The 72,089-nt window shown below is 38.2% G+C and overlaps 3 protein-coding genes across 3 annotated transcripts; 1 reads left to right on the forward strand and 2 right to left on the reverse strand.

The window, feature by feature from the left end:
* Window positions 1–2,767: 2,767 nt before the first annotated feature.
* On the reverse strand, window positions 2,768–7,795 carry LOC118995659 (phosphatidylinositol 4,5-bisphosphate 3-kinase catalytic subunit alpha isoform-like). The gene is made up of 5 exons (XM_037058772.1): window positions 7,513–7,795; window positions 6,464–6,549; window positions 3,686–3,791; window positions 3,022–3,174; window positions 2,768–2,935 (listed from the first exon to the last, which is right to left on the reverse strand). Exons 1-5 carry the CDS (start codon window positions 7,738–7,740, stop codon window positions 2,783–2,785), a joined length of 726 nt encoding a protein of 241 aa, XP_036914667.1. The 5' UTR covers window positions 7,741–7,795; the 3' UTR covers window positions 2,768–2,782.
* A 720-nt stretch (window positions 7,796–8,515) lies between these two features.
* On the forward strand, window positions 8,516–30,316 carry LOC118995662 (phosphatidylinositol 4,5-bisphosphate 3-kinase catalytic subunit alpha isoform). Its single transcript, XM_037058776.1, has 13 exons — window positions 8,516–8,523; window positions 11,093–11,254; window positions 12,143–12,224; window positions 12,528–12,692; window positions 13,142–13,245; window positions 14,418–14,589; window positions 17,115–17,221; window positions 17,846–17,967; window positions 18,772–18,850; window positions 22,444–22,614; window positions 23,185–23,302; window positions 23,410–23,561; window positions 24,304–30,316. Exons 1-13 carry the CDS (start codon window positions 8,516–8,518, stop codon window positions 24,572–24,574), a joined length of 1,713 nt encoding a protein of 570 aa, XP_036914671.1. The 3' UTR covers window positions 24,575–30,316.
* A 2,977-nt stretch (window positions 30,317–33,293) lies between these two features.
* KCNMB3 (potassium calcium-activated channel subfamily M regulatory beta subunit 3) lies at window positions 33,294–45,671 on the reverse strand. Its single transcript, XM_037058777.1, has 4 exons — window positions 45,315–45,671; window positions 38,369–38,560; window positions 34,553–34,751; window positions 33,294–33,855 (listed from the first exon to the last, which is right to left on the reverse strand). The coding sequence occupies exons 1-4, from the start codon at window positions 45,419–45,421 to the stop codon at window positions 33,565–33,567; spliced, it is 789 nt and encodes a 262-aa protein (XP_036914672.1). The 5' UTR covers window positions 45,422–45,671; the 3' UTR covers window positions 33,294–33,564.
* Between the last annotated feature and the right edge of the window lie 26,418 nt (window positions 45,672–72,089).

Raw genomic sequence — 72,089 nt, forward strand, 5'->3', positions numbered from 1 at the left:
GGAAAGTTTAATAAACATATAAGAAAAATAATGGGGAGTTGACTTAAATACTATGGGTGATCCAACAGAGAATGTCTGAATGACTACTTTAGACTAGGTGTTCACAAATGGCCCCTGAGAATATAATAATTTGTGATCCAAATGGCAAGGAAGAGCCACCCACAAAAAGATCTGGAAAACCTACTGCAGATGGAAGTAGTGCCTCACGGGGAGGAGAGTTTGTGGGAAGGCTAGTGGGCCCGAAGCCCAGTAGATGAGAGAGAGGAATGATAGGACCCCTGTTCAAAGCATGTAAAATGTGTAGGTCAGGGTAAAAGGTCTGGATTTTATTTTGGAAGTTATTTAAACAATGAGTTGTGATTTGATTTACATTCAATAAATATTATGCTGGGTGCTGTGTAGAAGGAAGGAGACCAGTCAGGAGGCTACAGAAATAGTTCAGGTGAGAGATAATAAATGTTTTAACCGTTAATTTACCAGGAAAAGTAGTAATTACCATTTATTGTCTGGGTCCATGGCCTCTTAATTCTTTTATATCATTTACTTATTTTTATTTGTTTATATATTTAATATAGAATAATTAGAGAATAAAGTTGTAATTAAAAACAATTATGTTACATCTTGATAAGAATTTAAACATAATAAAACCAAGGTTACAACCCCAAACAAGCAATAATATCCTTTGAATGCAATTACCAACTGCTTGCTCACCAACTGTCATGCATGAGACTGGAACGTGCCTATCTTGTAAACCAGGGGTGTCAAACTCATTTTCACTGGGGCCACATCAGCCTTGTGGTTGCCTTCAAAGGGCTGAAATAATTTTAGGACTGTATAAATGTAACTACTCCTTAACTGTTAGGGAGTTGAAATCACATTCGGTCCTTTGAACACAACTGCGAGGCTGATGTGGGCCCTGGTGAAAATAAGTTTGAAATTCCTGTTGTAAAAACTGAGTCTGGATTTGAAATGTGTATCTAAGAAATTCTAGCTTATCACTGCATCTGGTTCTTCCTATACCTGTCCTAAGTCAAAATGAAGTATTTTTGAAAACTTTGATTCCTCGTAATATTGTTAGAATGGTTCCTTCTTTACCATTGTATTTGTAAATTTCTGTTTACAAATAGAAATTTGCCATGTTATTTGTAAACAGTTCATTTTTACACTTACAGATACCAATCAGAATGATGAAACCAGGGCATTTGAAAATTTCTATATCACCTTTTTCCTTCCAGTTACATCTATAACTAATTGGACAGGAAAATGTAATGGGAATGCTTATAAGTATTTCAACCCCAATTTAAAAACTAAGGAATTCCTGTTCAGTTATAATGGAATGGTTATAAGTAAAATGCTCAATATTTATTAAACAATGACATATTTATTTATTTTAATAAATAAAACAACATTTATTAAACAATGACATCTTATTAAACAATGGTTAAAAGTAAGACATTCAATATTTATTAAGCAACCTTTATTAACAGGTAGATTATTTAGATTCTTTAAGCCTGCTTCCTCACTAGTGAAATAGGATTATAATAGTACCTACCTTCAGAGAGATGGCTTTTAAAATTAAATGAGACAACATGAGGAAAGTGATTGGTATGGCATTTGGTACACAGTAAGCACTTGATAGATGTTAGCAATTGTTATCAAGAAATTAAACTTACAGAAAAATAGCTTCATTTTTCAAGAAAACATCTTCTTAATATCCAAAAAGTTAACTGTACTTTAGTATCTGACAAAACCCAGTAATTTTAAATTTATTTCTACTTAGAATACCTTTTATATATCTTTGAAAGTGCAGAGACAGGAAGGGTAAAGGGCATTATTATTACTGAGTTGATGAAAGGTACTGGCGAGCTCCTCATTGAAAGTCCTAAGTGCTGGACAGTCCTGGCTGCTGCTGTTATTGTACCCAGGAATGTATAAGACACAGCAGGCATATTTCAGTACCTCCTGGCCCCATATTCACTGGTTGGTCTGTTTATAACTTACAACCAGGCCAAAGAAGAAGTAATACATTTGAATATTAGAAAAACAGATAACAAAAAAACCAAAAATATCTTCTCTTAGCAATGACACCTTTGCCCTTGAAAAAAAAGTGAGAGTTAATGGTCCTTAAACCCAGTTATACTACAGTTCAAATGTTATGGCCAAGATCAGACAAGTAGATCAAAAATAGATCAAAATTTAAATTCTATTTTTTTTAAAAATATTTATTTATTTATCTTTAGAGGGGAAGGGAAGGAGAGGGGAAGAGAAACATCAATGTATGGTTGCTTTTGGTGCATCCCCTGCTGGGAACTGGCCCCTGCCGGGAACTGGCCTGCAACCGGCCTGCAACCCAGGAGCCTTTCTCTCCTATTTCACAGTCAGTCATTTTTACTGTATTATTGTTTTTTCCTTCATGGCATTTACCATGATCTATAATCTTATATTTTCCTTTTACCTGTTTAATGTCTATTTTCACCATTAGACTGCATACTCAATGGAGGTCTCTTTAGGTCACAACTTTGTTACCTGCTACATACCATACAATAAATACATACATAGAGTTGGCATTCAGTAAATGTTTATAAATGAAGGCAGGCTAGAGCTGTGAAAAACTAAGAGGCAGAGCTGCAGTAGAAATATTAGCACACAGAAAATTTTATTATATTGCATTATTCCTAGAGCCTATACTAGATGTGCCAGTGTAACTAAAAACACACGAAGCCCTTTCCATTCAAAGAGTGTGTACCCAAATCCATTGATTATGATCAATACTTAAGAAAACTCAAGTGATTTTCCTTACCAGTCCTGCATGGGAATAACTAAATCCTGCTTCTCGGGACACAGACCAATTGGCATGCTCTTCAATCACTGACATATCCGGAAACTTGACCACACTGCTGAACCAGTCAAACTCCAACTCTAAGCATGGAGTTTCCTAAGAGATGGAGAAGTTATTATATATACTGTGTCTGACTGTCATAAAAAAGGAAAAATTCTAATTTATAATAATAAAAAGCTTACTTTATTTGGATTTGATCCAGTAACACCAATAGGATTCAGCAAATCTTCTAATCCATGAGGTACTGGCCAAAGATTCAAAGCCATTTTTCCAGATACTAGAGTATCTGTGTAATCAAACAAGTTTATATTTCCCCACGCCAATGGACAGTGTTCCTTAAAACAAACAAACAAACAAACAAAAATATTCACTACTCTGTGGATTAAATTATTAAACACCTTTCAAAAACACTTTTCTTCCCCAGGAAGCAGAATTCAACTATCTTCATAACTATGTCTATAATACACCACATTATTTTGGACAAAGTATAAGTAAGTTGCTTTCTTTTTTCCCATTTTAAATCACATGTCTTTTCTCTAATTGTTATTAGGAAATATGAATCAAAGTAAGCAAGACAGATATATGCATTTAGTCACTTAACAGATATTTGTATGTAGTCACTTTGCATGTTCAAAAAACTGTATCAGTCTGATCTCAGGACATACTTATCATAAATCAATTCTGGAAGCTCTCTCAAAGTATTCTTCTATGATACATTTATTTTTTTAAATTTTAAAATGTTTCATTTATTTTAGGTAAAAATAATATCCATTTCTTGATAAAAATTCAATAAGCAGCATAATTTGGAGTTTCTAAACGTGAATTATTTCTTCTAAAAGATTTTACCTCTTTAGCACCCTTTCGACCTTTAACAGAACAAATGGAAAGGCAAAGTCGAGCAGCACGAGGAAGATCAGGAATGTATATATCGTAATTCAGCCATTCATTCCACCTATGTAAAATTAACAAAAAAAAATTTACCAAAAAGGGGTTTATCTGGAGTATAGAAATGACTCCTACAACCCATCAAAAATACATAACCAAAACAAACAGGACTGTGATTTAAATGGAAGACGTTTCACAAGATCATATCCAAATGCCCAATAAACATGAAAAAGTAGTCAAATCATTTGTTATCCACAAAATGCAAAATAAAATGTCATGGAGCTATCACTATACAAGAGATTGGCTAAAACTATAAAGACTGATGACTCTAAGGGGAGGTCAGAATGTGTAGTAACAGGAAATCTCACATACTGCTAGAGTGGAGGTGTAATTTATACAACTAATATGGAAAGTGTAATCTACTAAAAGTGACCTATGACTCAGCTCCACCTCTTGGTATAAAATCAAAGAAACATGTGCATTTATGCATCGACTGCTAACAGATTATTTACAAATATCCCCAAACTGCAATCTTAATGTCTAACAGTAAAACTGATAAATTGTGGTATATTCATATAATTGAATATACAGTGAACATATCTGTAAGGAGCCAACTTTTTTTCAAAAAGATTTAGCAATGGTTAAGAGTATGAATTCAGAAATCACATACCTAGAGTAGAATCTTGTTTCTACTATTTTATTACATGTGTGACCCTTACTTTGTGTTCTCGTCTTGGAAATGTGATAAACAGTACCTACTCTCATAAAGTTGTTGTGCAGATTAAATCGGATTAAGAGAAGTAAATCAACTGGAAGAGTAACAAGCACATGGCAAAAACTCAAGTGCTACATATTGATTTTGAAAACTGTTCAAACGACTTCTTCAAAATTCTATTCTGTGTATATATTCCACTTAAATACAAGAAGATGTTTAAAATGGAGGAACTTAGCAACAAGCAGGGAGAACAAATACTGTGGGATTTGATAAGTCCAGAGTAACTGTACTTAGTTTTTTTTTTTAAGTACTTCTAAATCTTTAGACTTGCTTAGAGTGAATGGGAAATACTCTCCACATTTTCTAAGAAAGCTATAACCTGTGTATGTAGTTGTTTCTAATATTATGTGAGTAAAGCATGCTTCTTCTTCTCAAGTACACACACACCCCAATTAAATTCTTTATTATTAGGCAATAGATTTATATATAGTCCAAATGGTTTCTGAGTTTGGGAGATAACTGGTAACATTTATGCGGAAATCATAAAGTAATTTAGCATATGGGAAATACAGATTTGAAACAATCATTCTTAGTATGAATTTTAAAAATCTTTTCTAATAGCTTCATTTTCTTTTATCTCTAATTTTTGGGAAATACATAAAAGTTTAAAAATTTACTTAAATATTCATACTACTACCATAGGGATTTTACCTTTTAGACTCAAGAACTGTTTAAGAAAAGATAATCAAATATAAGTGCTTTTTAAATAGCTCTTTTAATTCAATAAAATTTTGACATTTAACTCATATCATCAAGTAAATTTTACCTTTTACTTTTTTAAAGTTTGTTTACTTTTTGGTTTTTAAACAACGAGAATAAATCTACCCAATGTTATTTTGGGGGTTTTGCTTGGGGCTTGTTGAACTTTTTAGATTGCTGGTTTAATAGTTTTCATCAGATTTGGATTTTTTTTGGCTATTCTTTACTCAAATATTGTTTTGTTGTTCCTTGCACAACCACACCCTCAACCTGTGACAGTCAGGCAGCATGAATGGGAAATCGAGTTAATCAAGTTTTGTGGTTCTAGCAAAAATTTTAAAAGATCTTGGGGTTGTTTGTTGCTACAGCATAAATTCTAACTTAAATGACATACTTTCTGACCTAATGGTTCAAGTAGGGGGAGAAACTACTTCCCCATCCTCCAGGTAGAGAAGGTTGCCATTTTAGTGAACTTTACCTAGATTCTAGAACAGTAGCCATCTCTAGCAACTTAAGTACAAGATCGAAACTTTTTTTGACTCTCCTAGAATTCAGTCTAAATTCATTATGAAATCTACTTCTGGGTGGTTTACTAGTTAGCTTGACTGAACTCCACAAAATCCATCTTTAATCTTTAATGCTGATTTGAGTTTTCTTAAAATATTACTATTATATTCAGGGGTATACTCTTATCCCAAATGATTCTACAGAGAGGCAAATAAATGGCCAGATGGCAAGCTGTTGGGTTATACTTCCTCTTATTTCATCATTATATCTAGGCAGTAATAATTCACAATGTTTCCAAGAACTCTCCCTCTTCCTAAGAAATTGATGTATTTGAATGTCCTATTTAGGAACTCTTGGGAATAATGTGCAGAAAACAGCCTTAGAGTAGTCTGGCTCTGAGAGTTGTTTGGCAACTCTCAGTTCTTCTTGGTGTAAATGATAATGGAGATAAGAAAAGAACAAAATGCTAGGTTCATGAATCAAACGCGGGGCAACCATCAGTACAAAACTATAACCATAGTTTATTCTCTCCTTGATATGGTGGGAAGAGAGAATCAGAAAAACCCTACAGATAAAATTTTACAGAGAATCAATTATGATCCTGTGCTCTGACAGAAAGTCCTTATGTTCTATATGTAAATGCCTGGTAATTTATATGACTTGTATAAAACTACTTATAAAAACTATACTACTTTTATTAATTACATTGCTAAGTACTAATACAACTTTCAAAGACAGAAATCCATATACTTCCTTACCTGGGATTTGAACAGGGTACTCTTTGAGTGTTCACATTATCACACAAGGGTTCTCCTCCATGGTAGATACCTGTTCGAACATAGATCTAAAACAAAAAATAAAATAAAATAAAAGAAAGAAAGAAAGAAGTATGTGGAGATAAATATACACAAACATACATCTATATAAAATACATACATGCATGCCACATACAGTGTGGGCAAAATTAGGTTTACAGTTGGCTGTATGGAAAATAATGCAATAATTAATAAATAATAATACAAGAATAAACTGTGTTGCACATACAACTGTAAACCTACTTTTGCCCCACACTGTACATACTAGATAGAAAAAACATTAAACAATATCAAAATAGTGTAACTGATATAAATAAGAGACTCCATTAGAAGTTTCTGTTCATATGTAGCTTTTTGGTTCTCTTTTTCTTAAATATATAATAAGTTATACTGATGCAGATTCTCCATCAAGATTTATTGCTGTTTTCAGGGAAGTATCAGACTAATAAAAATCAATATAGGCTCAACATTAGGACAACTATGGGATTCAGAGTTTTCCATAGTTTACAAAATAGGTACATATAGTAAATATTACTTAATACTATTAAAAGTCAGAATATGATAAATATACTAATATTTCTGTGACAAAACACAAGAATATTTATAGTAGTGAAGTAAATAAAGATACTAAAAAACATTTCTTCAGGTTGGGTCAGGTTTTGCTACAAAATAAATTCTGTAAAACTTTTGGTTTTAAGTGTTTAGGATTAAGAACACTTAGAACTATAGGGATATTAGAATTAGTGATATTAGAATTACAGAAGAAGGACAATAAGCTGTGTAATAGCTGAGGTGGATGGGTGGTTTTCCAGCCATCTGAAAACATACTGCAGGTCAACAGTTAATTATTTAGGTCAATAAAAAGTTTATATAACTGGGGGTGGGTGGGCTGGGATAGGAGTAAAAGACAGAAAACTGTACTTGAACAACAATTAAAATGAATAAATTTTAAAAAATGTTGATGTAAAGTAATAAGCATCAGGTGGCTTTACCTTGTCAATGTCTCGAATATTTACATTTACATAGGTTGCACAAAGAATTTTTATTCTGAGTGCACTATTTATAACCCAGAGGGATTTTGTAGAAGTCTCTCCATTCATATATGGTGTAGCGGTGGAGATACGTCTGGAGTAAGATGGCATTGTAAAAGAGTCCATTGGCAGTTGCGAGTAAAGGCTTTCCTTAGCCATCAGCATCAAATTGGGCATCCTTCCAAGCATAATACAGCTTCTTATATACTGTAAAAGATTAAGAGAGAAGCCTTTTAACAAGGTTTTTTATTTTAGAAGCAACATGTAAGACTATTATGAGAGAATTTACACACTAATACACAAAGGTGATAAAAATAAAAAATTATAGACTATATATCTTAGTATTTTAAATGTTAAATACAGCATCTGCTAACATTTGGGAGTTAGGTTACTGTGCAGGATCAAGCAAGCACCTATTAAAATAGAAATTGTATTAAAAATAGTTAGCTTTTGACACTGTAATTGTACCTTTAGCTATCAAGAAAAAAAACAAAATAAAAATAAGATCATAAAATACTCATTATCAAAACATTGTACTGTTAAAGGAAAAGCAACTTCATTTAGTGAGCCTCTATCATTTTACTACTGTATTTTTTGGACCATAAGACACACCTGGGTTTTAGAAGAGAAAAACAGGAAAAAAAATTTGAAGGAAAAAGGTGGTAAAATATTTAACAAAATAAACAATATGATATTTCACCAATGTAAATGTAAACAGAACTCAACAGCAGCATTAACAACCATTTATTAACAACCTAATGGGGGGGTGCTTCTTATAGTCCAAAAAATATGATACATAATTTCCATGACAAAACAAGGGTTGCTGTCCTCTTGTTCTTGTGTCACAGTATTTCTTGAGAAACATTTGTTAAAAATTAAAACAAAACAAAAAAAACACAGAGAGGAGACTAATAAAAATAGAGAATATACTTTAAAAATATATTAAAGCACAATGGTTTGAACCATGAAGTGGTACTTAGGATAGAAATTTCTTTTTTTTTTAAAGATTTTATTTATTTATCTTTAGAGGGGAAGGGAAGGAGAGAGGGAGAGAAATATCAATGTATGGTTGCCTCTCGTGTGTCCCCTGCTGGAAACTGGCCTGCAACCAAGGCATGTGCCTTGACTGGGAATCGAACTGCGATACTCTGGTTTGCTGGCCCGTGCTCAATTCACTGAGCCACACCAGCCAGGGACAGAAATTTCTAATATAAATGTTATTGTTCATATTATAATAGCCTATTTTCTTACCCATATGTCTACTAGACTGGAAGCAATCTGAAGGCCAGAACTATATCTTGCTTGGTAATGTAAATCAGTATTTGGCATATGCTTGGTACAAGTATGGTTCCTTCTTATAAGGTATGTATGTATTTATTTATATTTTATTGATTATGCTATTATAGTTGTCCCTTTTTCTCCCCTTTATTCCTCTCAGCCCTGTACCTGCCTCGCACCAGCATTCCCTACCTTAGTTCATGTCCATGGGTCGTATATATAAATTCTTTGGCTTGTCCATTTCCTATACTATTCTTAACCTTCCCCTATTTTGTACCTACCATTTATGCTTCTTATTCCCTATACCTTTTCCCCCCATTCTCCCCCATTTTCTGTCCCACTGATAACCCCCCATATGATCTCCATTCCTGTGATTCTATTCCTGTTCTAGTTGTTTGCTTAGTTTGTTTTTGTTTTTGGAGGGTCCGTTGTTGATAGTTGTGACTTTGTTGTCATTTTACTGTTCATATTTTTGTTCATCTTCTTCTTCTTAGATAAGTCCCATTAACATTTCATTCAATAAGGGCTTGGTGATGATGGACTCCTTCAGCTTTACCTTATCTGGGAAGCACGCCATCTGCCCTTCCACTCTAATACATAGTTTTGCTGGGTACAGTAATCTTGGATGTAGGTCCCTGCCTTTCATGATTTGGAATACTTCTTTCCAGCCCCTTCTTGCCTTCAGGGTTGCTAAATCAGCTGCTAGTCTTATGGGAACTCCTTTGTAGGTAAATCTCTCCTTTTCTCTCGCTGCTTTTAAGATTCTCTCCTTCTGTGTAATCTTGGGTAATGTAATTATGGTGTGCCTTGGTGCCTGCTTCCTTGGTTCCAACTTCTTTGGGACTCTGAGCTTCCTGGACTTCCTGGAAGTCTGTTTCCTTTGCCAGACTGAAGAAGTCCTCCTTCATTATTTGTTCAAGTAAGTTTTCCATTTCTTGGTCTTCCTCTTCTCCTTCTGGCATCCCTATGATTCAGTTGTTGGAACATTTAAAGTTGTCCCAGAGGTTCCTAAGCCTCTCCTCATTTTTTTGAATTCTTGTTTCTTCACTGTGTTCTGGCTGAATGTTTATTTCTTCCTTCTGCTCCAAATCATTGTCGTCTTAGGTCCTGTTTTCCTTCCCTTCACTGCTGGTTCCCTGTATATTTTCCTTTATTTCACTCTGCATGGCTTTCACTTCCTCTATTTTGCAGCCATACTCAGCCATTTCTGTGAGCATCCTGATGAGCAGTGTTTTGAACTCTGCATCTGATAGGTTGGCTCTCTCTTCATTGCTTAGTTGTATTTTTTTCTGGAGCTTTGATCTGTTTTTTCATTTGGTTCATGTTTTTTGTCTTTCAGCGCTCCTGTTTTCGTAGTAAGTAGCAGAGCCTGTGGTACTCTCCAGGGCGGGGCAACCCAAGTCTCTGCATTGTCATGCTATATGTAGTGGAGTGGTCCAAGAGGGAACAGTGCCACTTGCGTGACTCTCAGCTGCCTTTCAGTCACTTCTTCTGCTACCCACTAGAAAATTGGGCCCTTTTGGAGAGCCTGGGTGGGTGGGCTTGTATATGTACTAGGACCCAGTGATTTTTACAGCCAGGAATTTTGAGGCTTTATTTCCCCATGCTGGAACTCTGGATTGCACTGTCTGTCTTGCTCCCCAGTTATTCCTCCCAGATTATCTGCTCACAAATGTGGGACTGCCTGGTCCACCAGTCACTACCTTGCCACAAGTCCTCTCCACTTTGGCTGCCTGTCTCCACTCCTCCTACCAGTCTGAACACTGCTTCTTTAACTCCTGGTAGTAAGACTTCCATACAGTTTGATTTTCTGGCAGTTTTGGTGTTATTTTATTTTTAAATTTTTTATTGTCCTTCTTTTGGTTGTGTGAGGAGGCAAAGTATATTTACCTATGCCTCCATCTTGGCCAGAAGTTCTATTTTATGTTTTCTTATTCCAAAAACATTAGCTGGTTAGTTAAAATACTAAGAAGGGTGCTCATCAGCCAAAGAAGGAAATCATTCACTACTACCCCTAGTATTCCAGTCATCTTAGCCCTGACTAACTTTGGCAGTTACTGTTGTGTGGTTGGCGGTAATGTTAACCAAATCAATTATGGGATTTGTGCCATAAATACTATCTTGTTTTTTTCTCTGTCCCTAAAATAAAATCTTGAAATAGGAATAGTAAACTGTTTCACAACAGTTAATAAGCAATGTAAAGTTTATTGACAGTTTTCTTTTTGTGTGTAGATTACTCATGAATCCTGGGTGAAAAAATCAGCAAAGAAAATCATATAAAATATTACTTTATTTTACAGAGTACCAGACTAGCCAGAGACAACGAATTAAGGGAAAATGATAAAGAACAGCTCCGAGCAATTTGTACCCGAGATCCTCTATCTGAAATCACTGAGCAAGAGAAAGATTTTCTATGGAGCCACAGGTAAGTGTCAAGATGAAGAGTCTCTGTTTCTTTTTTATGTTACAGAAGAAAAGAAAGAATTGACTTCAGCTGATCTTGCCGTGTTTTCTACCATACCTATTAAAGTTAAATAAAGCATAATTTACATTACTTTGTAGTAATATAAACGATACATTTTTTAAAGCTGGAGATACAGATTAATATTTCTACAAAATCATTCTGCATGGGTACTAACTTTGCACCTTGAAAGCTTTTTGTTAAATTCTAAGTTGATAAGACTTTTTTAAGACTTGGTTTTCATTTTTGTTTTTTAAGAAAATTCAAGATCCCCAAAAATAGCCTGTTATTGTAGGTCAATTTAGTTGGTCTAGATATTTCATTTTTTAGGATTTCCCTCCATTTTCCTTTTTCTTTTACACTTCCTCAAACTAATAGTGTAATGTCTTATTTTTATTTATAAAGAGATTATCCAACTACGTGGCAAGTTTTATTTAAATAAAGCAATTGTACTGTATTTCTACAGAAAGTTCATTAAAACATAAATTCTTTCCAGTGACCACAGTAGAAGTAATGACTCTTCTTGTGGTTCAAGTTGCCTAGTGAGTGAAAAAACGAAGCTACGGCAAGAGTGTTATGAAATAAATTCATGATTTTTCCTAAGTACCTGTCTTCCGTTTTGAATTTTTCTTTTACTTTCCTTGCCATTGTAACTGTATCTAAGTATGTATGTACATATATATGCAACAAAGTGGTAAACACTGATTTCTTTTGATTTTAAGGAAGGCTAGTAATGGTAAATAGTTTAAACGTGTTTGGAACTTCTTAAAGATGCACAGTGAAAATTTAAACATGTAGGCCTTTTGAATAACATGTAAGAATGTTTTTTATTTTGTTTTCTTTTCCACACAGACACTATTGTGTAACTATCCCTGAAATTCTACCCAAATTGCTTCTGTCTGTTAAATGGAATTCTAGAGATGAAGTAGCTCAGGTAAACACATATTTGAGATTACTGGATAACTATTGCACAGAATAGGTATGTTGCTCAAACCATTTCCTCAGAAAGTCTGCGTACATAAGAGATGAAATAGACTGTATTAAGTTAATTAATAATGGTAATATAGTAGAGAAAAATGCCATTCACACTACTTCTACTAATAAAATTAACTCGAATTGTACATTTTAAGCACTGAATTCATGGAGGGGGAGGCCTTTATCTAAGCTAATTTTAAAATAAGAAAATAAGACCATGTCCTAGAAGGATCATTCTCGGCTCTCTTTGCTTTATACACAGATGTACTGTTTGGTGAAAGATTGGCCTCCCATCAAACCCGAACAGGCTATGGAGCTTCTGGACTGCAACTACCCGGATCCTATGGTTCGAGGTTTTGCTGTTCGATGCCTGGAAAAATATTTAACAGATGACAAACTTTCTCAGTACCTAATTCAGCTAGTACAGGTAAAATAGCATAAAATGGAAAAATAATGTTGTATTCTAAATTCATGCAACTTCCAACACCTACAGTATTAATTGCTTTTATGCTTTAAAAATTGTTTTTAATTTTTATTGTTTTTTCCATTACCATTTCTCTTTCCTGACCTGCCTCTACCACCCCCTACCCCAACAATCACCATACTGTTGTCCCTGTCCATGAGTTCTTTCTCTTTTTATTCCTTTTTTTCTGAATCTCTCCATCCACCCAGTCCCTCCAAGCCCCACCTCCAGAGCTGTCAGCCTGTTTGTGATTCTGTCTTTATTTTGCTCGTTCATTCAGTTTTAAAAACCGGTTTTGTTAGCAGTAGTATCTACTTTCTTCCTAAACAAATTGTTTTTAAATCCAACTGTGAAAAAACTGATTCGGATTTATGCAGGGTTGTTTTTATGTTTGTTTGTTTTTAAACACATAGGTCCTAAAATATGAACAATATTTGGATAATCTGCTTGTGAGATTTTTACTCAAAAAAGCATTGACTAATCAAAGGATTGGGCACTTTTTCTTTTGGCATTTAAAGTAAGTCTAATTATTTTCCAGTTAAGTTTTTTAGCTATATATTGCTTTTTTAATATATGTATTAATATATATACTTATATACTATAGTTTTTGTTTGTCTAGAAACGTCTTCCATGCTGAAAGTATATTGTGCCAGTGATGAATTTCTCTTCAACCTTTTCTCTTGAACATTAAACAAGTGGTAAAATTCAAAATTGAATTTTCTACAAGAATGAGAGCTGAAATATTTTTAAAGACTTTATTCTGCTTTAAACAAAGTTAAATTTGCTGGATTAATGTTGATTAATGGTATATTTGGTTTCACTTTAATGTGTGGATTAAAATACCGCAAAATAAAGGAAAAAATCTTACCTTGGCATTCAGTATAACAAAACATCTCAAGTTTCTTACTAGAAACAAACTAATTAAGAATTTAAGAGCACTGGCTGATGTGGCTCAGTTGGATGGAGCATCGTCCCATAAACAGAAAGGTAGTGGGTTCAATTCCCAGCCAGGGCACATGCCTAGGCTGCAGTTAGTTCCAGTCGGGGTGCACATTCAGGAGGTAACTGATCGGTGTTTCTCACCTCGGTGTTCCTCTCACTCTCTCACTCCTTCCTTTCCCTTCTCCCTAAAATCAGTAAGCGTGTCCTCAGGTGAGGCTAAAAAAAAGATTTAAGAACAGAAGAGAAAATATTTTATAGAATAAGGTATATCTAATACTTAAAGTAACATGGGTTTTTAAATGTTAAAATAAATTAAAAGTGAAACCTCAAAGCTAGGTTTAAAATAATTTAAATTCAGAGACAGTTTAGAAAAGGAACATGTATGCCAGCAGAGTCACAGAACTCACTGAATTCTTAACTCTTTCCCTGTTCATTTTATATTTTTGTACCTACCTTCCCTTTTTTTCATGTTTATCTTGTACTGAGATTAGTTAATAAAAGTAGTTGAAATAAACCTAAGAGCTAGTTCATTAAATTAACATTTACAGGAACTATCTGAAACCTATGATTGTTTTGCTTCTAAATGATAGTTTTTTAATCATTTTATTGTTAGTATGATTATAACATTTATTGAATTAGAAAATGAGCTTTTTACTTTCTTAAGAAAGATATGTGAACTCATTTAAGCCCATACGCGTGCACACACATAGTCCTTTTTTTAAAAAAAATCTTGCACTGTTCTTCTAGATCTGAGATGCACAATAAAACAGTCAGTCAGAGGTTTGGCCTACTTTTGGAATCCTATTGTCGTGCGTGCGGGATGTATTTGAAGCACCTGAACAGGCAAGTTGAGGCTATGGAAAAGCTCATCAACTTAACCGACATTCTCAAGCAAGAGAAGAAGGATGAAACACAAAAGGTATGTGACTCTTCAGTTTGTTTTTAAGATTCTTGCAGTGCAACAGGGTTGGAAGCCTAACTATACAGGAGTGGGCAAAAGTAGGCTTACGGTTGTGAGTATGCAACTAGTTGATACTTATTAATTATTGTATTTTTTATTGGTATTATTTCCATACAAACAACTGTAAAACTACTTTTGCTCACCTCTGTATATGCAAATCCTGGTTGTTAAAATCAGGTATGTTAGGATTTAGATCCATTTCACTGGTTCTCAGCTGTGTAATGTTAGAGACATTAGTCTTTGAGATTCATCTTCCTCATCTGTAAAATGGGAATACTACTTTCTTCATAGGGTTGTTGTGAGAATTAAATTACATGAGATATGCAAAGCACCTGTCACAATCACAAGAACATGGGAAGTGCCAAAAAAAGTTAGTTCCCTCTTCTTTCTCTTCCTTTTCGTATATTAGTTTTTACATTTCTCAGTTTAAAATGGACCTTTAGTCACTCAGCAAATATGTCACACACTTTGGTCATCTGCAGTAGCTTAGTGTTACTGAGGAGTGTGAATTGTGAAGAGTTTTTATGACTTTTTGCTATTCTTTATCCTTTATTTAATCCACTATATTTTATAGTAAGAAGTGAAATCAGACCTCATCTCTAGTGAAACTGAAAAAAATATATATTAGTTTGTTAGTGAGTCCCCAAAGGATGGAGAATATAAATTAACAATTCTGAATTGATTTCTCCAAAATCTTCATTAACGTTGCTTGAAAAAAAACTTTAAAAGAAAGTTACTGTTTTAACCTAAATGCAACTGAGTTGATTTTATTAAAGTTGTGGTATATAAGTTTGAATATAGGTTGTTAAAAAATAATTGTACTGTTTCTGATGGCTGGAATTGTGGGCGAGATGAGACTAGACTACTTTGAAAGAATGAAGTATGTTATATTTATATTGTAAACTGAGGTAAGGAAAAGGAACTCGATTTTAGTTAAATTTGTAAATGTAGGTATTTTTTTCTAAGCTGGAATTTTTATATAATAGATTGGCTGTGACACAGGGGATTAATTAGGAACATGAAATTCATTACTCAGATTACTGTTGGTTTAAATGGAATTATGATAGGGAACTAAAAAGAGAGTCGTAGGATTTGTGGAACCTAAAACAAAATAATAATTTTAAAAAATGAATGAGCAGGACAGAAATGGGCTCATCGATACAGAGAACATTTTAATGGTTGCCAGATGGGAGTGGGGCTGGGGGAACGATTGAAAAAGGTGAAGGGATTAAATGTACAATTTGGTAGTTACAGAATAGTCATGGGGATGTAAAGTACAGAATGGGGAACACAGTCAGTAATATTGTGATAACTATTGCGTGGTGTCAGATGGGTACGATATTTCTCGAGGTAATCACTTGATAAGTTTTAGAAATGCCTAGTCAGTGGGCTGCATATCTGAATGAATGTCAACTGTAATTGAAAAACAAAAATGTATTTTAAAAATAGACAGACTAAAAAAGTTTTTTTCTTCTGTGAAATTCAAGTGATAAAAAATGAAGTCATAAGACTAAAAGCAGTTACTTTGTGTTTTGTGTTTTATCATATCAATGATAAAATGTAGGAAGCAGCACACTAGCCTTATACAGTTTATAATGATAGAAAGCATACTAGCCTTAGGGTTTTAATGATAGAAAAAGAAACATCTTTACATTATCAAGAACTGCTCCAGTCAGTGATGACTAGATTTTCTATTTATTCACTTATACAGAGTAATGAAAAGAAAGAAAAAAAGCCAAAACTTTGCTACTAAAATTCCTGCATGAAAATAAACTTATTATGAATTCCTAGGTCCTCAACTTTTTATCCCCACTCACATTTTAAATTTTCAGTAGATAGAGGTTTTCTAAAATAAAATGGCACTTATTCCATGATAACTCTGCAGTCTGGGCTCTGGTTTGAATTGATTTAAAAGGGATGTTTCATTCTAACTGTATACTAGAATCTGAGTATGGTGTGAGAGTCAGTATAACAAACATTTTTACAAGTCCTTTCCCAACAATTCCTTTTAGCCTCATTTGACCTTTTCTACCCAACAGGAAGAGAGTGAGTATGATGTTCTTAAAAGCCTAGATAGTGCATACGTTACATTTGCAGGCCATGCAGACTCCTGTAATTCCTGGACTCTGCTGTCCTAGTGTGAAAGCAGCCAATGTCTAAATGAATGGGCACGGCTATATTCAGTGCAGTTTGATTTACAAAAACTGGCCACTGACCTGCTCTAGTTGACCACACCGTGTCCTAGAGCCAGAACATTACCTCTGTGGTCATGCAGAGTTCTCACGGGAAGGTGCTTGGTGCTGCCATGCTTTGCCTCTCTGCCTGAGCTGTGCTGTTCTGTGTTATAGAAACCCTTCCAACTAGTAAGCTACCAGCCCAAGATAGAGATTTAAAAACTGAGGTTCCAGTGTACAAGAGAAATTAGCAGTTAGTTTTACTTTTTATGAAATCAGCCTCTAACCATGATTATACTGATTAATCAGGTACAGATGAAGTTTTTAGTTGAGCAAATGCGGCGACCAGATTTCATGGATGCTCTACAGGGCTTTCTATCTCCTCTAAATCCTGCTCATCAGTTAGGAAATCTCAGGTAAGGTACTTTATTGGAATTTCTATTGATATATTCAAATAAGTATGCTCTTGAGAGAAAAATCTTAATAAAGTCAAAATATCCATTGTAATTAGAATGCTCAATTACACAGGGTGGAGCAAAAGTAGGGTTACGGTTTTGAATATGAGAGTTTATTCTTGTGTCATTTATTAACTATTACATTCTTCTCCATATGAACTGAACCTATTTTTGCCCCACCCTGTATATGCTTCCCTCTCCTATTCTCCTACCCTGCAAAGTAAGAGTTGTAAAATTTTCTTAAGTTCAAAACTGCATTTATTCAGAATGAGTTTTACTAATAATAGAGTTTAAAACACTCTTGGGCCAGAATTTCCGGTATCATAGGATAAGAAACAGAATGTAATATCTGTGAAACTAATGATGCATCACTATATTTGCTGTAAGCTATTATATAAGAAAATTTTTACTTGATTTTATTTTCTATTTATAATCCCTTAGCAAGCTCATAAATAAAATTGAATAGAAAGTTTTACATTTTTATAGCACTTCAGAAAGCTGTACTATGTATATATTTTAAAGTTAATTTGAGGGTAAAACAGTAACAAAGCTAAGGTGCCCTTAAAGTTTTTAACTATTTTAAAGGCTTGAAGAGTGTCGCATTATGTCTTCCGCAAAAAGGCCACTGTGGTTGAATTGGGAGAACCCAGACATCATGTCAGAGTTACTCTTTCAGAACAATGAGATCATCTTTAAAAATGGGGATGGTAAGGAATAATATTAATGAACTTATGATGCATGAATTTAGCTATCTTTTTATATACTGGGTATTTATGAAACAACACTATTTACGGAATATACATGTGGTGAAATAGATGATATTAAGCAGATGTTAACCTTCAGAGTATGTATGTATAATTATTGAAAAGAAATACTGATATAGAATTGGAAAGCCTAAATCAGTTTCTGAGTAACAGTTGTTTAGCTGTGAGAGCATCCACTTACTCCATAAATATTTGATGTGCTAGACAATGGGGTTGTGAGCATAAACAAAACAGAGCTCCTGCCCTCTTAAAGCTTATAGTCTAACAGGGAAAAGAGATGTCAAACAAATAATTATAAGTAAAATTACAACCATGGTACGCAGAAAAAGTGTAGTCTGCCAAGAAATCATATAAAAGAAGGTCCTAATTTACTTGGAAAAGAGGCTGAGAGGGAGCAAGTGGGAGAATCACTGATGGGTCTCCATTGGGAAATGACATTTCAGTACTGAATTCTGTTAGCCTGATATTTTAATATGAACATGTTCAAAGTTAAGGATTCAGAAAAATAGGAACTTTAAATATTTTAGTTTAAAATGTTTGTTAAATAGCTTATTTTACATCATTATATAGATGAGTTAATGCAGATACTTTAGAAATGGATTAAAGAATCAAAATATTGCTTCCTTATAGATTGTTTTGAAGAGTAAATAAAGCTATATTTATTTATCGTTGTGAAATCATGTGATGACATAATGCCCAAATTTCACTTATGGCATTAAGTGGTGATACATATTATTTGAATTTTAGATTTACGGCAAGACATGCTAACACTTCAGATTATTCGCATTATGGAAAATATCTGGCAAAATCAAGGTCTCGATCTTCGGTATGTAACCAGTAAGGCATCACACATGTTGAACACTGTCCCGAAAGAGTAAACTATTAATAAGTATTAAGTACAAAGCATGTAGAGGCAGATATCTATAAAGAAATGTATGGAGTAGGAGGGAACACTAGTTGATTCCACTATGCTACTTTCCTTTGCTGTCCTCTTCTTTGGCTTAGCAAAGCTAATGAGATTCAGCTAGCTAGGAAGAGCTATCTCTTACAAGCTGGTCAAGACTGCCCCTGCCTCCAGGGTGTCACTATTTAGGAATAGGACATAGGAGACACAGAAGACCCCTCCCTGTTTTCTTTCACAACTCAAGAGTTCAGAAGAAAGTTTCTTTTTATAATATAAATTTTCTAATTTTAAAACTTTTTACATCCTCAAATCTTCAATCAGTTCTGCAGGAAAATTTATGAAAGCAACTAATCTCAGTTTTTATCACTTGGTTGACTTCTGGCCAGCCTTCCACAGTTAATCAGTATTATTTCCCAAGGCGTTTGTCAGCGGTGATTAACCGCTGGTGATTTTTGCTTCTAATGGTTTGTCCTTCTCTTACATTGTAAATCTTGAGTCATTCAGGCAAAGGCCATCCTCCAAAAGTATTTCTGTCTGTGGGTGGGTATAGGAGGTCAGGATCAACTCTAGGTACAGCACATAGTAGATTAAGGTTTGTTTGTATGCTTCTTACAGATCAATAGTAGCTAGTATATAAAAGTATATCAGTGACAAGTAGTAGAACCCCTTTATTGCAAAGAAGAAAAATGGATGTCTAATGTAACCTGCCAAATTACGAAATTGAGTTACCGACTTTAACTCTTAACTCCAAATTCTTTGCTTGATCCCTGCTTCTTTTCAAAAACAATTACTGTTATACAAACCAAGTTTCCTTTTATGGTACAATTTCCTGTGTTGTAACACATCCAAATGCCACTACTACTATCATGCCTGGGGAGTAGGATACAAAAGATAATACAGAACTAGACAGTAAAGGAAAGGATTTAACTATGTAACTCTGGTAATTACAGCCTTTAGTTGTAAATCAGTGACTGCAAAAAAGCATCTAAAGTTAAGCTAGATTATTGGAAAGTAAGCTGGATCGTTGGGAAGTTTTTAAGTCATAATATTTTCTAAATATTTTTCTTCTAACTTAAGTAAATTTAAGTAAAATTTTTTGTTTAAAGTTTAATTTTAAATAAAATCATAACATTTTCATGTATACTTGTCGGAACTTAGTTCAGATTTATGGTAACTCTGCCTGGCTTCCCTCCCCCGCCCCCAACAAGCCTGACATGACTATGAGCATATTACTGTTAAACTGTGAGCACATTCAACAGTAATAAAATGTAAAATAAGGCAGAATGAGCAGTACAACCTTAAGAAATTCCTGTATTTAGCAAGGCAGGTAGAAGAAGAGATTACATAGGAGAAAGGGTAGGAGGACCCAAGTAAGTGATTTCACAGAATCCCAAAAAGAGGAGGAATTCACAACTTACAGTACCAGGTACTTCAGGGGATTTAAGAGCATGAGGACTATGACAGTGCCCTTCAATTTGATGATTCATGGTTAGCTTTAAAAATTGCTAAGTAATTAAAGTGGTAGGTGGAGAAGTTAGGCTACAAGGAATCATGTGAGAAAATGAAAATAAGTGTAGACTGTTTCTCTATTTAGAAAGGGCGAAAGAGTGGACAGTAGTTTATGAGAAAAACAAGCAAGAGAAACCATACTTTAGTACTTATGTGCCAGTTTGGGTATCAGTTGCTTTTTTCATTTTCTCCTTAAATCCCCCTATCCCTACCCTTTGGTGCATGTCCTTTTCAGTATTCTGAGTTCCGAACAAGAAGTGCCCATAAAGTACTTCTGCCACATACCACCAAGGAGAGCTTTTGTGGGTTACTTGAATTTTAAGGTGAACTAGGTACTAGTTTTTCACCACTTTTACTTAAAGAATAACTCGTAGACAAGCTGTGGTTATTCAGACGTGGGTATTTGGTAGACATTTTGAACAACATGAGCCTCTCTCTTTAAGAACAACAAGTGACAATATTTGTTGCTAATTGTCAAATTTAAGCTTTCCAGCAAAAATTAGAATTTTAAAAACTTTGTATCCCCCAATAGAAGCCTAACACCATCCCCCAAATTAAAAGATTTTCTGATGAGATCAGTGGTAATATAGACTTGGCAAAAGTAGGTTTATAGTTGTTGGGATGTAAAATACAGTAATTAATAATAATAATACATGAACAAACTCTGTTTCACATACTTACAACTGTAAACCTATGTTTGCCTACTCCTGTATTGACAGTTGTGATCTTAGTTGGTGTAATGAGAAGTATCAACATTGGAAAGACCTCCATAACACGATAAATCTCCCAAAGGACCCATATAAAGCCCTGCATGGGTAAAAGTCCTATTCATAGACAAGATAGCCAAATGGATTTTAGTGTAACAGTATGAAAAGTTTATTGACATGCTTTCAGATTCCATATTGCAGCTTGAAAAACTATCTGTCAAGTTTTACACTAGTATCAAAGAAAAATATCTACAATTATCTGAAAAGGCTATTATAATGCTCCTTGTTCATACTGTATATTCTGTATGAGGCCAGATTTCCTTCGTATGCTTCCTTCCATTAAAATATTGCATAATGGGAGGGAGGTGGGGTGGGCTGGGATGGGAGTGAAAAGCAGAAAACTGTACTTGAACAACAATTAAAGTAAAATAAAATATTGCATGAGATTGCTTACAGAAGCATACCTGAGAACTCAGCTTAGTACTGTTAAGCTAGACATTAAAGAAACTTGAAATAATGAAAAGCAGTGTTACTCTTCTAATATAGTTTTTGTGTTATAATAGATGTTATTTATATTACCTTATCATAATTTTTTATTTTGAAATGAATTAATATTTTAATTTTTATTTTCTCCATTTTAATTTCTAGTGTCGCTAGATGCCCAGTAGTTTTAAGAGTATAAAGGAGACCTGAGACCAAAAATTTGAACTGCTGCCTTCAATTATTATTTAGATGTCAATTAAACATCTTTAAATTCATTCATATTTTTCAGTTCTAAATGTTTATAAAATTTTAATTTTTATAAACAGTAATTTTTATAATTACTGCCACAGTAATTTTCTTTTTGTTTAAATTTTATTTATTTATCTTTAGAGGGGAAGGGAAGGAGAGGGAGAGAAATATCAATGTATGGTTGCCTCTCGTGCATCCCCTGCTGGGATGGGAACTGGCCTGCAACCCAGGCATGTGCCCTGACTGGGAATCAAACTGCAGTTGTTTGGTTCACAGGTCCACACTCAGTCCACTGAGCTATACCAGCCAGGGCAACCACAGTAATTTTCTTAGTGATTTTCTGATATACAGTTAAATGCTTTCTCAATTGAAGGCTATAATAAATAGTGGCAGATAATTTTGAATTTTTCTAGGAATGTCATACTACAGTGAAAGAAAATTAAAGTTAGATTAAGTGAGTAACGTGACAAATTTGCAAATACTAGAATATTCCTGAGTTAACCTATTAAAATATTTGCTATTTTAAACTTCCATTATTTGATTGCAAGTGTCTTGGTCCTTTTCCAGGATGTTGCCTTACGGCTGTCTGTCGATTGGTGACTGTGTGGGACTTATAGAGGTGGTGAGAAGTTCTCACACTATCATGCAGATTCAGTGCAAAGGGGGCCTGAAGGGTGCACTGCAGTTCAACAGCCACACGCTCCATCAGTGGCTCAAAGACAAGAACAAAGGAGAGATGTGAGCATATGGTTTTTCTGTTCCTATTTAGTTTAGTTTTTGTTAGACATATCTTTTCATGGTTGAGTAGATTTCTGAGTTAGACCAGAGATAACAATTGCACTTGCTTTGGGAAAAAATATGTTCAACCTTTTACATATTTGAGATAATGTATATTTAAATGATCAGAATTGCTTATCGTTTAGTGAAATTCTGTACATTCAGCTTAGATATCTAAAAGGTGTGTTTCTTATTGCTTATTTTTATTTAAAAAATTAACATTGCACATCAAAATTTTGCTTCTAATTTATTGTTACAATAATGAGGAAAATTTAATTTTAGTGGCATAAAAGTATTTTTTCACTATAATAAGAATTGTGCTTAGATCAGAGAATTCTAGAAATGTCCTTAGAAACATTTGAAAACTTTGGAATCTTGACACTTCTCATATCTTTGGAAACAATTCCTTTTCCCCCCTGAAGTCAGTGATTACTTTCACTGTTTTCATATGTACTTGACCGTCTTTTCTTCAGTTCGGACTGGGTCACTGTATTCCACAGTAGTCATAAAGCGTTTATTTCCTCTTTGTAGATACGATGCAGCCATTGACCTGTTCACACGTTCATGTGCTGGATATTGTGTCGCGACCTTCATTTTGGGAATTGGAGATCGTCACAATAGTAACATCATGGTTAAAGATGATGGACAAGTAATAGCTTTCTCTTTTTAAAAGTTTTGGTGTTCTTAAATTCAGTAATTCAGCATATTGTACTTCTGCATTTATCAAAATATAACTTACTTTCTTATTTTTGAAAGCTGTTTCATATAGATTTTGGACACTTTTTGGATCACAAGAAGAAAAAATTTGGTTATAAACGGGAACGTGTGCCATTTGTTTTGACACAGGATTTCTTAATAGTGATCAGTAAAGGAGCCCAAGAATGCACAAAGACAAGAGAATTCGAGAGGTAAGCTCAGGAAATTAAAACACAAAATAAAGAATTCTTGCTGCTGCATCAGAAACAATTGGTATTTTCAGTCAATTTAAGTAATGTATGTTATATTGTAGCATAAACTATTTTAATATCTTTTTATTTATTATATGATGTGGTAAAGAAAATCTTTTTAAAAATTAATTTATTTAGTCCATTAAAGGAAAGTGATTCTTAAACTTCATAATATATTAAAACCTTTTTTACATACTACTGTTTAAATATTTGGACTCCACCTTCTCTATATTGACAAATAATATATAGTGTTTAAGACATTTTTTAGTCATACAATTTGAAGAATTCAGTCTACTATAATTACCTGCTTATTCATAATTTTTCTTACCACCTTATGGTATATCAGTAGTCTATCTTAAATGTTAAAAACACTTTTAAAACTTTTTATAAAATTTATTTTATCTATAACTCATTCCTGACCCTAGACTGCCCTTAAATGGATGGATTTATACACTTAGTAAATCCTTATTAAACTCCTAATGTGCCAAGCGTTACTGTAGGTGCTGGTGGTAAAGCAGTTAAAGACTTTATGGACTCATGGAGTTTACTTTATCTTGTAGGTTAAAAGGATTAGGGAGAAGAATGCTGTTTTTCTATAGGTTCATTCAAGAAGGCCTCTCTAATGCTGTGACATTTTAGCAAAGACCTGACGGTATTAACGCCATTTGCTTTGTACTGACCAAACTGTTCTTATTGCTTGTAGGTTTCAGGAGATGTGTTACAAGGCTTATCTAGCTATTCGGCAGCATGCCAATCTCTTCATAAATCTTTTCTCAATGATGCTTGGCTCTGGAATGCCAGAACTACAGTCTTTTGATGATATTGCATACATTCGAAAGACCCTAGCTTTAGATAAAACAGAGCAAGAGGCTTTGGAATATTTCATGAAACAAATGAATGATGCACACCATGGTGGCTGGACAACAAAAATGGACTGGATCTTCCACACAATTAAGCAGCATGCTTTGAACTGAAATGACAACTAAGAAACTGAAAGCTCAATATTGGATTCTATTCTGCACTGTTAATAACTGTCAACAGGCAAAGACTGATTGCATAGGAATTGCACAATCCATGAACAGCATTAGAATTTACAGCAAGAACAGAAATAAAATACTATATAATTTAAATAATGCAAACGCAAACAGGGTTTGATAGCACTAAACTAGTTCATTTCAAAATTAAGCTTTAGAATAATGCGCAATTTAATGTTATGCCTTAAGTCCAAAAAGGTAAACTTTGAAGATTGTTTGTATCTTTTTTTAAAAAACAAAACAAAAAACCCAAAATACATAGAAATGTTGGAGAAGGAAAAAGAATGCTCTTTTTTTGACTTGCAAATATTCTGTGTTTTGATACATGGACACACAAAGTCTAGCATTGCATTAGGTCCAAGTAAACTGGACTTTGATGTTAAATTACATTAAGATTGGAAATAATGAAATTTCTTATTTTTCATTGCTGTTCAATTTATAGTTTGAAGTGGGTTTTTTGACTCCTTGTTTAATGAAGAAAAATGCTTGGGGTGAAAGGGACTCTTGAGATTTCACCAGACTTTTCTTTTTTAATAAATCAAACCTTTTGATGATTTGGGGTCTTAATCTGCAAAGTTTTGGAAGTAGTCACAAATGAGACCTGTTATAGGGTAGTTTTGGGTTTGTTTTTTTTTCTGGACAGTATTTGCAAGAATCTGATTCTTATTTCCCAGGGAAGTTCTGGGCACCCATAAAGTAAAATAGTCATCATAGAGAAAGAATGAGCAGGAATAGTTCTTGTTCCAGAATTGTACAGTATTCACCTTAGGTTGATTTTTTTCTCTTTTTGCAAATGAATTGAATACATTTTTCATGCATGTTTTCCAGAAAATAGAAGTGAGTATTAATGTTATTAAAAAGATTATTTTTTTTATTAAAGGCTATTTATATTATAGAAACTATCATTAATATATATTCTTTATTTCATGATCTGTCCCATAGTCATGCATTGTTTGCACCCCAAATTTTTTATTGTTCATATCAGCATGATCAGCTCTTCTCTTGGTCTGTGGATAAGGCCAGGCACTATCCCATTTATACCAATACTAGTGAATAACTTCTTAAAGAAACAGATTAAAATTTATTCTTTTTCCTTTTCTGTGTTTTTAAATGAATCTCCCATTCTCTTTTATAGTTGAGAATGCCTCAATCATATGAAATTAGTTACCAAAATTAATCTAAGTTAGAGTATCTTCCTGATGCTTAAACCCTCTGCTGAGGTATGCTCATGAATAATACTTTATAATATGGGGAAATAAAAACCATGAACGTTTTACCATCTTAGCCTATTTATCCAGTATGTCAACAATAAAAGTAGGACCTTAAATCATTTTAAGATCATGTCCCATTTCCAGTGATCAGGGTTCACTCTCCAACTTTATTAAATTGCATTTGAGCACAGGATACGTTCTTAAACACTTTGAAAAACATTAACCCAAAATGTAGGGGCTAATGCTAGTCATCACTCCAGAATCCAGTATTTCACTCAGTATTTGAAATGAATTATTAATGCCCTAGGAAGTAGCTCTAGCAAATGTCCAGGTGCCACACCAGAAAAAGTGCAATAATTTACTGACAATTTTCTAGATTAGGCACATTATTGGAACACAACTTTATAAAGAGTGCACATTGTAAACTCTAGTGAGCATCACTTAAAAAAATCTTCATTTATTAAATCAGTTTCCTGTAGTAAAAGTCTTGAATAGTGAACAAGGACTCTAATACAGATATTCTTAATACTTGGCTATTTTAGATCCCTTAAAGGGCATAATTACCAGAGATTTAGGTACTTAATTAAAGCATGTATATAATATTGCCAACAAGAAAATAAATTTGAAGATTAGGGGAATTTATTTCTCTAAACCGTCTTGGAATGGTTAAGAGGAATTTAAACTCTCTTAAGCAAGAAACTAATGGATTCTTTGGCAGATATAAAAGATTCATAACTTATTAAAACTTCATGATTAACATTTTTGTGTCTTTTAGATCTATTCAGTTATACATACTAACATCCCAGTCCCTTCTATATCAGGGATTGATTACAGGAAAATTCAGTGAAATGGTACAAATCTGAAACTTCAATGGTGGAAACTGAAGTTTTAACAGAGAACCATGTTTTACCCTAGTGCCAAAAAAATCTTTGAGCTTCCTTGCATAAAGTTGATACAATTTTAGCATTTTCCACATCAGTTCAGATCATCCCCTTTCCCTAGGACTTTTCCACCATTAAAACACATGCCACATACTTTATTTAATCACTGGCATTTATTTTCAAGAGTTATTACAACCAAATTAAGTCTGTCTGAGAAGTATAGACAAATTTTATAAAGAATATAGATTAAGTGGTCTAGCTAAAAGCAAAGTAAATTTTAAATAAATCTAAGCAGAGTTTAAGCAAACAGCATTAAAAATAAGAAAAAAGGGACAAGTAGTTCTCAGAAGGCAAAGAACCAAAAACTGAATTAAATGCCGCATGGGTGACTAGGATATGTTTCAGATCAGTGACAGTGTAGTCACTTTCAGGTACTTCAGAATCAGAGATCAGTTCTGATTGATCAGTTCCTACGGCCAGCCATCTGTCACCGAATGTGCTGTAACTGACTGTCGGTTCTACAATTTCATTTGGTCACTTCAGCAATATTTCCTTCAATGACTATTTTGGAGGGGGGGAAAGAGGTTTAAAGAAAGTAACACCTAATGGTAAACACATCTAGGAAGAAATAACTGTTTGAAAATCATGCTTTAACTTTTTGTTGTATTCTCAGCTGTCCAAAATTGTTTATTTTAAAGATTTTGAGACTGTTGTTAATTTGAACCTGCTAATCATGTTGTGGATTTTTTTTAAAAAGATGTTTCTAATTGGATTTTTTAATTAAGAATGGAACTTGGTATCTATTTTATGATAGAACCTAAGCTTTTTGTGGTTCTTTGTGTCCTGTGTAAAACTTAGTGTCAAAGTAATCAACTTTGAGGTTTTCCCTTCTACTCTGCTTTATATTATAAGCCCTTTAGGAAATGGGAACCTGGTGAATATACAATGAATTGTAAAATATTTTAATGTGTAACTTTTTCAACTGTGAAACTATGACTATTGGTTTTTTTGATGAAAACAGCTGCTGATAAAGTATTTTGTGTAAAGTGTAGTTCTTATTAATCAGGAAAATAATCAATGACTTGATTAGAATGTATATACCCTCTTAGATTTTATTTTAAATGGATTGGTAATTTTCACATAGATAAAAACAGACCGTCTGTATTTTTTTCCATCAAAACTTCCATGATTTGGCATTATAAAAAAATTATGAGCAGCCTATCTATTCTAAAGGCACTATGGAAATTTCATAGCATATAAACTTGGATTTGTTTCTTAATGATTTTGTAAATCCATTTAATTCATATCTTGACCAACAGCCATGCTTGCCAGCTCTTTGAAGAAATTTCATTTCCAGCATTATTTTAAAGCCAGCAGGTTAACTTTTTCTGAATGTTAATGTTTCTTTTGTTTCTGTGTCTGCACCAACTGCAGACCTGGGCTGGACCCACACACTCAGAATCCACCTTAAAAAATTGATTTTGACATCCAGGACATCACTATAGTATTTCAGTTTAAAGGCCATATGTGGTGTTAATGGATTGTGGTGCTTATACTATTTAAAAACAACTTTCATACTTCAGATGTGATTGAGAAGGGGGGGAACGTGGAGGGGGGAGCAAAACAGGGAGGAGTGGTTTGAATGAGTTACATTCTTCATATCCTGCTCAGACTGGGCACTGGAGAAGACAGAAAGTTGTGAGAGTATATTGTGCATACCATGAGGGAATTATCTCTTCATCAAGGGTGGGATTGTGAAGGCTGAACTAGAAAATTCAGCACTGACAGGATACTCAGATAATAATTCTTGGTGACAGAATAATGCAGCTGGGCTGTTTGTTTTTTAAATATAAACACAAACCATTTTTAATTATTATATTAAAAATTGTAAATGTATCTTATGTGCCATGGCCTGGGAAGCCTTTTTTCTTTTCTATTAAAAGTTGTGTTCACTTTCTGGAAAGCATTTAGTGGTTAGCTCAAGATGCCTATGGCTCTGATAAAATTGGATTGGTAACTCTACCTCAGAAGGTTAACAAGGAAAAAAATAGATGAGTCACAATTCAGTACTTCAGGCTCTGATATTACAGAAATTTTCAGAGCACTGCATTTTAGATTTACAAAGTCATAGCTGGCGTGCCTTCTTTTTAATGGCTTTGAGGATATTAAGAAAAAAATCTGGTTAAAAATTTGATTATTTCTCCAGCCATTTGAAAAAGGCAATAGTGCTAGAAGGTTCATGGTACTAGGTTCTTAAATTCGGTATTTGAAATTAGTTGTGTTCTTTTTTCTTGATCATTAGTAAAATTAGTGTGTGTGTATTTGCACACATTTCTCTTTGTATACACACTGCTTGCTAGCTCTAGTCAAGAGGCATCTTTTATAAAAGGTGTGAACATCAAGGTTCTAAAATTCAGAAGAGTTTAGAATTTACTAGGAGTTTCCCAAGTTGGGATGTTAGTTTTTAAATAAGCTTATTTCACTCAAGTATTTCACTTGATTCAAGTTTTGCACTTCCTTTTTATCAGTGCAGCACCATTCCTTTTGCTTAGCTGCGTTAATATGTTAGATGTGTTACTATTACAGCCATGCTAGCTAGCAAAAAGTGACAGTGATGAGCCATAAGGAAATTTTCTTGTACATTTAGTGTAGTTGGGTAACTGACTCACTGCCAACCACAGACTCCATTTCTCATGTTGGTCAATATGAAAAGGGGTTTTATTGATGCATTTTGTAAGCTATTTAAGTCTACAAATGTATCAAATCGTCTTTCATCCGCCACTACAATAATATTGTGGTTATGCTAAGAGCCATGTACATGTTTGCATGATTCTTATTTTTGTTAATTCTTCTAAGTTAGCAAGGAGGAAGAAAACCAACTTTGGTATTTTCTCAAAATATCTTTCATAAGACTGTACTCATTAATTCCAGTGTAAATTTTTAAATGTGATCATTATCCATTGATTTCACAAGAAAAGCCCCTTACCATACTTCATTTATGTTCCTAAGAGTGTTTGGAGAAGTTGGCCTTCATCTGATTTCTAGAAATGTCTGGCTATAGAACCTAAGTTTCAAATGCAATCAGTGGTTTAAATGTGATTCAGTCCTTCAACTTAATCGGGTTGAATGAAATCTAAAAGAATATATCCTTTTGGAACATAACACTTTAACATCTTGGGGATTAACACGGCGAATGTCGACTTTGGAAGTTTTAAAAAGTAGCTCCCACCACCCTTTTTAGCCCCATTTATTGTAGCAAATCTATATTTCTCTATATTTTGTCATTTCAATGAACTGAAGTCCTGTGGTGTACTGTATTAGTTAGGAGGAAAATGTTTCTAAATGTTCACTTAATGAGGGCCCAAAAGATATTTGACACAGCAAGATGCATGTGTTACTGTGCTGAGACTATAGAATAATACAGTGTCACTGAATTTAAGACCTCTTCCCAGTCTTGCTGTTCCTAGCAAGAAGTTTGGCCTGTGGCTGCACTTACTGTTTGTGCTCATCAGAAACTGTCAATGTCTGCTTTTTCTTTAACTTTGCAGTCTGTAACATCACGCTGTTTATTAAAAAAAAATTTACTTTGACTTGTGTCCAAACAATCCTTAGTGTACTATATATTTTAAACAAAAAAACTGTGATAATTATATTTTGCAGTCTTCTGAATACTTAAAAGCAAACCAGTGTTGCTAGTAATTAGATTTGAGCTGAATTTGAGTTCTTATCAATAATGACTAAGAAACATTGATTAAAAAAACCTGAAACTACTAGGCCCTAAAAGCCTGTTTTTCTGCCTCAGTAAAATGATGAATATCAGAGAAATATCTGTTTAAATATTAACTTCCTTTAACCATAAAAAATTATAGTCTTTCATTTTAAGCAGAAATGTATATATATACACATACATGTATAAAAGTGTTTGTATGTGTAAATGGACTTTTTTTAAGGTAGTTGAAGAACAGAACCTAAAAAAGAAGTTAGGTTAGAAGCAGACTGGTTTTGCTTTCAGTTCATATAAAGCTTGCAAACGGTAAGTCTGGGCTCCTCTTGGACCCACAACGCACATGGGCATTGACACTTAGTACTTCTAAGCAATTAACAGCAAACGATTGCTTCGATTTTATTTGTCAAGTGGCTTTGAATTACTGTTGTTCTAAATTGACATTGTTCCCCAAGCAAAATGTCTCTCTTTCCTGAGATGAACCAACTAGCCACTATACACATGGGAAACTGTAGGAATTGCAACACTTGACATTGCACACTTTTACACCTTCTGGGTTTCAAATTAGTGGTTTTGAATTTCTTCGGAGAAAAATCCTGAGAACTGCATATTGTTAGATGGATGCCAAACTTATTAGAAAATGGAATAGAGATACACCCTTAATGTAAGAAAACTACAGAATCTCATTTTCAGAATGATTTAAAATTGCATGCATGCGTATATTTTATTGCAGGGAAGTCTTTGGTATACAAAAGAGTTTTCCACAACCTTTTTTTAAAACACTGTATTTATTTACTAATTTTTTAGTGGGGAGAGGGAGAAAGAGAGGGAGAGAAATATTGATGTGCCAGAGAAACGTTTGTCAGTTGCCTCTTGCACACACTCTCCAACCAGGAACCTGGCCCGCGGCGCAGGCATGTGCCCTGACAAGGAATCTGACCGGCGACCTTTTGGCTCATAGGCCAGAACACAATCCACTGTGCCACACCAGCCAGGGCAACCACAACCTTTTAAACAGCATGTTCTGAACATTTTCTTTTTAGTAAGAATTGTATGTATTTAAGGTGTGCGATGTAATGATTTGATACATGTAGTGAAGTGATTACTACAGTCCAGCTAATGAACAGGCCATCTCACAGTGACTGTGTATGCAATGAGAACGGCTGAAATCTACACTCTTAGCAAATTTCCAGTATTCAAGACAGTTATTAACTATAGTCATCATGCTTTGTACTAAACCTCTAGATTTATTCTTACAACTGAAAGTTCGCACCCTTTAACCAACCTCTCCCCCACCTCCCTACCCCTAATAACCACCATACTTCTCTCTGTTTCTATGGATTCGACTTTTCTAGATTCCACATATATGCAAGTGAAATGCAGTTTTCTCCTTTCTCTGTCTGGCTTATTTTAAATTTATACCCTCCAGGTGCATTTGTGTTGCTGCAAATAGGATCTCCTTTTTTAATACTAAATAATCATCTTTTGTATGTGTATATACATACATTATCTATCTATAGCCACAATGTCTTTAGTCTGTGGATGGACACTTAGGTTATTTCCATATGTTGGCCATTGTGAATAATGTTTCCGTGAACATCAGCATGTGATGTCTTTGCATTCCTTTGGGTATAGAGCCAGGAGAGGGGTAAAGCTGACTGAATATTGAAACTTAGCAGAAGATTTTTGTTACCTGCTAACATTTTTAAGTACCTCTACTGGGTACCAGAAACTGCACTGAATGTTTCACGTACTCCATATTGTTTATTCCCTAAAATAACCTGCTGAAAGAAGAGATTAGCCCCATTTTACAGATGAAAAGGGAGGCTCTAACAATCCAGCCAAATTGCCCAAGGATACATTCTGAAAAGTTATAATTATGGCCTAAAAAATTTCAAATAACTCTTGCTCTGAAACACGAGTTCTACCACTCCACACCAGAAAGAGAAGAAAACATGAAAATCATTCACTACTGGCCAAGTCAATGTTGCTCAATTTGATTATTCTGTTTATTTGGTAATTTGTGACTTAAATTTCTAAAAGGCATCGAATTGGCTGAGGATCAAAGTTTCTGGTTGGATTACATCTACATGCAAAAGTTGCTTCAAGTCTCACTCTGTTGTCCGTGAAGTAAATTTTCTTAGTAAAATTTCAAAGCTACTTTAAAAGTATAGTTGTGTTGGTTTTCAGAACAGGTTTTCAACTCATATTCAGCTTAATCTGGAAGGAACCTGTTGGGAGAGTCTTGTGACTTTCGTTGTTTAATACCCACAGTTAATTCCTCAGTTAATGTATGGACAGTTGTTGAGTATCCACCTGAGACCTCCACAGTGCAGACTACCGAGACGAAGTTTAAATTCCATCCCATACAGCTTACCCTACTTCACATTTCTAGCCATCTCCCCAACTCTCACCAGAAAGTGCACCAAGAACTACATAGCTTACAGAAAGCATAATTAACGAAGAAAAATTACATGGTACATAGTAAAGTTAAGTACAAATTAAACATAGTGAATTTTCAAGGCAGGGGCTTCCCTCTATCATGACTGAAGTAAAATGGCAGATCCGTGTTTTAGATTACCCAATGACCGTCTTCCTCTGGTGAACGAACTGTTCTTCATCTGGAGTTTTTCTGAGATCTATTTTAATGTGAAGTACACTGCATAGAACTGGACTGGTTGTTCAGTGCTCAGTAGGTTAGATACCCTCATCATCTATTTCCACATTGACAAGTTCTAACTAGAGCTGAGATTAGGTAAGGGACAGCTACCTTGAGCTCATTTTACCATGTGAGTACAAAAAGTGCTTCTTTGGGTCATGTGGAAAGAAATTTTGAGTAGAAAAGATGGTGAATCTGTAGGTATTTATAAGATAAATAGAATACATATGAGACTTAAAAATTTCTTTTCATTCCCATGTCATACTTAACTGCCTCTTGTGGCTAATTTGCAAGCCAGCATAATTAAGTCCTCAAGTGCAGAAATCCCAGTTGTCTAAAAGCCAGGACTTCAATTTGGCCACCACCACCTTAAGATTTCTCTGCTCCTCCCCTTGCTTCTCCCCACACTCCACAGTTTGAATCGATGTTGTTCCCTATAAGGTACTTGGCCACCCCTAAATGCAATGCTGTATTGTTTGATCACAAAGCAGGGACAAGTACTGTGTTAATCGCACCCAGCCAACAATCAGGACACCACCCAGCAGAGTCAACGAAGGCCAAAAGAAACAGTGGAAGACAGCCATTTGGTTGTACTTTTTTATGAGAATGACATCTTCAGACTGGCTGTCTGGACTGTAGAAGCATGAAAAGGGGGTCCCATTTTTGTGATCGAAGAACTCCTTCATGTCCAGAGTGCTGTTGAGCAAATCACTCCTATCTTGGTGGCACTTCGGTGTGTAAAAGCACTAGGGATATGGAGAAAGAAGAAAGATGAGGGCAGTCTCCCTGATACCAAGCACTTAACAGTTTTAATTCTGAAAGCTTCAAAGCGAAGCTATGGACGGGGAGTTTCAGTCTCAGAAGATGATGAAACAAACCTATTACATAGCTCACAGGGAGGGGTTGGCAGGAAGGCACAGAGTGGAAAGGCCATTCCCAGGCACTAAGCAGGGATGTGGGAAAGTATTTTTAGAATAAAGACACTGCAGATTAGGCAATGACCAACGTCATAAGGACCACACTCCTGACATGTGGGTACTGGATCTCTTCCTGGACAATAACTGAATCCATTTGTCATTCAACAAACATTTCTCTGAGGAGAAAAATTACTTGCTTGATTTAAGGTGGAATGTGGTGCCTTTTACCATTTTTCATATGACAGGGAGTGGAACCTCCAAAAGTAAGACTTCCCAGAAATGACTTCAGCCTATAAATTCCAGATACAAGTTTGTGAAATTGGAACAATTTCTCCCATTTCTATTTACTCCCCTTTTTCCTCCAACACTGCTTTTAGTTTCATTTACTCTGATTTGACCACTCTCAAAACATTAACTGGAAGGAAACAGATTTATCCCTAGGAATGGCCGTGCGTATTGCATTGTGCAGGGAACAGGCTGGTGTGAAAGGGTTGCTGTAACCAGAATTTTGTAATTAGAACATTACCTTGGGATTGATCTGGGCAGCCTCCTCGTTATAGTGTAGGAGAGCTTTCTGACCTGAATGGGTGAGGTTCACAAACACCTGAAGACAAGGGTACTTGCCCTGACCCTGGCAATCCGCACCACAGGTGAAAGAACAGTCCAACCAGTCATCCGTGACACATGTATGGATGATAGTGCAGTTCGATTCTTCTCTCTGAGTACTTTAATTTGAAAAAATGGAATAAATGATCTTCACCTTCTGGAAAAATGTAGTTTTATATTTCTAATGCGGTAACCTGGGACATTTGTAATTTTCAGTAATGGAAGGCCATCACGGCAGGCACACAATAAATAGCCTGGGAGCATGGGGGACGTGGAGCAGGACATAAAGAGCAGCAAAGGCCAAGTTCATCTCAATTATGACCCTCCAGGCACATTTCTCACTACACCAACCTTCAGATCAATGGTTCTCAAACTTCAAAGTTGTCTGAGTGAGTTTGTTAGAATGAAGAATTTGTTAAAATGTGGATTCCATGCTTTACTCGCAGAGATTCAGATTTAGTTGATAGGAGTTAAAGCCCAGGAATCCCCGTCTACTGAACAGTTTTAAAGGAGCATATATTTGGACAACCATACTTTGGTCGATACTACCCTAAATCCTGCAATCAACAAGACTCACACTCAGAAATCATTATCTCTCATGCCTCACCCTAAAATGCACCCTTTGCAGGAAGTCCAGCCACAAGGCTCTTAATTAATGCAGCCTCCAAAAGTTCTGGTAATGAAGTACAATTCCATTTCTATTTATCTGTTGTGCTTCCAAAGAGGCAAATGCAAATCATGCAAGCAATCTCTCATTAGAAAACTTACCATGTTTTTGCTCTCAGTAATTTCTTGAGGTCAGGACCTATATCCTATTCACCTTTACGTTCCTCAAAGCTTAAAGCACAATGCCTCTCATATAGTAAAGTCTCAGAAGATGTTGGACTGAATTAGCTTTTACTTGGAAAACATTCCTAGAGAATTTGCATGTGTATGACATACACAGAATGTCACAGCAGTGATGAGAGGTGTCAGGCAAAATTCCTGCCCATGAAGACTTTGAGGTGGTGTTGAAGAGAAAGGACATGTAGGTGAAAAATAGAGAACAAGCCCAATACAAAGTAGGTGAGGGTGAGAGGATATGCTCCGACCGAATGTACAGGACAAGCCCCTGATGCACACGGACCTCAGAGCGGGTCCCTGTGCTTATTTCCAGGTGCCTTAAAAACAAGAAGTCAGAGCAGCAAATCCTGAAGTCAATATTTGAATAGTGTTTTGAGCCAGGTTCATACTGCTCTCATTAAGATCTTTGACCATCAATCATCATTTTGCTTTCTTAATGTAACAAACCTGAGACAGATGGNAGAGTGAGAGGATATGCTCCGACTGAATGTACAGGACAAGCCCCTGATGCACACGGACCTCAGAGCGGGTCCCTGTGCTTATTTCCAGGTGCCTTAAAAACAAGAAGTCAGAGCAGCAAATCCTGAAGTCAATATTTGAATAGTGTTTTGAGCCAGGTTCATACTGCTCTCATTAAGATCTTTGACCATCAATCATCATTTTGCTTTCTTAATGTAACAAACCTGAGACAGATGGTGCAGTTTAACATGATCTTAAGGCATTTAAAAAAAAAAGTCACTGGAGGTGGCCTAGAAGAATAAAATGCCGGATAAGTGAAAATGCAAAAATGGAGAGTAAGGTTTTTTCCACAAATTTAGCACTGGCCTGCTTTTTCATAAAATTAATTTCTCTACTTATTTAGACTGGGCATCTTAAACAAACATTTAGAATTGTCTGTTTATCTGAGTTGGAACTTGAGCTCTCTAAATCCTAAGGGACAAACGGAGGATGACTCAAACCTTTGAAGATTTCAGGAAGCTCCAATATAGAGAGCGAGATACTCTTTGCTATGCACAGGGGCCAGGCCAGAACCTTCCAAGTGGAACCAAGGGTATATTTAGGGCTGAAAAAATGAACATGTTCTTTCAATAGCATTGTGTGTTCATCTCTCCACAAATAGACAAAATCCATCATTTGACTGAGAGATGAAGGTTTAAGGGAGTTGGGGTAGGTATAAGGTACCCAAGCCTCTTAACTACCATCTTTTATGGAGTGGAACTTATCTGGGGTGACACAAGATTGCAAGGCAAAAGACAGATGACAATTCACCACTCTTAAGCATTCAGTAAATTACTTTAAGTAAATAACTTCCGGGGGGAAGGTAAGAATAGTAAGGGAAATGGAGAAGCTAAAGAACTTACAAGGATGACACATGGACATGAACCAAAAGGGTGGGAGGGGGTGTGCAGGGTGGATGGGAGTGAAGGAGGGGAAATGGGACAACTGTAATAGCACAATCAATAAAATATATTTTAAAAAAATAATTAGTTTCCAGAAATGTTTAGAAAAGAATTTTTTAAAATATGAGCGACAACTTAATGCCAATTTGCAAAAGGTATCCTTAAACCATCTCCCAAATATATCACATTTTTTAAAAAAGTATTCTGTGTACATACACATATTTGTTCAGTTTATATAGCTATATGTAATACAGATTAGATAGAGATTAGGTAGATATAAAATAAGAGGAAAAGGAAAGTAGAAAACTAGAATGAAGTCATGAGTGAGGTTCAAACATGTAACCTGCAGATCATAAGATCCCTTATAGTTATGAGAAATGAAACTTGGCTTTGAGGTTCTTAACAGCAACAGCAATGAAGGAAACACAACCAGGTATAGCATTGCTGGTGTCCACTGAATAGACATAAGCAGGTTGGTCAGTGGCAGGACAGACTCTCTGGTGCTAATCCCAAATAGAAAATGCCCCGTGGCCCTTCCGAGAGTGGCACTGTGTGCTCTAGTGGCTGGTCACCTCCACACTGTTCCCCTAATAATGTTAACACAGGAATGGTGGGAGATGACTCTAATAAATAATGCAAGTAGGCCACCCACTGATTCTTCTATGACCTCTTGTCACTGAACTCCTAGGCCTCCCTTTTCCCATTCCCCCTGGCCCTTGCTTTCCCAGCACTGCCCTCCCCCAAAGTACTTTCTGGTATATGAGCCATTCTCCAAAATTAAACAGCTCTTCTCCCACCCTAATCAAAACATGCCCCCCACCTCCCCGCATTGCAGGGAACTTCACTGAAGTATTAGGAAATTCTTGTCTTACCTCAGAATGACAGGCAGATTCTTTCCTGGCCCTGTGGCCTTGGTGAGTTACTTGGCCTTTCTGAGCCTCAGCTTTTTCATTTACAAAATTAAAAGAATGCTGCCGTCATGGGTTTGTTGTAGGTTTAAATAGGATAAAACATAGTATATTTGTCATGTATTATATATTTAATAAATGGTAACTACTATTACATGTATTAATAAGGGAATTAATTTTTAAAAAGGAAGGAAATATTTATTAAGCAACTACTACGGGCCAGGTAGACATTGTCAAACTCAAAAAACTCGGACCCCAAAACTTTTATTGTGCTCGTGTAGAAGGCTTCAATACACCTTCCCTGTGTGTTAAAGGAAGGCTGTATTGCCTACATGCATACCTAATTTGTGGATTAGCTGTTGAAAATATTTTTGAGATTGGAGTTGGGAAGCAGCAATGAAATATCCTCCATTTTCTTACCACCTCTTCCTCCCCAGCTGCCTCCCAGTGCTGTAGGAGGGACAAGTGATTCTATCTTCCCTGTCTTCGGCTCTGGTCAGAACGGCTGCCAAAACCAAAGCCAGACTCCCCTCCCCTACGCATTGTGCCTGCTTAACTCTGGGTCTATCTTTCTTTATTTCTTACCTTAGCATGAAGGGCTTTAGGATGGTTATTCCAAACAAGAAGAACATTAGAACTGAGAAGCCCATCATTGTGAACCCAAGCAGCATGGCTCGGTCCTCTCCAGCACTGGAAGGCAGCTGTTTAGGCCCATTTGGTAGGTCCCCACCATTACGGTCTGTATTTCTCTTCCTCCCTGAGGTAGGTAAGGCTGTCCTTTGGTGGAAATGGGAAAGAGATATTTCAATAAGCTTAAAAAGAAGTTGGAACAATTACCAGCCCATGGTGGGTGGAGGGATCATCCCATTTGCTGCCCACCTAAGGCTTGTGAGCAGATTCAATGCAACACAATAAGATCCCATATTCAGAGCTTGGTGAAAAGCCTTTTCTGAACATGCTAAAATGATGTGTTATAAATTTTTTTTTCTCCAATGGAACAAACCACACTAAGGAATGTTGCCTGGTGGAAGTCTTCAGAGACCTGTCTAATCAATGGCTAGGAAAGAATTACCTGTTCAACTAGCTTTCATTTGTTTTATGTAAATAAATGGTATGAACTTGCTTATCTTTCAGGGTTATTGCACGTGCCCCTGAAAGTATTTTTAACATTCTTTTATGAATTTCATTGGGAAAGAATGACTCAAAAAGTTCACATTTGGAATTAACAGCATCCTGAACTAGGATTTGACTTGATCTTTCATATCCAGCTATTGTTGGAAGGACAGCATGGCTGCCATAGGTCTTTCTGGCCCCAGGCCCAGTCCACTCAGAATGATGAAGGTTTTACTGCTGTCTTCTCTTGACTCGCCTCACTCCTCTCTGTCCGTGAGTGGCCCTACGTTTCTTTCCTCCCTCCCCCTGCTCTGCTGTAGCAAAGGATGTAATAAATTCTTTCACAGTGGGGTGAAAGAATTTAGTAAGGTCCGACACAAAGGTTATAAACTGGTGACCCATGGACAGGATCCAGCCCATAAATGTGTTTCGTTTGGCTGTGTGTGTGTGTGTTTTTAACGTGTGATTAGTTACTAACACTCTAAAAATCATGAAGTCTCATAAAAATGCTGACTTCTGACTTTTGAAAGCATCCCAAGGCCCACATATCTGCCTGTGAACAGCTGGCCAACCCGAGCAGAGGCTGCTGCTGAGGACAGCAGTGTGTTCTCCCCTCTGCCTCAGCCCCACCACTCCCTACGGCCCGTGGCACTTATTTGCTATCCCCCACTCAGAAAGCAGTTCAGGCCCAAAGGTAATTCCAATATAGAGGTTCAGCAAAACCTTAAGCCAAACGAATGCTGCTATAATGGTAGAGAGTTGGGCTCCATTCAGCTGCATAAAAGCTATCTAAATTTTGAAGCCAAGCAAAAACTCTGTCAAGGGAACTGCTAGGTTTACTTGTTCTTTTTTCTTCCCAGAGCATATGTTATACTTGATCCCCCCCTTCCCCTCCTTTCCCCTCACTCCCTTTCCACTGCCTCCAGGATGGCAGCTCTCTGTGGTTAGTGACACTTTGGGGATCAAGGACCTGGTGAAGGGATTTTTAGTCTGTTTTGATATTTTAGTCACTCTCTATCATCCCACCCTCAGAGAATGGGCAGGAGAAAAATTTTTAATGAAATCTGAGCCAGTACATCTTACAATGTATCAAGAGACATGACAGATTAAGATTTAGATAGTTTGTTGGGTACAGTCCCAGTACCCAGCACCCTCCATTTTCCCTGGGGCTCTGGAAATGGACTTCAGTTGCTCTGTAGCATAAGGTAGCCTGGAGGTTTCCTGTAGGGACCATGGAGGCCATGTGTGAAGAAGCTTATTATGAAGTCTCTCTGGCATTTCCAATGCACGGCCTTAACAAACCCATTATAATTGCATGGTACACAAAACTGGCATAACCTGATTCTGATCTAATTTAGGAATAAGACAAACCTGGTCGTATAATACTAGACTGTATTTTTCTTTCTAATGTTTCTGCCCACTTTGTTTCAAGGCTTTATGAAAAGTTGACAACCTCGCTGATCACTTATGAAAAAGTTAATTCATGTTTGGGAGGAAGGGTAACATAAAATAGTCACTAAAAATGAATACGGGGCAGGGGGCTGGGATGGGAGTAAAAGACAGAAAACTGTACCTGAACAACAATTAAATAAATTATAAAATAAAATGAACACACAGATATGTTTTTATTATTGTAAAAGTAATTAAGCTGTTTCACTCGGATGGTGGACTGGACCCCCACTCTAACTGGTAAACAACTACAAATTCTGGCCAAAGCTTTAAAAAAAAAAAGTTGGAAATACTCAAAGGACAAAACCTCTCTGAAAGCAGGAACTCAGGGAGGAGAGTAGACAGAAGGAAACTTTTACCTCGAGGACATTTGCAGAACTTGGTGACCTTGAGCTTCGTCATCACAGTGTGGGGGGAGTGGAAGACAGTAAACAATGCCCCGGGCCTACACTACTCAGCTAGAACTGACCCTGAAGAACCCCATACTCGGTGTAAGGATAAACTAGAAATAACCACCTCAAACCCTGAAACTAGTAAAGGTGGGTGTGGGAATTACAATCTCTCCCTTGAGATTTTGTAACTTTAAAGTGATCCTTGAGAATTTTAGCCTGAATTCACACTACCTAGGAAATTCAAAAACCTTAACCTAACAATTGTGTTTAATGTTGTCACAAGTATTTGTTCCTTTGGCAGCTGGCAGAAGCAAATACATACCTTAGAGGAACTCACCTCAAAGGAATCCTATAAAGTTTCAGGGAGTACGTGTTGTTACTCAAAACTCGTAAAACACGCAGCAAGGGACTTTGAGTGAGAAAAAATAGATGACAGAATCAGTCCACCAAAAACTTCAGATATTTAGACAGCATATAAAACTGTATCTATAACATATTTAGAGAAATAAAGAAGGGATGAGAAATATCAGAAAGAGCCCAGGACTCTAAAATATGCCCAATCTAATATTTTTTAGAAATCAAATAGAATTTCTGGAAATAAAAAAATAAATTCATTGAAATTTAAAAACTCAGTGGAAAGATCTAGCATTAGATTAGATACATCTGAAAAGCTAATTAATTAGTAAACAGAGAGAAGGATCTGAAAAACAGATTATAATACAGAGAGGTTTCTTCAGTAACAAATACAGAGAGGTCCAGAAACATGAACAATAGATAGCAAATGTCTAACATAAAGCCTTTTCAGAATTGGAGGAAAAAGAGAGGAGAAATAAGTCAGAAGCAGTATTTTAGAAAGATAATAGCATTCCAGAACTGATGACGACCACAGTCCCCAGATTCCAGAAACCCACTGAGATAAAATAAAAAGAAGCCCTCACCTACACACGTCACAGAGACGTTGCACAGACACTAAGACAAGCCAAATCTTAAAAGCAGCCAGAGGGAAAGACAGATTGACTTCAAAGGAATGACAGATAGGCTGAAACTTCTCTACAGAGAGGACAGAAATATTGTTGGTACACTGAAAGTAACTACAGAACTCCACGCCGAGCAAAAATCCCTCGAGAATAAGTATGAAATAAAGACACCTCAGAAGCACACCAAGCTGAGCTGACCACTAATCAAACCCCACCAAGGAAAAGGCCAGGTGTTTACCTGAGACAGGGAAAACTATTCATATGGAAGAGCAGAGACTTAAACAGAAGTGCAGAGGAACTAGGGGGTTAAAAAAAGATATTGACTTTATAAAATGATAATATCTAAATTTAATTAAATATTTAAATTTAAACTATTTTTAAATCTTAAAATTATCCCCATCATTATGGAGTTAAAAGAAAAGACAAATACATAACAAGAGCATGTAATGTACAGGGGATGACAGTGTGTGTCCTGAAAGCCTGACGTTTTTCTGACTGAACAGACAGACATTGGTTTCTCTTTGATAAGTTCAAGGCTGCGTGATAAAATTTCTGGAGTATCCACTAAGAGAATGTAAATAGGCGACTTAACTTCCAGACTAGTAGAGGAAAAAAAGAATGGAAGGGAAGAAAAATCAATCAAAAAAAAAAAAAAACCGCAGCAAGAAAGAGGGTGAAAGCCCATGGAAAACACAGAACAAGTAAACAGCACGAAAACATGATAGAATGAATCCAAGTACACCAGTAATGACAATAAATCTAAATGGATTAAATGATCCAGTTAAAAGAGAAAGATTATGGGACTAGATTTAAACATAATTTTTATGAGTGATGCATCTAAAACACAGATATAGAAAGGTTGAAATTTGTCAAGCAAAGTCTAACAAAAAGCTTCAAGGAAAGAAGGTAATAACATTAATTAAAGGTTTAAAAATTCACCTGAAAAATCTAATAACCATCTAACTTACATGTACCTAACAGTATTCCCTTATTAACAGAACTGCAGAGGGAAATAGACAAAATCCGCTATCAGATTATGAGGCATTTTTACATAATCCCTCGGTAACTAATAGCTTAACCAGACAAATCAGTAAGGAAACAGATTTGAGCAATGCAATTAACAAGCCCCATCTCCATGATAATGTAGAATACCATCCCCTACAGAATACATATTCTTCTCAAACACGTATGGAACATTTGTGAGACCTAACCACAAACTGAGCCATAACGAAAGCCTTGACAAATGTCAAGAATTCATGAAAGTAATAGTAATTTTTTATGTTCATTTTATGAAGTTCAAAAAATAGAGAAGAAAAGCCACCCACAATTCTACTACTTAGAGCTAATGACTGTTCACTTAGTGGGTTATTCTCTTCCTCTATATTGCTTTAAATAGAATGAGAGCCTAGTAGATATAGGATGTTTTTTTTAATCATGCCTTTTTCATTTAACTTAATAAGTACTTTCCCATGTCGGTAGCAATTCTTTGTAACACTTCTCTGTCGGCTACATAATAGTATTCCATCAGTTGGATATGCCATACTTTCTTTAACCATTTCCTTATTGTTGAATAAGTTTTCCAAGACCATAAACATCCCTGTAATTAACTGTGTGGTATTTCCAAGCACCTTTCATCCAAGGACCTCAAAGCACTTAAGAATGATCTAATTTCACTCTCCAGCCAGACATAAGTAAACAGCATTTTTATTCCTTTTTGCCAGCCATACATCTCCCCCTGTAACCAGTGTGTTACCTGGGGATGTTTTATTCAGTCAAGGCAGAAACCTGCCCCCTTTCTGTCATTGCCCCTGCAGACAGAACTGACTTTTACATTCTCTGATGCTACACATTGCTACAGGTGCCTCCTGGCTTAACCTGAGGCAAACTCAGTTTCAGAGGTTTCAACATGCCCCTTGGGGTGTGGTCCCTGCAGATGCCAGCAGCCTCTCCCTGCTACACTGTAACTTGAGCAAAACGTGTTCCAGAAAGGACTCATGGACGCACACAACAGTGTGGTGATTCCTGAGGGGAGGGAGTATAAGGGGACTTATTGGTGATGGGGAAAAAAACACAATACAGATGAATAAAAGTATTCCTTAGAAAGATGCTGCAGTTCATCAAAGCCTGATAATTCATCTGATACTCATTTCACATGTGTACGTGAGGTCTAAGCATTGTGTATGTTAAATTAATATTTTCCTCTACTTTGTTTGTGTTGCAGAAGAGATTTGGGTAATTGTTTTTACCCTTCTATTTTTTTAACCCCCCTTCTATTGTTTTAATTATAAAAGCATTTAACATCTTCTTTTGAAACAGCTAAGAGGCTAAGTCAATGAGGTTCATCGAGTTTGGTCAGTGGAAAAAGCAATAATCCAGTCATGGACTTCAGAAATGAAAATGGGAGCAGAACACAGCTGCTCCTCCGTCTGGTTAATTATGTTAAGAACAGGGCTTTAATACTTGTTCCATTGCAAGTCTGTCATTTGATCTTCTGCCATACAGTGATTCGCTTTCATTGTCTTTTCACAAAAGCATGAATTCATTTTTTAAAAGAGAAGTGTTTTTGCCTGTATCTCTTTCCTCTGTGGTCTGTCTGTTCCTTCCTCCTCCGGCTCCCACATCCGTCCAAACCCCTGTATCTCACTCTCCTGCATTCTTTCTCTCCAATACCCTCGAGTGTGTAGTTAAAGGGGTGAGGGAAGTGGGAATGCGACAACCATCGTGATCTTTATCGTTTCCACTTTCTCAGCTCCCAACTCCACTCCAACCACTGAGAAACCATCAGGTTTTTGGACAGAGTGAAGCTGACTGTGAAATGTACCCCTCCCAGGAATAAGCTGGCTAGTTTTTCAGACCCCATTCCTCCAACACCCTCAGGCATTGCTCTTCTGTCAGTTTTGGCTCCTGCTTCTGACTGTCCCCAACCAAACTCAGGAACAAGCAGGGAAAGTGCAGCTTAAGGCCTTCAGACCCTCTGTTTTGCATTCCCCTAGGGAGAAAAGAGGTCCTTAAGATAGCATAACTATCTCACGCTCCCCTTTAAGAAGGTACCTCACTTCCTCCCTTAAGGTGGTTAATAACAATGGCTAAAATGTAGACGGTAGGATGAAATACTATAGAGAGCATGCTAAGGCTATCACTACCTCCATTTCACTGACCAGGGGATGAGGCAGAGAGAAGTTAAGTGACTTGCTCACAGCCACCCCACTAGTTCAGTGGTGGAGCTGGGATTTGAATCCAGGCCTGTGACTCCAAGACCCAAGCAGGCTTCAACAATGGGACCAAATACTGGCAGTCATTTCCTCATTCCTTCACTCAACTAAGAGATATTTATTGAGCACCAACTATGTGCTGGGCCATGCTCTAGTGATTCGGAGCCAGAGAGGAGTTTAAAAGGTTACTGGCCTCCAAGAAAGAAGGAGGAAACCAAGGAGAAAGGATGCAGCCTCCCGGACATCACTGCCCTGAGAGGCAGCAAGTGGGCATCCGTAGAGGATGGTGACCAAACTCAACAACCAGACTTGTCGTGGCTGCTCTTCCTCTAGCCACTTGTTGAGCGAGATTCCCATTACAGTCTGAGAGATTCTGGCGGTGACTTACCTGCCCTGGCGCCGCCGGCCACCCTGGAGTGTAATTTGAACCGGGATGCTGAAAGGCTGCATGACACCAAGGGGCTGGGCAAGATGGACCCCTTTCACCTGAGTCATAGCCTCTGAGGGCGCCAGAAGGGTGATACTCAAGCATCAGCGGAAGCGGGGTCCCAGAGGGAGTCACCAGTGCCCCGCATGGGCAGCCATCAAAAGCACCCCCGCCTCCGAAGCTGCCACCTGGTGGTGGGCGGTGCCCGCTTTGCTGGACAGGCGGGAAGTCAGGGCAGGTCTGCCCTGGCTCTGCCAATTCCAGTCAAGGCTGAGCAGTCAGTTCTAGAAGTTCAAGAAGCCCCTGCGTGGCTTTCTGCAGCCAGCCTCCCCATGGTCTCCCAGTGCCTGGCCCCCGCCTCCTCACCTGTGTTCTGCCTCAGCAGCCAGGTGCATTGCCATAGAGACCTAACCGCTTGTGGAAAGTTCTGAGGCCCAAGGGACCCTATATAATTGGTGAGGAGAGACATACTCAGTTTAAGGTTTACAAAAAGAGGAAATTTGTTGCCCTGGCCACGTTTCCTTTTTCACAAGTTGTCTGTTAAGGTGCAATAGATTAGAGAATGGATTTTTCCGGTCAATGTATGTTCCTATTAAGAGAATGTTTCTATACCACATATGACTTCCCAAATTTTCAAGACCCAAAAGACCATCAAATAACTCACCTTTAAAGCTATGTCAAAAGTTTAAAAACTATCAAATACCATGTTATCTTTCTTTGATAACCTAAAAGGTATTTGGGGATCTTTTAATAACCTCCAAACCATAAACATCAATTACCATTATACAGTAGCTTACTGGAATGTGGTTGACGGAATGCTAGCTCGACTACTTTTACTGTATGTTTTCTGGTAAAGGTAATATTATCTCAACATTTTCCTAAACAGCATGAGCAAGATTTTAAGTATAGTATAATCTCATCTATAAACATCCTTATATACATAGCTGTATTAACTGTTACTTGCAGCTACTTTAATGTTGCTTAATGAAAATATATAATTTACATACTTCTGATTTGTATTATTTTTCTGTTACAGTTATGGACTAGGCCCTTTGTAAACTACTTGTTTTTTTAATAAAATGCAACTTGGAATAAAAACTAATTGCAACCAGAATTTTTTTGCTTTCTGCCTCCTATTTGTAACTTAGCATTGTAAATACATAATAGCTTTTCTTTTTCAGGTTCAGATGTGCTAATAAATTCCCTTGCAATTTGGTATGTAATATTCTTCGATGAAGTGAATGATCTGCTGCTATTTTTGTGTATTTGATTTAATCTCAGAAATATAATAATTTGGAGCTGTGGGACCCCTACTTGGCACACACAATTTGCACGTGCCTTTGCTGGGACTTCCCAGTCATTCCCCTCTTATGAATCTTATAGTTCCATTTAAGTAAAAATATGCATGTATCATCTTTAAAAATTCACCAGGTAGTATGGAAAGAGAAAGTGCATTACTTTAAATTAATTTTAGTCTCTATACAAAAGTTCTGATAGGCCCAGATGGACTTACTTTGGGTCCCAGACAAGTCTGGCCCTAGATACGTCTCTGGTGTAACTGTTCCAATTAGCCACCTGAAACTGATCTCAGACCTAGCCTGTGCTTTGCTTTTGTTTACTTTTTTATCTTTCTTTTTAAAGAGGGCCAACCTGGCCAGGTTAGATCGTCCTGCCACACCAAGGTTGTGTGGTTGATCCCCAGTCAGGGCACATACAAGAATCCATCACTGAATGCATAACTAAGTAGAAGAACAAATCAAAGTCTGTCTGTCTGCCTCTCTCTCTCTTTCTCTCATCAATAAATAAAATTTTTAAAAAATCAAGAAGGCCAAGATGGCAAATGAGAAGAAGGAACACAGTCTGTTGCCCTTCGATTTTCTCCCCAGTGCGCCTTCAGTTGGTAACTGACCTGTCTCTCTGTCCACCAATATCAGACCACTCCCTTCATCCCCCTATTGCAAGTCTTATCTACCCATAGACTCTACTCAAGCCCACCTCTCAAGAAGAACCTAGAGTGGGTGTTATAAATTGTAATCCCAGGTGTCCATTCAGGAACATGGCAAGCTAAGACAGTAATGTGGCGGCAAGAGCCACCAGGTACTTGTACCATCATCACACACCAGGATCTCTGGTCCCCACTCACGGTCTCCTAGACCCTCCTCAAATCCCCAGGTTTTTCTCCTTCTCAGAGTGGCTGGGTATCACTTTTGCTCCACAGAACATCAGCCAGGGTGACCTGTCAAGCCACCATGTGGGCCTCCCCCTCTCTGGACCAGAGTTTCTGGGCACTGAGTTCAAATCTCAGCTTTGTAACTTCAAGTAACTCTTTAAACATTCTCTGCCCTGGATTGCCTCACTAAAAAGGGAGTAAATAAAGCTCAGTGTGAGTTGTCTGAGTATGGCGAAACTTAATTAGTGCCCATAGACTGTTGTGAGATTTATAGATTAAAAGGGATGTTATTGCAAAAGGCTGGCTTCATGGATTCCTGACTCCAGAGCCATTTTCTTTTGCATTTTATAGATGCTTTACTCAAGAAAAACAAGAACCATCTTTTTAAATTACTTCCTCCTTTTTTCCACATTCTCTCAATTATGCACTTATTAGAGCTAAGAATTCCTTTGTAGCTGAAATTCTCCATGTTCAAGAGAACTGTATTTCTCTTCCCAAGTTGACAGATGCACAAATCACAACAACCAAAAAGTAGATAAAGTATATAAGAGGCATGTTCTTTACATGTCTCCATGTATTTGTATGTAGGGGAATAAGTAACCCCCCACCTGAACCATCATCTCAGTAGGAGCAGTTTTTGCTGATGTAAGCAACAACTTCAACTACCAGCAATAAAGTCCTATCTGATCTTACAGTATCTTCACCGGGAAAAGAAAACAGCGAGGCAGTGTGATGTGTGCCACCCACTCACGGAGTCTTTGATGGAATCTTCCTTTTTTCTTTTTTAATCTTAATGACAATCTCCAGCCACCTTTGCCAATCAAATTGACACCGGCATGTGTCAGAGAACCCAGCATCACCTCCCCACAGGTGTTCTTCCAGCTCTGATGAGTAAGCACGCTAGTGACTAACATTCATTCAGCTCTTAGTATTAGCCAAGCATGGGTCTAAGTCTTTACATATTTCTTCTCTACCTAGCAGCGATTTTCCACTAATGTGCCACATGAATTTTTAAAACCTGCAATACCCAACTATTTATTTAGTCAGGGTCACTGACCTCTTTTCCCTTAGATTGTCACATTAAAAAATGACAACAGCAAACACAAAAATATTATGCCTATTTTTGGTCAGCTCAGCAAAATTTATATTTTTTGGTGTGCCACAGAATTGTAATTATTAGTTCATGTGTGCCATGAGAGAAAAAGTTTTTAAATCACTGGTATGTAGCATTAAAAGGGAGCCACTTCCAAGGAACTGGGTTAGGCCTGAAAGATTAAAACATCTGGCTTTCCCTTTCTAGAGCTTCTATTTATATCCCCAGCCTGTCCACAGTGTGAACTAAAGTTCAAATCATGGTTGTGAGGATCTTCAAGATTCTTAATCACTCTACTCGATGACCATTTAGTGTGCGTCTCCCAACATAGATTGCAATTATAGTCCCATGTCCCACTGCAGTGGTTCTCAAAGGGGACAGTGGCACCCCCTGGTGGGCATTTTGGAAATGTGTGTGGTGGTTCTTGGTTATCGGCATGAGTAGAGTGAGTGAGTGGTCAGCCAACTGGGGCAGAGGTCCCGCAGGGCACAGGAAAGTCGCAGCGCAAAGGGCTTCCCTGAGTGCCGTGGAACTTTCTGTGTCCCGCTGGACAGTCGTCTCAATGAAAAGCCTGTTTATAATGACCTGAGCCAGGAACCTAACTCCATTTTCCACATAAACACACAATATCTTGTGTTCAGGAGTCTGCATTGTTTCCGATATCCACTGGATTTTCCACAAATGGGTCTACTGTGTAGATTAGGGGGAGAAATGTGCACTTGTTTTCTTCAGAACTTTATCAAAAGTTCTTCACGTTTCAGAAAGTCACCACCAGCAAAGCTGTTCACAGTGTTTGAGCTGCTGATATAATAAAATAGACAAGGCAGGCTTTCATCTGTCACGTCCATGCTGATTGTCCATACAGACGTCAGCATCTGTGCATTTCACGGTGCTACGGATAGAGCCATGCACAAGTATTCACATGGAAACTCACTAATCTAATGGTAACCTACTTTAATTTATCCTACATAAAATAGCTTGGGCATTATATTATTTTCAATGTATGTAGATAGGTTATTTCATCTATGAGTCTCATTTCAGGATAGTAAAGTATTTGTATGAAGGGGTCATTGGGTCTGAGGGGATTGAACACTACTGCTCTCCTCACTAAGAAAGTGAACAATTATGACTCAAGAAATTTTTTTGAGCGTGACTCCACATATTCTTTTCCAGACCCTCCCGATAAAGTGTGCCAGCCCCTTTCTTGGGTCAAATGGGATGTGTCCACCCAAGTGGACTTGCAGGCCCACCTCAATCAGCTCATTTGGGGGTTATTCCAAGTTGCCCTCTAAGGCAACGAATATTATTCCTGTATCACAACAAGGAATCAGGGGAACACAGGAGCATTCCCACGTCCACAGTTAGTCAGCTAGGGCGTAGAGGTCGTGGGTCCAACAGCCCGCCCTGCTGCTGCTTGCCCACCGGAGGCAGCTGGCAGTGTTTGGCCTCTGCTCCACCTTTTTCAATCTCCTTAACAGCTCATGGTCTGACTTTTCTACCCAATCACTGGAAAGGTGCTTTCTTTAAGGCTAATAACCTCAAGATGATCAAATCTATTCTATCACATTTTACTGGTAATAGAAAATGTTAATCACTCGTCTCATGTGATTCTGTTAATTTGCTGTTTAACTCTACCAGTGGCTCCCAGTCCTGAGGACATCTGGATTACCCACAGAGACTTTTTACATTTACACTTTTTTATTTCTATTAAGTAATACATAACCACGGCTCACAACTTGGCAATGAGGGGGTTTTCCTCCAGAGGCAAACAGTTTCACCAGTTTCCCATGTATTCAGGAGCTGTTAAAAAATACAGACTGTTGAGCTCGGGCCTGCGAACCACATGATCGCGGTTCGATTCCCAGTCAGGGCACATGCCTGGGTTGCAGGCCAGTTCCCAGCAGGGAACTCACAAGAAGCAACCATACATTGATATTTCTCTCCTTCTCTCCTTTCCTTCCTCTCTAAAGACAAATAAATAAAATCTTTAAAAAAAAATACAGACTGTTTTCCAGGAAACTCAGATTTAATAGGTCAAAATTTTGAAAACCAAAGGTAATTTTTACTCACTGGCAAGGTTGAGGACACCTAAATTCTTTCTAAAGTTCCTGGCCTCTTTCTGAGTCACCAGGATTACAGAGTAAATGTTTTCTACCATGTGGAACATTAAACCCAACACTATCTCTCCCCAGATGAGAACCCGTCAGTGGCTCCCCATGCTAAAACTGCCACACAATTGCAAGGATGTTCTGGGGGGGAGGGGGAACAGTCCTGTGGTCAAATCCACTCAGGAAATGCCCTAGTATCACGTCCAACACTAGGAAATGCAAAAAGCACATTAGCATATTGCCTTCACTTAGCCTTGTGTAAATATCATAAGACTGTGAAGCCCCTTAGTCCAATATCTGACCCATGGCATGGGCTGAAAGGATGTTAATTCTTATGAACTACTCTATCCTACACCCTCTAACACAGTCTCCTTTCTGGGACTTTTCTCACTCGTAAATTCTTAACGAACCACTTGTATCCATTTGTTTAATTCCAACTATCCTCATTGGCTGCAAGCCCCACGAGCATGGGACCGTGTGTGTTGTTTCTCCCTGCGTAGCTCCCACCGCCCGCCCCATCACAGGACGATGTGCAGGGCTCAATAAAACAGGTGTCGACTGAACAGCACTCTGTTTATTAAATCAGATTTCCCCAAATTTGGCTAACCATGAAACCCTTTTACCATGTAAGAGTACTTATCGTCATACGCACAGACCAAGTATTTCTTTGAATACAGTTTAATCAACACTGGCCGATGGGTTAAAATTCAGGTGCCTTACACGGCCCACACAATGCTCTGCTTGGCCGTGGGCCACTCCCTGTCTGTGCTTTCCTGCCTTGCTCTTGCTGTCCCTCCCTGCCACCCACCCGCTGTCTGACCGTTCAGTTCCCCAAGACTTCACCCTATCACACCCTCTTGCCTTGCATTGCCCTTAGGAGGACCCGCCCCCCCTAGACAAAGACTTGACCTTACTCATCCTGTCCTCAGTTCCTCGCACAAGCCTGCCGTGTAATACACAACTTACAGATGGCTGGTGAGTAAACAACTGATTTTCTTTCACAATTAAAATTTCATTCTCAGAATCACATTACACAGACTTATCCAATGAATTAGGTTTGGGGATCTCAAATCTGTAATAACACAGTGGCTCGAGGGATGCTCAGAATGAAATCATCAATGCACTGAGAGTGAACAGAGGTTGCCCGAGCTAACCCTCATGTTGTGCGTCACTAAGTCTACACGTGGGCGGAGTGAGGTAGGCACCCTCCTGGCACAGACTTTTATGATTAGTGAGGCTGGCCTCACACCAGCTGGTGGTGACTATAACTCGGGCTAGATGAAAGCAGAGTCGTTCAAGAGTTGAAAACATCAGAACCATGACTCTGGAGGTATACCACTTGGAGGTATCCCAAGTGGGTCAGGACACATAACTCTTTGGACTTCTGTCCTAGGCTTGTGAATAAGAGCATGTGAATAGGAGAATAACTCAGGTAAACTTAACCTGACACAATCACAACAATGTGAGCTCTTCTGCTGATGACTGACCAAAGTGTCAAAGGCTTCTTTCTTCAGTGACACGATTGTTGGATAAATGGCTATTAAATCAGTTTGTTTTATTATCTACCCCTGACTTATCTCTTACATCACAAGTTCATGCATCCGGTTTTCTAATGCACTCACCAGGCTGTACATTCCCACACAAATCATCGTAACTAAGTGTTAGACAGCAGGGATCCAAAGGCAAAAAGCTCATAGTCTAACTGGGGGAAAGATCAGTAAGCAAGTATATAATGTTAAGTGACAGATGGGTAATTAAATATTGGAAAGAAGTGCTACCAGAGCAAAGGAAAATGGATGCCTACTACTGCTTTGGGGGTCAAGGAAGGGAAGGTTTTTGACAGGACAATTCTGAGCTGAATCCACGAGTCTGGAGTTTTTGCCAGGAGGACAGTTCCGGCAGAGGGAGTTGGACAGCCCAAGCGGACGGCCCTCAAATTCAGCCCCCCCATACAATCCATCACATCTTCTCCCTTGGTATAAACCAGACATGACATGGTCCCAGCAACCAAGAATTGTTCAGTATCATTCCATAGTTTATTGAGCATCTACTGGGGAGCATGTACTGTTCCAGGCCTTCCAATATGACAGTGAGAATAACAGCATAAGAGGGGAGGTCCCTGCCTTCCAAGAGCTTTCTTTTTTCCTAGAGATAAGAAACAAGAACCCAAGTAAAACAATCCTGAATCTATTTATGGAATGAGGAAAGAGAAATGGGGTGATGCCATAGAAAGAGGTGGGAAGAGGGCAGGCAACAATTGAATAGGAACATGGCCTTTAAGCCTGGGACCTGAATGGCAAGAAAAAGCCAGCCAGGCCAGGGAGCAGAGCATTGCAGACAGGAGCACAGCTCGTGCACAAGCTCCAAGGTGTGAAAAGTTTGATCAACAAGGGGGACAAGAGCAGAGCAGATGAGCATGGCAGGGACACCCAAGCAGGAGAAGCAGAAACTGAATGTGTTGGAGGAGGGGAGCCCAGTGGCCCCCAGCCATTCAGATAGTCAAGCAGAGCAGGACTCCGGGGCATCCAGGCTGTGGCTGATCTTCAGGAGTCGGGATGGTAGTTCATCACTGAGGGATATTTGTCCACGTGGGCCCTAACCAATCTGCCAGGAAGTCAGAAGGGGATTGCGAGAGTAAAGTAGGACACCCAGGGCCCAGCCATTGGACTGGTCCTTAAGGCAGCACCAAAGTGTTAGGACTAAGAAAGGGAAACTGAAGCAGTTTACTATGTGCTGAAACTCACGCCACCCCAGCAACAGGACTCACACCCAAAATCATCAGCCCTGGGTTCAAACTGGCAACAAAAGAACCCAAATCCTAGAGGAAGCCCTAGAAGACATAAAGGCTAGACCCCTGGACTCTCACGAAAGCAGATCCTGCTAGACGGCTACATCCTAGGGCCAAAAGAAGGAACCCCACCAGATACCAGACGGCATAGAAAGGAGGGGGTGGTTATTGCTTGGTTCTCGTCAGGAATGGCTCAAGAACTGGAATGGGAAGGGGGCACATAGTTGGGAAAGAAGCTGGGAATTATCTCTGCCTGTGAGCTCTATCCTAAAGGCAGCCGCATCCACACCATCAGTCACCCATGGCAGCAGCATGCACCCGTCAGTCCTCCCGGCGGTGGTGAAGGAGAGGGCTGGGAGGCTGAGTCAGCCCCTCTCCTTCGCCACCACCTCCACCTCCACCCACCGTCAGTGAGTCACTACCGGCTGTTGCTAACTCCTCTGAACTATCTCCTGAATCTGCGCCCTGCTCTTATTCACCCTGGAACTGCCTTTGCTGAGTGTTCTCTCTCACAGGGCAGAGCAGAGAACACGAGGACTGTGGAGTCAACCAGCCTGGCTTTGAGCACTGGCTCCTTGGTTACTAGTGTCAGGTTCGATAATTAACATCTCTGTCCCTCAGTTTCCTCACCAATGGAATGAGAACAGCTACAAACTTCATGGGGTTGTTATAAGAGTTGGTGGAAGATCTTTGTAAAATCAAAAACTCTCTCAAGCCCTGCTCATGTGGCTCAGTTAGGTGGGGCATCGACCCATACACCAAAAAGTTGCTGGTTCAATCCCCAGTCGGGGCCCGTACCTAAGTTGTGGGCTCATTCCCCATCGGGGCACGTATAGGAGGCAGCCAGCTGATGTTTCTCTCTCACATCAATGTATTTTTTCTCTCCCTTCCTCCCTCCCTTCCTCTCTCTCTAAAATCACTAAACATATCCTCAGGTGAGGAGTAAAAAAAAAACTCTTTATAAACATAGGCATTAGTAACTAGGGGGAACTTATGTTTTCTGAGATCTCAATATAGGGTCTCATAAAAGAAAAAACAAATCCCACCTCAAGAGATATAAACAAGAAATGCCAGCCTTGATGGAAGTCTCTTGATGTTCTCTGTTTTAGCGAGCCAACTTCTACTCTCCCTCCCGCCGGTGCCTGGGTTTTGTGTGGCACACCCTGCCCCCGCTGCCCCTTCACATCAGTGACACAGGTGACTCAGGCCTGGCCAATCAGACACGCACACTCCTTTGGTCAGATGTGTGATTCAGGAATAGGCATGTGACTGAACTGGAGCTAATTAGACAAAGGAATTTTTTCTGGGGTGGGTGCCTTTTCCACCACAGGGATGAGCACTTGGCCCATACTGTGCAGTTCACATGAACTCTCCCCCCTCCCCCTGCTCAGCCACGAGGACTGGTTTAAAGACGAACACATGGCCCAGGCAGAGAAAATGAGAGTTTTCTCTGAGGACAATGCTGGGGCAATGGAGGAGAAGCCATCCGTTTTCATTCGGGGTTGCTAAGCTAGAGAACATAGGCCTGGGGCTGTTGCCACCCACCTTACCTGGCACAGGAAGGGAGCCCGCCGCAGGGACGGGCAGGAAGGTGCAGGGAGGGACGTTGCCTGGGTGATAACGTTTGGACCTCTAGACCCACCTGTGCCTGAAGCTAGTCCTCTCCTGCTTGTACTTCCCTGTCACGGAGTCAATAAATGTGCTTTCTGCTGAGTTAGACAGAGTTGAGTTTCTGCCATTGGTCTCTGAAGAGGAGTTGATTTCTGAGACATTTCAGTAGAAGGAAGGAGCTCCACCAAAATATTAAGTAAAGTAAACATTTCTATTTTCTGCTTGCCTTTACAGAAAACTTGACCTAGTCACAGACTTCTAAAGATAATGAAGAGCATAGAGCCCACCTTTAAATGCCTAATGATCTGTAAAGGAGCAAATAATTTAGAAAGCAAATTTTCTCTTTGTGTCAATTATTAATAATAAATGGAAGCCAATAACTATCTGCCTGTATTGGCAAGTTCAAATTATTAGACACACATTATTCTGGAAGGAAGGAAACATTTCCTTTCAGAACGTGTTACAGTAGATTGTCTCCAAAATGCAGTGAGGTGCCTGGCTGTGCAGCCACATGGGCAAAATGGTCAGCAGCATCTTGGGTTACCCTCTCTGGTTGATCCAAGCTGAAATCGCGGGGCCATATTTTCCTGCCAATTTTTTAAAAAGGAAAGAAACCCCACAAGTCATAATCCTGGGCTGGATCCCAAGCACTGGATCCTGTATTCCCCTTTTCAAATGGTGTGTTATAACATGACCTGTCAATTCTTACTGACCTTTCATTAAGAAGCACAATTTATTTTCATTGACTCACCAGGAGGAGGACCATAGAAGCTTGATTTTACAAAACTGGTATGCACCCTGCTATGCTGCTTCTGACTTGGGTGAGCTAACTGAGATGGGCGAAGTGAGGGGTCGAGTGTAAACAACAGCACAACCGGCCTGGGAAATTGGAGGGAAAAACACATTCTCGTATCCTAACACTCAGTGCTGGGTCTCTTTGCAGTTCCTCTACGAAACATCCCTGTGCTCTGGGAAGCTGAGGACATGTTGAGCCACGTTGCCTCGACATGAATTCTGTCAGTACAGAAAACATTCGAAAAATCTATTCATGGATTTCCCCCTTTGGCATTTCCACAGGTGTGATCTTTCTCTAGTCAGACAGCTCTCTGGGGTACCGAGGCAAGGAGAAGGGGACACAGGGTTTCTACAACAGGAAAGTTAAGAGAAAAAGACTCACTATTCAGTCTCTGACCTCCAAATGTGTGATCTAGGGTCTGCCGCACGCAAGATCTTGAAAGCCAGGTTCTGTCAGAAAAAAAGAAAAAAAGATTTTCTAAATACCTTTATGTGACTTTTAAACAACCAAGAAGCAGATCAGGTGAACTCGGGTCTGAGCAGCTCAACTTCTTCAAAATCGTAAGAGGCTGTGGCTTCTTTTTCCCTAGAACACAAGGCTTGTAGTGTGAGGTGAGAGGGACTGGGGCTGAGAAATCCCGGGGGCAGCCCAAATGGGGCGAGCAGCGAGTGTTCAGTGACTGTTGATCTGCCTGGGCAGGAAACACTCAGGAGTGGGGGCACCGTTAGGGTGCTTGCCCACTCTGGCACCACCAGTATTTGGGGCGAAATTTTCCTCACTGAATTATGAAGTCTAGAAGTCAGAAGAATCCAAGTCAGACAATCCACCCACAATCCCACTCCTCCAAATTAGGAAAATGGTCGAAATACATCCCCACTTTGTTTACATCCTGTGTGTCTGTTTCTGGTTGGTTTTCTGCAGCTGTGATCCAAACTCAGCACTATCACATTTTGGAGATGTAAACAGTTTCTTCGCCAGAGCCACATCTGTGACATTGAAAATGAGACCCAAAGGTCACTGAGTGGTTTCTCCAAAAGTGGGTGGAACATGGAACAAGACAGCCCTCCAGGCTCAGTCACCCCACCAGGCGAGACCCCCACGGCACCAAGCAGCCTGAATACCCCACTTCCTCCACACGTGAGCTCATCTTTCTGCATGTTTTTCTGGATACACAAGAAACATCAATAACATAAATCTTTTAAAACTGAAGCACTCTCCTGGATGAAAGAGTGGAGGGGAAACCTCATAATAATAGGATAATTGACTAGATGAAAAGATCCACAGATTGGGAAATGGGTCAAATAAACTTAGAATAAGTGGTAAGTGTCACTCATTCAAAAACTAGTTGTTGAGCACCTACCATGCACCCGATGCTGTAACAACTCACAGGTCGGGCTGCCGGACACTACAGAAGCCAATACTCAAGAAGCAGGTGCTGATGTAAAGGAAAGTGATTTATTTGCAGGTGCAGACCATCTGGAAGATGGGGGACTCACATCTCAAAGCCCATCCCCTGAGAGATGGGGCATTCACGTCATAAAGCCCATCTCTACCTCTCAGTGAAGGCAGAGGTTTTTATCAGGAGGAAGAGGAGAACAGAACAAAAAGATCAGGGGAGGGGGTTGAAAAGTTCTCTATGTGCAGAAGAGCACAGTCCATTCTGATAAGGCAAGTGACGGTCCTATATATGTCACCCTGGTTTAGTCAACCCAGCTTCATGCCATCCTGGCTCCAGCAAATCTCCTGGAGCTGGGATATTTAAAGGTTGGAGTCTATATATTTTGAAACTAGTTCCTAGGACTCATACAAACATGCTGTTCACCCATAAGCCACATATTAGTCAGAGTCCACACTTTCAGAAACGATGTCAAAAGAATGGTGGGTGGGTGGCAATTCCCCACCATTATAATCTTCCACTGTTCCAATGCCAGGATAAATGATGCACAAAGCTGACCTACTAACCACCCATTTCACCCCAGCCCCAGGGAGAGCTGCTGCGGAGGGGCTGCCCAGTCTGTGAGCTGCACACCTCCTGGAGGTGGCATTCATCCCAGCCACCCAGTGAACAGTGCCTCTGGGAGTTTGCAATGCCTCCAGAAGCATTCACATGCCTGCTGGTGACAGAGCTGTAGAGGAATAATTATGTATTACAGGTGCAAGAATAAAGGTATATGGGAGGGGTTGTAGGACCCTGGTCAAGTAATAAAATGGCTCTATCCACCCTGCTTGCCCTTCACAGCTTCCCCCAGTTACGGGAGCAGCAGACTCAGGACCAGACGCCCTGGCCTTCCAGCCTGCTGTTTTCCTGTGCATCAGGAAGCGCTTTGGGAGACCTATTACTACCAGGCCAAAGGAAGACTTCTTAGCTTCCAGGTCTGCTCCCGAACACAGACCCTGGGCAGGAGTGAGGTGTGGGCTGACCTTAGAGCTCTGCAACCTACAGGGCAGGCAACTCAAATATCCGCAGGGGCTGACCATTCCATTGCCCTGTTCTTCCTAGGAATCCATAGTGGACTGGCTGGTGCTAAGGAGTCAAACCAAAATGTGATTTAATGCTTTCTTTTAAAAACTCCACTGGTAATTTCTTCCTATTTTTTAGAGGGAAAAGCTCAGTGCCAAGTCCATCAGAGGGTCAACTGTAATCATTACAAAGGCAGGGCAGAAAGAGGACGGGAAAGAGAGAGAGAGACAAGCAAGGAAGAAAGTGGGCACCTGGCACCGCAAGGGTCAGACCTGAGTCCAGCTGGGTCGTGCTGACAAGACCGCATTCCCCATGACCGCCTAAACCTCTTCTCACCCTGACTCTGCATCAGAACTGGTGCTCATGCTGAGCCCCTGAGCCCCTGAGCACCCTGGTTTCTTTCTTGGTCCTCACAGGCATTAAAAATTGCAATCAGGGAGACCAGATGTTTGGGAGAATTTATTTCAGCATGATCACAGGTACTTTGCTTGGCACCTGAATGTACTATTCATCTAACTCTTACAACAACCCTATGAGGTTTATCTCTACTTCTAAAATGAAGAAACTGAGGCTCAGTGTGGTTAAGTAACTCGCCCAGCATCACACAGCTGACAAGTGGGCCTATCACTGACCAACAGACTATAACACAAGCTATATGTATTTCAAATTTTCCTAGTAGCCATGGTTTAAAAAGTTAAAAAGACACAGGTAAAATTAATTTTAATAATATATTTTATTTAATCCAATATATCCAAAATATTATCATTTCAACATGTGAGCAATATAAAAACTATTAATGAGATAATTTATGGACTTTTGCATGTGTTCTTTGAAACACAGTGTGCATTTTATATTTCTAACACATGTCAATAAGGATGTCAAATTCTCAGTGGTTAAAGTGAAATATTGTCATACCAAAGTTATGAAGTTGTGTTTGAAAGAAAAATATTTTACACTGCTTTAGTTTTGAATTAAATTCAAAAATCATTAACCTTTATTTAAAAATTCATTTCTCCCTCAGTTGCATTAGGTACATTTCAAATGCTCAACAGTCACACATGCCCGGTGGCTGCTATACTAGATGGTGCAGATCGAATCCAAATCCCTAGATTTACAAAGAAACTGAAGAGGTTAAGTGAGTTGCGCAGGGTTGTTGCCAGTTGGTAGTTGAGCCTGAACTAACCCAAACTTCTTAACACTGACTTTTCTACCATACCATGGGTAGCAAGATACTATTGAACTAATGGGCTATTGGGCAGATTTGCTGGCATTTGGGGAGGTTATCCCTCAAACTAACCACATTCCCATCCCAGCCCTCTCTCTGCTTAGAAAAGTGCACCACGGTGATTCCTGGTTCCTCACTGTGATTCACTCTCTAAGCCTCAGCCACTGAGAGCCTTACAGGCAAGTCCTACATACCTGTATCAAAAAAAAAAAAGCAAAAAACCCAGAGGTAGTAATAAAGATTCTATTTTTAAAAATATGACTTAATAACTCAAAGCTAGTCATTTTTAGACCATTTATTTTCAGGGGCAACACAACATTACATGCCAAGAATGTTTTTAAATTCTATGCATTGATTTGAAAGAGAAATGTCAACCTGCTGTTCCACCCATTCATGCACTCACTGGTTGCTTCTTGCATGTGCCCTGACAGGAGATCAAACCCACAACCGTGGGACATCAGGACGACACTCTAACCAACCGAGCTACCCGACCAGGGCCACATGCCAACAATTTGTGAGCATATCTCCACCCTTCAACAGGAAGAATATGGCAAACTTCCCTTTTTAACATCATTTTGTGGAGAGAAAAAATGAGCTGCTAACAATTCAGCAATTTACCTGAGATTATATAAGAAGTAAGAAGAAGACCTCAGTTGGAACCCTTTCTAATCCTGCTCTGGGTCTCTCTCTCTAAGTCATAGCCCTTGCCTTGCATTACTTGCATTTTCCAGACAGGAAATGAAGACTAAATTTAAAGTAGAAAAGATTGGTGTGTAACATCCCAGTAATTGAGTTGTTCACCAAGCAAAAATCAAGGTAAAATGAATATTTTTAATCCAAGAGACCACACATACTGAATGTGCACAAATAACGCCAAGGGCAACAGACACAGCTCTGTCGGTAGAGACTAACTTTTCACAGTGATTTGTAAGACACCCTTAGCCACATGCCACCCATCCAGAGCCATGCTGTGGAGGTTTTAGGTAGTCCCGAAACCGACTTCTGTCTTACCACATGTCCTACCTCCTAGATCTCATTTTTATAGACAAAGGAAGAACTTTGCCTATGAACTTATTCTTAACTGACTGTAGCCATGGAACTCAAAGCCTCAAAACATCTCATTGATAACCCAGAGAGAGTTGTCATTCCCCCAGATACACTGCTAGCTGTGCTGATAGAGAGCTGGGGTGTTTCTGCTGAATCAGGGCCCGCATACAGTGAACCTTGGAGAAAACAAGGGAATGAGTAATACGAGGAAATGAGATGCCCTGATAAAATGCTTTGGAAAAAACAAAAGCAGAAAAGGAATAAAACTTTTTTCTCTTCTTGTTTTGGTTTGAAGATCAAGTTGTTCCTCTGTTGAGAAATGACCAAAAGCTGCCTATTAGGACCAGCCCCATAGGGTCTAACGTCAGCTCTCTTTCTGCCACAGGTTAACAGCCTTTAGGTAATCAAAGAGAGCAATCTTGTCTCCTCTCCAAAGACTTCTCCTTCTGCAGCTTAGTCACCCTCAGTTCCTTCAACTCTTCTTCACAGGATTGATGGAGGCTTTGAACCAACATGATTGAGTCCCACTGTACTCCAGGTGATGTGCCCTGTGAACCCAAAGATGGCTGGGACGCTGCCCCACCCCTGCACTTGCCACCTCAGGGTTTATTTCCAATAGGCAAAAAATGATGCAAAGATGTTGATAGGCAGTGAATTAAATTGTAATTCCAAATAAACTCTGTTGAAACAATGTTTGCCTTTTGTATATTTTTTGAGAATATTTATGTACAGGGCCTCTATTAGGCATTTATAAGTCAGAGAATCGTTAATAGAAGATGGAAAAGGTAGTTTCGCCCTCCAGAACTAAGATCTTTAAGCTTACTGCTTGTGTTTTATGACTATAAACTATTCTCATACTCATTAGTTATTTATATGCAGTGCCTTTTTTAAAAGCAGAAGTTCTGTATCTTTTCCCTTGGAAAGTCACAAACAGGGGCAAGTTAAAGTAGAGAGTGAGTGTGCGTGCATGTGTGCACCTAATAATAAGCATCATCTTTGTTTCCTTCTGCTACTAATACCCATCAGTGCCAAGAAAGCATTTGTTGCTTATAATTCATCTATCCAATGAATATTTCAGCTCTTGCCATGCACCAGGCACTGCTGTGGGCTCTGGTAAACAAGGATGAATGCAAAACAACCAAATCCCTGCCTCTGTAGATCTTACCAAAGGCTGTAACTCCATTAAAAAAAAATTTCTCACCCAAGCCCCAGCTGGTATGACTCTGTTGGGCACTGTATCACAAACCAAAATGGGTTGCAGGTTCAGTGTCCTGGGGTGCATACAGAAGGTGACCAATTGATGTTTCTCTCTCACATCAACTCTCTTTCTGCCTCCCTTCTCCTCTCTCTAAAACCTTACCCAAGGATATGTTTATTGATTTTAGAGAAAAGGGAAAGGAGAGAGAGATGGAGAGAAAGAAAGAGAGAGAGGTTGAAGGAGACAGGGAGAAACTGATGTGAGAGACAAACATCAATTGGTTGCCTCCTGTGTACACCCCAATATGGAATTGAACCAGCAACCCAGGCATGTGCCCTGACAAGAACTGAACCTGAGACCTTTCAGTTTGCAGGCTGGCGCTCAATTCACTGAGCCACACCAGCCAGGGCAGCTCTTTTAAAACAGTGTTTAAAGACATGCAGAAATGCTGCGACAGCTTACTTACTAGAAACTGCAATCAACTTTCTCCTACTCTCCTCTGTAATCCTTCATTTTATCTTTACTTAGAGGAGGGGAAAATGCATTTCTTTGGGGGATTGCTTCAGAAAACGTCCTTCTCATTTAGCTTATTTTCAAGTAAACATTAGCTTCCAGGTGAACTAACGGGTTTAATGGGAATTTAACTTTCTGCAAAGCACTGACTGAAGGGGACCCACCAGTTTGGGGATTTCTCAGACCAGTTCTGCTCCCTGGTCCAAGGTAATAATCACTTGGAGGGCTCCCCAGGCAGCGGACTTTTGGTGTCCTCCATGAGATGACCTCCTGCACCAGGTGGGGGGAGGGTGCTTCCTGTGCTCTCCTTTGATGGCACTCACCGCAGTCTCGCCCAGGCTCTTGCCCAGCCTCAAGGGCAGCAAACTCATGAACAGCTGGAGGAAATGTCTGAAAAGGAGACCTGACTGAACACACACACACACACACACACACACACACACAACAAGCTGCATTTGGCATTTTTCTGAAAGGCTGGGTGACATGACCATGAACATCTCTATCAACACCCACCTATATTACTCATGAAAGGAAAAGCATGCCAAATCAGTTGAGAAAAAGGCACACAGTCCAATTTAAAAAATGAGTATGATTTGAACAGATGTTTCACAAAATAGGAAAAATCCAAATTGCCAATAAAAAGGCACTAAATCTCATTGGTCATCATGAAAGCGAAAATTCTAAACACGACAATATATGCTATACTGGCACCAGAATTGCTGAAAAAGAAAAAAAGTGCTGGTGGCCTGGCTGGTGTGCTCAGTGGGTTGAGCGCCAGCCTGCAAACCAAAAGGTCAATTCCCAGTCAGGGCACATGCCTGGGTTGTGGCCCAGGTTCCCCAGTTGGGGGCGTACGAGAGACAACCAATCAATGACCCTCTCGCAAATCGATATTTCTCTCCTCTTTCTCCCTTCCTTCTCCTCTCTCTAAAAAGTAAATAAATGCAAATGCAACCTTTTTTTAAATGTTGATAAAGATGCAGAGCAGCTAGAACGCTCAGACATTGCTGGTAAGGCTGTAAATCAGTACAGCACTTCAAGGAGAAAAACTTGGTAGACTAACAAAGTTGAAGACATACATACTTAGTGATGTAGCAGTTATGTTCCTGGGCATATCTGAGAGAAATATGTGTACATGTAAACCAGAATACATATATAAAAATGTACATTGGAAGCAACCCATTTTCAGTAGAATGGGTAAAAATATATATTTATATAGGAGTATTGTCCAGCAACAAAATTAATAAATCTCAATTACATGCAACAATTGGGCAATTTATGCCCTGGCCAGGTAGCTCAGTTGGTTAGAGCATCATCCCAATATGCCAAGGTGTGGAATCAATCCCCAGTCAGGGCACATACGAGAATCAACCAATAAATGCATTAATAAGTGAAAAAACAACTGATGTCTATCTCATTCTCTGTCTAAAAAAATCAATAAACAATTGTGTAACTTACAACATAATTTAAACCAAAAGAACAAGAAAGATACAAAAAATGTACTTCACCATATAAGAACTTTATATAAAGTTCTAAAACAAACAAAAGCAACACAATATTGTTTTTAAATATTGCACACATATGTGGTGTAACTATAAAGAAGAGTCAGAAAATGACTATCTTTAAAAAAAGTATAACAGTTACCTCTACACTGTTACACTGTTATAACTGGACAGGGGTTAGGATAAGAAATAGATACATGGATTGAAACAAAATATTCACAATGTTTAGTTTCCTAATCTTGATACCAGTTACATGGGTGTTTGCTTTATAAATATTTGTTAAGCTGTGCAAATAGGTTAATGCATGCTTCTGAACAAATGTGCAATATTTTACAATAAAAATATTTTTAAAGGAGTGCAGGATATGGCAAGCTAAGTAACACCATCAATCATCTCCCTCAGCCTTTCACCTTGACCATTCATTTATTTTAATGTTTCTTTTTTGAAATACCATTTCTTGTGGGAGTTTTTTTCTTTGAGAAGAAATAAGAACTTTGGAGGTGATTTTTATCTAATATATTTCCTCTACATGAATAAAAAGCAGAAGAAAAGAGGGCTTAGAATTTTTTAAAAGAACTCTATTACTGTGAAGACTAAACACTCAAATGCTAATTGCATTGTAAAGTCTGTAACATGTCAGTCCCTGTGTCCCCTGAGACTCCATCACTAGGCAGGAAGGGAAAATAGTAATTACCTTACTCTCTGAGGTGGAGAAGAAACACTTGCAAATGAATCAGCCAAAGCATATAAAGGTTCATTCACATTTTATATAAAACAAACAAGTGAAATGACTTCAGGAGAGGAAAAGAAAGAAAGAGAGAGAGAGAGAGAGAGAGAGAAAGAAAGAAAGAAAGAAAGAAAGAAAGAAAGAAAGAAAGAGAAAGAAAGAAAGAAAGACTATGTAGGAGAAAAGAAAAGGTGCAAAACAAAATCTCGTCGTTGAAAAATTTATCATTCCTTTATATCAAGGACTTCAATAAACCATCATTCATTAATTCATTCATTCATCATTTGACAAACATTCATTGAGCCTCTACTGCTGTTAGGCATTGTGGGAACTGAAGATGACATGGTTACATGGTTGCTGTCCTGAGAGAGTGTATAACTGAGTAAAGAAGAGAACATCTGTATAAACTTCTTTAGTTTGCTTACAATTGTTGAAACTTTACCGGTGCAAAACACTATATGCTAAATCATTAGTCATTATTATCTCATTTAATCCTCATAAGCAATCCTTAAAGGAGAATTACAGATGTGGAAACTGACTCAGAGAGATTGAGCAATTTACCCAAGGGAAAACATCCTGGCCAGAGTTTCAACTTGTCCATCTCACCCAAAGCCCATGCTCTTTACACAGGGTTATACATACTGCTTCTCTGTTTACAGAACACAAGGCAGGATGAGCTAAATGGTGTAACACAACCCAGACACTGACTAATTTTTGATTCTTAAGTGTTGGAATTTGTTACTACAGCATGTGTTACCGAGGTAACATTTAATTTTTAAAAAATTATAATGCTTTGGGACATTGATCAAAATTCTGTTTAGATTACCTTAACCTGAGACTTAAATAATTTTCCAAAATTTTAATTTAGGAACATTTAGAATGGAGAGATAAATTCAAAGAAAACAATTCTTGTACTCTTACATTTTCATAAAAGATTAAAGTTGGGACCTCAAAACTGCACACTTGCCATACTCCAGCTATTCTTCCTAGTGTTTGAGTAGGGTTTTATATTCCTGCTTCCCCTCTTAGAATTTTATTTCCAAAATTAACACATGTCTAAGGACAAATAATTAGGTTCTTCTTGAACTTTATACCATTCCCTGGAAAGTACCCTTCCAAGTGAGTGAAGGAAGAGAACACTGCAGACAAAGCAAGCTGAGAGTGAGTCCTCCTGTTCTTCTCGTGTCTGGGAGCTGCCCACAGCTGCCTCCAACCAGGTGCACAGGGCCACCCGTGAGCCAGCAGCAGATGCCGTGGGAAGACTCCCAGCTCAGGAATGGTTTCCGTGTGCCTGCTGTCCCACTCACTTGAAAAAAGCGGGAGCTTTTACAAGCTGACATCTGGAGTGCTCAGTCACTCACTCCCAGCTTTCTCTCACCCCCAGTGTGTTCTGGTTGGGTCAGCCTGACCTTGATGGTCAGATTCTTGATACACACTGTTCAACATATGAACATTCTCACAAACAGATTAAGTAAAATGAAAAGTATATCTTTACCTTCAACTTTTCCCCTGCCCCCCCAAAAGGATTATTAACTATATTTTGCAATAATTAAGGCTCAATTAAGTGGGGGTCACCTGAGGAATAAAAAGGTGGGGGGGAGGCAAGGTTTTTGCTGCATCCTAACATAACTGAGCACTTAGATTGGGCAAAAATATGGGAATTGAGATGTGTAAACATGAAAGAGGAGGCATTTCACTTGGACTTTTTTTGTTTTAACTTCTATATTGTATTCACTGGAGTGACATTAGTTAATAAAATTAAACAGGTTTTAGGTGTACAATTCTATAATACATCAGCTGTATATTGTATTGTGTGTTCACCACCCTTGGTCAAGTCTCCTTCCATCACCATTTATCCTCCTCTACCTTCTTCTACCTTCCCTACCCATGTCCGTCTAGTAATCACTCTACTGTTTGTCTGTCTCTATGGGTTTTTTTTTTGTTGTTGCCATTGTTTTGTTTTTTCCTTTATCCCTTCACCTTTTTCACTCAGCCCTGCTATTGGGACTTTTGCAGACTACACACGGCAGGCAGAAGGGGCAAGTGGGGCATTATAAGAAGAAAACCAAGTGCAAGGCTTGTTGGACAAACCTTGAGAAGATCAGTTTGGCTGTCACTGAGTACTGCACAGGGAGGAGACTAAAAGGAGGGAAGTCTGAAGTTTGAACAGAGGAGAAGCCTTAATGGTAGATAGTTATGAAAAGCAGGCTAAGGCACTCAAACACTCAAAAGGTCATTTTTTAAGTGTATAATCCAATGGCTTTTAATGTAGTCACAAAGTTGGGCTTCCATCATGACAATCAATTTTAAAGCATTTTTACTACTCTAAAAAGAAACCCCATACCTCTAACCACCATCCTCTTAATAACCTTTCCCCCTCCAGCCCTAAACGCCCACAAATCTACTCTCTATCTCTACAGAGTTGCCTATTTTGGACATTTCAGATAAATGCAATCACACAATGTACAGTCTTTCGGAACTGGCTTCTTCTGCTTAGCATGCTTTTGAAGTTCACCCATGTTGTAGCACGTGTCAGGACATCAGTTACTTTTATGGATGAATAACATCCTGTTGTGTGGCTATAACACCTTCTATTGATACACTCATCAGTTGATAGGCATTTAGATTGTTTCCACGTTTTGGTTATTATGAATAAACTGCTTTGAACATTTGGGTATAAGATGTAGGTCTTCAGTTCTCTTGGATATTTACCAAGAATGAAATTTCTGGGTCATGTGGCTCCACGTCTAACTTTTTGAGGAACTGTCAGACCGTTCTCCAAAGCTATTGCCCTACTTGAGATGTGTGAAGGTTCCAGTTTCTTCACATCTTTTCCAATTCTTGTCATTATCTATCTTTTTTATTATAGCCATGTGAATGGGTGTAAAGTGATATTTCATTGTGGTTTTGATTTGCATTTCCCTAACAACTAATGTTGAGTTTCTTTTCATGTGCTTATTGGCCATAGTCTGTCTTCTTTGGAGAAATGTCTCTTCCTTTGCTTATTTTAAATTGGGTTATTTGTCTTTATATTATTAAGTTGTAATACTTCTTTATATAGTCTAGATATGAGTTTCTTATCAGATGAATATTTGCAAAAAAAATTTCTTCCAATCTGTGGGAAATAAGATGTCCTTTGAGGCACAAAAGTTTTTCATTTTCATGATACCCAATTTACCTATTTTTTATTCCTTGTGTTTTTGGTGTCATATGTAAGAAACCATTGTCTAACCCAAGGACACGAAGTTTACACTAATGTTTTCTTCTAAGAATTGTATAGGTTTAACTCTTACATTTAAGTCTTTGATCCATTCTGAGTTAATTTTTGTGCATGATATGAGGAAGCAGATCACTTTTAATCTTTAATCTTTTAAATTGATCAAGATGAATTTCAGAGAGATTAACCTGTCAGGAATATGTAGGATAGATCAGCTTGATAAGAGACTAAAGGTGGGGAAGTCACTACAGAAGTTCAAACTCATGCAGTTGAAGAAATTAAATTCCTGGAGGTAGGGGCTTAGGCATCTTTTTTTTTTTTAAAGCTCATAGATAATTTTTTCTGGGCAGCCAGCTCTTAGAGAGAGAGACGGGAACAGACAATGCAAATAACAAATGACAGTCAAACACAAGAGAATCGCTGTACGGGGTCATGTCTAAGCAGGGTTAGCCCTGTGCTTGCTCTGTTCTGGACTGACTGCTCTCCCAGGAAAAAGAGAGGGGCCACAGTACCTCTTAGAGAAGAGCTGGAATTGCCCATCATGGAGGAAGCACGGGCTGCAAAATTTTTAGAAAAAACCCTCAGAATTTAATAAGTTTGAGTCCCTGCTATAAATTACCTACGTAGCACAGCTTTCTCTTTCATCGTAGGTAACACTGATCATTTTTGGAAACTACCTTCCTTTCATAAGCTCACAGATGCCTGTCCCCACACATCCCCATCAGCTCCGTCTCTCACTACACTAAGTGGTTCTCAGCTTGGGGGGCCTGGTCATGGAAACTCGCCTGATGAAACAACTAAGTTTAATTTAGAAGTTGAGTCACAAAGGAAAAAAATTGTCTTTTGGGAAATGCTTTCTCCATTCAGAAGCAGGAGACTAATTATAAGAAAACACCTTAGATCATTGAACTAAGGCATTAACATATTAGGTTAACCTGCATTTCCACCCTGAGGAGGCTCAAGAAAGTTTCCACAGATCTAGGTTAACTAAACTGTGCATACACTTTAGTCCTAGGAAGTCTAATTTGAAAGCTACTCAAAATACATATAGACCAGGTGATCCTCAATCCTAGCCTATCATTAGAACTACCTGTTGAGCTGCATTTATTTTCTTTTCAATGCTCATTTCATGGCCCTTTTCCCCAAGTTCCTTGATGAGATATATTTGGGGTATGTCCCAGGTATGTTTATGTTTAGAGAGTCCCACATAGTAATAGGTGATTACTATGACAACCAAGATTTACAATCAGAGAATTGAGCTGGAATAAAGACATCTGGTTCTAACCCAGGTCTGCCATAACTAGCTAATTTCATCTTGAGCTTTACCCAGAAATCTGAGTCTACATTCCTCATTCAGAAAAGAGGGATGGTAATGACCGTAACTACCTCCCAATATCTCATATGAGAAAAAGCTGACATTCCAAATTTTATAAAAGTGCTCCAAAATGAACCATATCGATACTAAGTTATTGTTAGTATCATATCCAAAGGCCAGCTACTGTACTCAACATTTTTTACCAGCATTAGACTCATTTGGCCTCTTCCTTCTTGAAAGAGTCTTCTCATGGTTTCTATGACGTGACGCTCCCTGGTTCCCTCTTTTTTCTTGGACCCCCCCCTCTCGTATTATTCCTTGATTTCCCCCACTCAGCTGGAGAACTAAATGCCGGGCCATCCAGAGCTCAGTCAAGGTTCCCCACATTGTCACTACATACACTCTTTCTTGGTGATCCCATCCAATTTCATGAGATCTATGGTGTAAAACAAGTATCTCTGTTATCATGACTTCCAAAAATTTAGGTCACCAGCTCTTGTGTTCATCAGCCATCTAAGTTCCTACTTGACTGACCCCTCCATTTAGAAGTCTAAGCAATCTTAAACATAATACAGAATGCAGATCTAGAATACGGACTACAGATACAGAATACAGAATACAGTATTATTAACTGTAGTCACCACACTGTACATTACATCCCCGGAACTTATTTTATAACAGGAAGTTTATGTCTTTTTACCACCTGCATCCATTTTGCTCACCCCTGTGTTCTCTTATGTAAAGAAAGAGTAGCCCTGGTGAGGTAGCTCAGCCATTTAGAGAGTCATCCCAATATGCCAATGTTGCAGGCTTGATCCTAGGTTAGGGCACATATGAGAATCAACCAATGGATGCATAAAAAATAGAAATAATTCCAAAGAAATATTCCAAAGGGCTACTAAGAGGTTTAAATGAGTACAATAGGAATTTCAATAGAAATATTCCCAAGGGTTATTAAGAGGTTTAAATGAGTAGAATGATTTATTGTCTGGCAGGTGCAAAATAATAACTGTTGCTAATAATTTTTGCAGAATTTGCAGATTTCTAAAGCACAATTAGGTTTTAAAAATACTTGATGTACATGAGGATTATCTGAAAAACTTAAACATGTTGCTAAGTCTGGGCTTCACACGTGAGATCCTGATTTACTTAGTCTAAAGACTATGCTTTTTCTTTCTTTTTTTGTTTTATTTTTTTTCAATTACAGTTTACATTCAATACTATTTTGTATTAGTTTCAGGTTTACAGCATAGTGGTTAGACAATAGGCTTTTTAAACACAATTTTTGTACATAATTGTTCATAGTAGATTCCTTTTTAATAGCCTCAAACTGGAAAAACCAAAAAGTAACATGTCCTGAAATACATAAATGATTAAGCAATCTATGGTACCTCCATACCATGGCATACCACTCAGCAATAAAAAGGAAAAATCTGTTACTACATGAAACAATTTAGATCTATCTCACAGACATCATACTGAGTGGGGGAAAGAAGTCAATCTCAAAAGGTTACATATGCAGGATCCCATTTATATGACATTCTTTCTTTTTTCTTTTTTTGTGTGGGGGAGGGTTTTTTTGGTCTTGTTTTTTTTAATACAACATTCTTGAAATGACAAAACTATAGAGACAAAAAACAGATTAATGACTGCCAGGGGTTAGAGGCGGAGTGGAAGAGGGAAGGGGATGGGCGTGGCTGCAAAAGGGAAGCTGGAAATCCTTGTAGCAACGGAATCCTGAATCTTGATTGAGGGGTTGCTCACATGAATCTACACCCATAGAACTACACACAGACTCAAACATACACAAATGAGTGTGCATAAGACTGATGAAATCTGAATAAGGTCTGTAGATTGTACCAACGTCAATTTCCTGGGTTTGATAGTATCCTATAGTTATCTAAGGTGGTGCCATCAGAGAAAATCGGGTAAAAGATACACAGGAATTCTCTGTACTGTTTCTGCAATACTCTGTGAATCTATAATTATTTCCAAATGAAAATGAAAAAAAAAAACTATTGCTGAATGCAACAACTTGGATTTATCCCGAGGGCGTTATGCAGAATGAGAAAAACCAGTCTCAAAGGCCTCCCACTGCCCTGACCACATTGTCCCACAAAGCCAAAGGTCAGCAGTTTGATTCCAGGTCAGGGGACATGCCTGGGTTGTGGTTGTGCAAGAGGAAACTGATCTCTTGTACCCTGATGTTTTTCTCCATTTCTCCTTCCCTTCCCCTCTCTCTAAAAATAAATAAATAAAGTCTTTATTTTAAAAAGGCCACATACTGTATGATTCCATTTATACGGCATTATTAAAATGACAAAAATACAGAGATTAGTGGTTGTCAGAGGTTAAATGGTAATCGGGGAAAAGGGGTACATGCGATTATAAAAGAATAGCATAAGAAAGATCTTTGTGGTTATGGACTAGTTTTATATGTCGATTGCAGCTCCGGTTACAGGAATCTCCACAGGTGATACAATGGCATAGGCCTACACAAACACATTGTGCCGGTGTCAGTTTCCAGGTGTTGATACTGTACTAAAGTTACACAAAATATAATCATTGGGGGAAACTGCATGAAAGGGACACAGGACTTCTCTGTATTGTTTTTGCTGGTTCCTGTGAATCCATAATTATTTCAAAATAAAAAGGTTAAAAAATAAGAGCCTCGAGTGATTTATACGCACACAAATTTTTGAGAAACACTGACTCTGTTAATTCAGTCACAAATATTAGTAAGGAAGAATAGAATTATGATTTATTTGTTTAGAGTGCTAGTTAACAACTTAGTCACCTGGGAAACTTAGAAAAACACCCAGGCTCCAGACTAATTAAACTAGACTCTGACACAGTGATTCTCAGATTCTGGGGCCTGAGACTGTGCATTTCTAACAAGATCTCAGGTGAATAACAAAGATCAGCTCCTGCCTAGAAAGGATGTAGTACCACATAGGGAGGTGTT

Source organism: Sturnira hondurensis, unplaced genomic scaffold (assembly GCF_014824575.4).
Source record: "Sturnira hondurensis isolate 20B ecotype Veracruz unplaced genomic scaffold, ASM1482457v3 Scaffold0010173, whole genome shotgun sequence".
NCBI classification, from domain to species: domain Eukaryota; kingdom Metazoa; phylum Chordata; class Mammalia; order Chiroptera; family Phyllostomidae; genus Sturnira; species Sturnira hondurensis.

What these genes read in the sequence shown, in the direction of transcription:
- LOC118995659 (XM_037058772.1), bottom strand. Translation starts at nt 7,740, where the DNA reads ATGCTTGGAAGGATGCCCAATTTGATGCTGATGGCTAAGGAAAGCCTT. An exon ending in GTCGAAAGGGTGCTAAAGAG is followed by an intron (nt 3,175 to 3,685) that starts GTAAAATCTTTT and finishes GTTTGTTTTAAG; the next exon opens with GAACACTGTCCATTGGCGTG. An exon ending in CTGGATCAAATCCAAATAAA is followed by an intron (nt 2,936 to 3,021) that starts GTAAGCTTTTTA and finishes TCCATCTCTTAG; the next exon opens with GAAACTCCATGCTTAGAGTT.
- KCNMB3 (XM_037058777.1), bottom strand. Translation starts at nt 45,421, where the DNA reads ATGACTCAGGTGAAAGGGGTCCATCTTGCCCAGCCCCTTGGTGTCATG. An exon ending in CTAAAGCCCTTCATGCTAAG is followed by an intron (nt 34,752 to 38,368) that starts GTAAGAAATAAA and finishes TTCAAATTAAAG; the next exon opens with TACTCAGAGAGAAGAATCGA. An exon ending in CTGCCCAGATCAATCCCAAG is followed by an intron (nt 33,856 to 34,552) that starts GTAATGTTCTAA and finishes CCATATCCCTAG; the next exon opens with TGCTTTTACACACCGAAGTG.
- LOC118995662 (XM_037058776.1), top strand. An exon ending in GATTTTCTATGGAGCCACAG is followed by an intron (nt 11,255 to 12,142) that starts GTAAGTGTCAAG and finishes TTTTCCACACAG; the next exon opens with ACACTATTGTGTAACTATCC. An exon ending in CATCAGTTAGGAAATCTCAG is followed by an intron (nt 17,222 to 17,845) that starts GTAAGGTACTTT and finishes ACTATTTTAAAG; the next exon opens with GCTTGAAGAGTGTCGCATTA.